This window comes from Meriones unguiculatus, chromosome 14 (assembly GCF_030254825.1).
Source record: "Meriones unguiculatus strain TT.TT164.6M chromosome 14, Bangor_MerUng_6.1, whole genome shotgun sequence".
Taxonomy (NCBI): Eukaryota; Metazoa; Chordata; class Mammalia; order Rodentia; family Muridae; genus Meriones; species Meriones unguiculatus.
The window spans coordinates 35,777,294-35,848,739 of record NC_083361.1 but is presented as its reverse complement, the minus strand read 5'-3'; the positions used below and the strand labels follow the sequence as shown (position 1 = coordinate 35,848,739).

The window sequence follows — 71,446 nt, the reverse complement described above, 5'->3', positions numbered from 1 at the left end:
CCAGATCCCGAGCTGAAGTTTGTTTGCTAGGAGCAGCCGGCAGCACTGGGGTCTGGGTGCTGTGAAGCTGCTGTGTACCTCTATATCCTTTTAGCTCTGCTGGGGCAGGGTTATGGCGGCATTCTTGAGGGAGTGCCTGAAAGGATTGGCTTTTCTCAGCCCCAAATCTCAGTTTTTTTTTTTTTTTTTTTTTTTTTTTTTTTTTTTTTTTGGTGGAAGCTGCAGCTTTCGCTGGGGCTGGGGTACAGACAGACAGTGTGGTCTGTGTCAGATTCTGTTGGATGCCTTCTGCCTCCACCAAAGAGGGAGTAGGGTGTTGGGTGCTGGGAAGTGCCTGGGATCACCTCCTGGGGTGTCTCCTCCCAGAGGAGTATGCCGTGACCTGATTCTAGATGGACTCAGTTCATAGTTAGTCTCTTTCTTCTTGGAAGTCTAGATAAGTCTGTTCTGGTGTTCTGCCCAGTTCACAAACCCCCAAAGACCAGGAATAAACAGCTCCACTGTAAATACATGAGATTCTTTTTATTGTAAATTACAAACTGCAGCTTGGGCCCACACACACCCACCACCGAAGCGGTGGGAGCCAAACGCACCATGCCCAGGTTAGTTGGGTGATTTTAAGATTCTGGTCCTTTCCAGCATGCCCAAGGCAGGGGCGATTCCTGCCTGGCAAGCATCTATTGATCAAAATGCTACATTTTGAATCGATTGGCTATAGGAAGGTTCCCAGGCCATTAATGATCTGGTGTCCCTCCCTAGGGGGATGGGCCAGTTTCCTAGCAACTGTATCTCTGGTGGGTGGAGAAAGAATGCAGTAAGGCGAGTTCTTCCCCTCAGGGCATTACTGGACTTCTCCACCCACATACTTCAGGTCTTAATAATAGCTGCTAATTTATCTTTTGGTCTCTCACTGGGTTGATCAGCCCCTTCACTCCCCAATTTTCGCGTTGCAGGTCCTCTGCCCTTCAGCTCAGCTAGCTGCACACTAGCCACTGCCATCTTCCCGGGTCCACTAGTACCCTGTTTTTTCTCTCTTCTGATGCCTGTCTCATTTGCCTTTCTGAATGAGTATTGATCATCTTACCCAGGGTTCTCCTTCTTGCTTAGCTTCTTTAGGTGTACAGATTTTTGTATGATTATCCTATATTATATGTCTAATATCCACTTATAAGTGAGTATATACCGTATGTGTCTTTTTGCTTCTGGGACACCTCACTCAGGATTATCTCTTCTAGATCCCACTATTTGCCTGAAAATTTCATAATTTCTTTGTTTTTAATGGCTGAGTAGTATTCCATTGTGTAAATGTAGCACAATTTCTGTATCCATTCCTCAACTTAGAGACATCTGGATTGTATGAACATGGTTGAACAAATGTCCTTGTTGTGTACTTGGGCATCTTTTGGACATATACCAAGGAATAGTATAGCTGGGACTTGAAGTAGCACTATTCCTAATTGTCTAAGAAAGCACCAGATTGAGTTCCAAAGCGGTAGTACAAGTTTACATGGCCACCAGCAATGGAGGAGGGTTCTTCTTTCTCCACATCCTCTCCAGCATGTGTTGTCATTTAAGTTTTTGATTTTAGCTATTCTGATGGGTGTAAGGTGAAATCTCAGGGTCGTTTTGATTTGCATTTCCCTGATGACTAAGAATGTTGAGCATTACTTTAAGTGTTTCTCTGCCATTCAATGTTCTCTGGTTAGCTCTGTACCCCATTTTTAAAATTGGATTAATTTGTTGCTTTTTAACTTCTTAAGTTCTTTATATATTCTGGATATTAGCCTTCTGTCAGATATAGGGTTGGTGAAGATCCTTTCCCAATCTGTAGGCAGTTGCTTTGTTTTGATGACAGTGTCCTCTGCTTTACAGAAGCTTTTCAGTTTCATAAGGTCCCATTTATTGATTGTTGATCTTAGAGCCTGTGCTGTTGGTGTTCCATTTAGGAAGTTGTCTCTTGTGCCAATGAGTTTAAGGCTCTTCCCCATTTTTTTCTTCTAACAGGTTTAATGTGTCTGGTTTTATATTGAGGTCTTTGATCCACTTGGATTTTAGTTTTGTGCAGGATGATAAGTATGGATCTATTTGCATCTTTCTACATGTAGACATCCAGTTATATCAGGACCATTTGTTGAAGATGCTATCTTTTTTTCATTGTATGGTTTTGGAATCTTTGTCAAAAATCAGGTGTCCTTAAGTGTGCAGATTTATTTCTGGGTCTTCTATTCAATTACATTGATCCACCATTCTGTTTCTATGCCAGTACCATGCAGTTTTTATTACTGTTGCTCTATAGTACAGCTTGAGATCAGGGATGGAGATACCTCCAGAAGATCTTTTGTTGTAGAGGTTTGTTTTAGCGATTCTAGGTTTCTTATTATTCCATATGAAGTTGAGAATTTTTCTTTCAAAGTCTGTAAAAATTGTATTGGTAATTTGATGGGAATTGCATTGAATCTGTAGATTGCTTTTGGTAAGGTGGCCATTTTTACTATGTTAATACTGCCAAGCCATGATGAGCATGGGAGATCTTCCCATCTTCTGATATCTTCTTCTATTTTTTTCTTCAGAGACTGAAAGTTTTTTTCATACAAGTCTTTGACTTGCCTGGTTAAAGTTACACCAAGTTATTTTATGTCCTATGTGGCTATTGTGAAGGGTGTTGTTTCTCTAATTTCTTTCTCAGTCCTTTTATCTTTTGTATACTGGAGGGCTACTGATTTTTTTTTAGTTGATTTTGTATCCAGCCTCTTTGCTGAAAGTGTTTCTCAGCTGTAGGAGTTCCCTGGTAGGATTTTTGTGGTCATTCAGGTATACTATCATATCATCTGCAAATAGTGATACTTTGACTTCTTCCTTTCTGAATTGAATCCCCTTGATCTCCTTTAATTGTCTTATTGCTCTAGCAAGGACTTCAAGTACTATGTTAAAGAGGCATGGAGAAAGAGGGCAGCCTTGCCTTGTCCCTGATTTCAGTGGGATTGATTTAAGTTTCTCTCTGTTTAGTTTGATGTTGGCTATAGGCTTGCTGTATATCGCCTTTACTATGTTTAGGTAAGTGCCTTCTATTCCTGATCTCTTCAGGACTTTAAACATACATAAATGTTGGATTTTAGCAAATGCCTTTTCAGCATCAAGGAGATTATCATGTGGTCTTTTTCTTTCAGTTTGTTTATATGGTGGATTACCTTGATGGATTTCCTTATATTGAACCATCCCTGCATGCCTAGGATGAAGCCTACTTTGTCATAGTGGATGACGTGTTCTTGTATTGGGTTTGCAAGTATTTTATTGAGTATTTTCTCATCAATGTTCACAAGAGAGATTGGCCTGAAATTCTCCTTCTTCATTGGGTCTTTGTGAAGTTTAGGTATCAAGGTGACTGTGGCTTCATAGAATGAGTTTGGTAGTGTTCCTTCAGTTTCTATATTGTGGAATAGTTTAAAGAGTATTGGCGTTAGCTCTACTTTGAAAGTGGTAGAAGAGGATCCGCGGCCCTGGGCGTCTGAACGGTGAAGTCGGTGGCTTGCTCTCTCCATTGTGGCGCGCGGCGGTCGGGCTCTTCAAATCTCCGATTTAAAAAAAAAAAGGCCTCCAATAAAACTACATTGCAAAAAATGGGAAAGAAACAGAATGGGAAGAGTAAAAAAGTTGAAGAGGCAGAGCCTGAAGAATTTGTGGTAGAGAAAGTGCTGGACCGTTGTGTAGTGAATGGGAAGGTGGAGTATTTCCTCAAGTGGAAGGGGTTCACAGATGCTGATAATACTTGGGAACCAGAAGAAAATTTAGATTGTCCAGAATTAATTGAAGCATTTCTTAATTCTCAAAAAGCTGGTAAAGAAAAAGATGGTACAAAAAAGGAAATCTTTATCTGACAGTGAATCTGATGATAGCAAATCGAAGAAGAAAAGAGATGCTGCTGACAAGCCAAGGGGCTTTGCCAGAGGTCTTGATCCTGAACGAATAATCGGTGCCACAGATAGCAGTGGAGAATTAATGTTTCTCATGAAATGGAAGGACTCAGATGAGGCTGATTTGGTGCTGGCAAAGGAGGCGAATATGAAGTGTCCTCAGATTGTCATTGCCTTTTATGAGGAGAGGCTGACTTGGCATTCTTGTCCTGAAGATGAAGCGCAATAATTGTTTGCATTTTTATATATATTTATATATATATAAAATCTGGATCTTGGGTTTTGAATTACTAGTGTGAAAAAATAGCATTCTAATGAAAATCAAGTTTGATATGCTGGTTTTGAAAGTATTGACAGTAGTTGGGATATTTTTGGGTTTTGTTCTGCATCAAAAGGCACTGATTCCATTGAGCAAATAAGAGCTTTCTGTAGTTGCTTCCTTTAACAATAGAATATTTGATACCATGTTGTATTTCCTCAGCTTTGAAGAACAGCTTTTCTTAAATGCTAGGGAGATTTTACAGCCAGTACTCTATTGGAACTTATTTTTAACTGGGACACGGAAGGACCATTCATGGTTTTTTGTTTGTATGCGTGTATATGCATAAAACACTTAGGTAACTGTTTTTTCTTTTGTCTTGTTTTTTAATACTCAAAAGAACTAGAGATGAAAATACAAGTTGATGAGATTCCATTGTTATGAACATTTTCCTGAAACTATAACCTTTCAAATTAAGCAGATTCTCTACTTCCTTGGACAGTTTTTGTTGGATAGTTTAAAAGCAACCACCAGAATGTCTGTATTATCATGTGAATACAGTAGTTTATTTACAAAATTTTGTCCATACTAACTGCCCCTTCAGAAAATGGACTTAGACAAAATAATATGATTTAATGACAAGATTTAAGTGGAGTGTGGTGGTGCATGCTGTTAATCCCTGCACACTGGAAGCAGATGGATCTCTGATTTAGAGGCCAGCCTGGTCTGCAGAGCTCTATCTAGGTCAGCTAGGATGTGGTAAAGGCTCCTCTGGTGAGCATTCCTTTGTAGAAAGTTGAAATCGGTACTAAAAGGTTATGTTTCATGGAATCTGTTTGCTGTGGAAATGGGATCATGGTTAGAGATGTTAGCAGTTTTAAAACATGCTGACATAGTGAACAAAATTTGCTAATGTCAATTAATGACTGCATGCTTTTTCTTTACCCTGACTCAGTCCTTACTGGTAGGATCAATCTTTTCAGTATTTGGTTCTGGTTTAACGAGCCAGAAAAGTAATTTTGTAGTATCAGAATGTCATCCAACTGTATATTTACTTTATTGTAAATAATGGTGAACAGTGGTCAATAAATAGTTTTATATTCCTTTAAAAAAAAAAAAAAGAAAGTGGTAGAATTTTGTGCTGAAACCATCTGGTCCTGAGCTATTTTGGATGGCAGACTTTTGATTACAGCTTCTATTTCCCTAGGGGATATAAGACTATTTAATTCATTTACCTGTTCTTGATTCAGCTTTGGTAAGTTGAATCGATCAAGAAAATTGTCCATTTCATTTAGATTTTCAAATTTTGTGGCATATAGTCTTTTGTAGTAAGACTGGATGATTGTTTGGATTTCCTCAGTGTCTGTTGTTATATTCCCCTTTTTATTTCTGATTTTGCTGATTTGGACCATTTCTCTCTGCCTTTTAGTTAGTTTGGGTAAGGACTTGTCTATCTTGTTGCTTTTCTCGAAGAACCAGCTCTGGGTTTCAGTGATTTTTTTTAATTGTTTTATTTGTTTCTAATTTATTGATTTCAGCCCTGAGTTTGAGTATTTCCAACAGTCTACTCCTCTTGGGTATGTCTGCTTCTTCTTTGTTTCCCCTAGGGTTTTTAGCTGAGCCTTTAAGTTGCTTGTAGGAGATGTTTAAAATTTCTTCATTTTTTAAAAATTCTTTATTAATTACACTTTATTCACTTTGTATCTCCACTGTGGTTCCCTCCCTCCTCCCATCCCAATCCTTTTCTTCCTCCACCCTCTGTATGCATGCCCCTCCCCAAGTCCACTGCTAGGGGAGGTCTTCTTTTCCTTCCTTCTGATCCTAGTCAATTAGGTCTCATCAGGAGTGGGTACATTGTCTTCTTCTGTGGCTTAGTAAGGCTGCTTCCCCCTCAGGGGGAGGTAATTAAAGAGCAGATCAGTTCATGTCAGAGACAGTCTCTGTTCCTATTACAATGGAACCCACTTGGATACTGAACTGCCATGGGCTACATCTGTGCAGGGGTCTTAGATTATCTCCATGCATAGTCCTTGGTCCAAGTATCAGTCTCAGGAAAGACCCCTGTGCTCAGAATTTTTGGTTCTGTTGCTCTCCTTGTGGAGTTCCTGTCCTCTCCAGATCTTACTGTTTCCCACTTCTTTCCTAAGATTCCCTGCACTCTGCCCAAAGGTTGCCCATCAGTCTCAACATCTGCATTGATAGTCTGCAGGACAGACCATTTCAGAGGTCCTCTGTGTCAGGCTCCTGACTTATTCCCTCTTTTCTCCTTCTTCTGATGTCCATCCTCTTTGCCTTTCTGGTTAGGAATTGAGCATTTTAGCAAGAGTCCTCCCTCTTGATTAGTTTCTTTAGGTGTACAGATTTTTAGCAGGTTTATCCTATATTATTGTGTGGCAGGAGGATTTTCTTTTCTGGTCTAATTTGTTAAGTGTTCTGTAGGCCTCTCTTTTAAGTTGGGGAAATTTTCTTCTGTGATTACGTAGAAAATATTTTCTGTGCCTTGGAGGAGGGAATCTTCTTTTTCTTCTATTCCTATTATTTTTAGGTTTCATATTTTCATGTTTCTTGGATTTCTTGGATGGTCTGTGTCAGGAATTTTTTAGATTTAACATTTTCTTTGATGGATACATTTCTTCCATTGTATTTTGCACCTCTGAGATTATTTTCTGGATCTCTGGTAGTCTATTCTTTATTCTTACCTTTGTAGTTCGTGTTTTCTTCCCTAAGTTCCTCATCTCCATGATTTCCTTCATGGTTTGTGTTTTCTCTAGTTTTTTCAATTTTTTTTCTTCAGATCTTGAGCTGTTTTGTTAATTTCCTTTACTTGTGAGACTGTATTTTCCTGTTTTTCCTTCAATTCCTTCACCTGTTTGTTTGAACATTCCTCTGTTTCTCTTATTTCTTTCAGTTTATTTTAGTATTTCTTTTCTAAAGGCCATAAACTGTTTGGCTGCATCTTCCCACATTTCTTTACAGATGGCCATAATCTGTTTGACTTTATCTTCCTCTAATTCTTTATGCATTTTATTTTTTTTCTCTATTATCCTTTTCATAAGCATAGATGTAAAGTCATCTTCTTGAAATTCATTTATGCTGTGGTGTCCAGGGCTGCTTGTCCCTGGATAACTGAGTTCTGGAGATGCCATATTGCTCTGTCTTTTGTTGGTTGAGCTTTTATGCTGACCTCTACCCAGTGGGCTATCTTAGGGATTGGGTGTTAGTTTCTGGTGCTTCCTGGAATCCTGGCGTGGGGAGAATCCCCTGGGCAGGAAGATGATTCTTCCTGAAGGTGGCCTCCTCAGCTTTTTGGGTATGGTCACTGAATGGCCAGTGTTTTTCATGAATTGCCACAGCTCACCTCAGGCATACAGAGCTGAGTGGTAACTGGTGTTTGTTAGTCAAGGGAGCTCTCCTCTCAACCAGAGAAGTCCTGGAGACAGCTGTCTTGCTTCTGGATTTCTTGTTCTAAATTTATTGAGCTGCTGTTGTTGTTCTTAAACTGTTTTCTAGGCACAACCCTCTTGAAGAACCTGGGTGCCCCGCGGTTTGGTCAGTTTAGTTAGGGATAACTGGTTGCCTCTTGGAGCAGTATCTAAGGACTGATGTCGGGGATCCCAGGCTTCTGTAGGTCTGAGGTTGGATCTCTGTGCCCCAGTACCCAAGCGGTAATCAGTGGCAGGTGAGCACAGCTCTCATGCATGCAGGAGGAGTGAGGAGGAGTGTAGAGGCTGGAGCCTGCGGGGACCCAGAAACTTTTCCGGAGCTGGGTGTCCTGAGGTAGGGCCAGATGTTTCCCCAACAGAGAGACCCAGTCTGTGGTGTTTTGGGGTCCACAGTTCCTTCTAGGGTGGTGCATAAAGCCCACAGGCGCAGGCGAGTGGTGGCTCCAAGCTGGCGACTGGGCGCCTGAAAGAATCTGGCTGGGAACTTTTCCTGAGAACTTTTCCGTGTGTGTGTGTGTGTGTGTGTGTGTGTGTGTGTGTGTGTTGGGGGGGTAGTGCTCTAAGCTCAGGCCTCCTGTTTCCCTCATTGTGGGGTTTTCTCCCAACAGGGAAACCCAGTCTCTGGTGCCCTGGGGTGCATAGTTCTGTCTGTGAAAGAGAACCAAGTGTGCAGCAGATCTCTGGGTTGGCAGCTATGTGCCTGTTGGTCTCCGGGACATTTTCCAGGAATAGACTGGGTAACCTGAGGTCAGTTCCATGTCCTTCCTTCCCTTTGGGGTTTTCTCACAACTGGGAATACTAGTCTCTGGTGTTTTGGTGCCCACAGTTCAGCCTGGGAAGGTTATCAGGAACACACAGGCATGTGGTTCTGGGCTGGTGACTGAGTGCCTGCTGGGACCTGGGAACTCTTCCTGGTTTTAGCTTGTGTGACCTGAGAATGGACCTGAGAATGGACCATGTGGTTTCCTCTCACCTGGGAATGGCAATCGCTGGTGTTTTGGGACCCAGAGTTCAGTCTCTTGGTCATTGTGCCAACTCTGCTGTCCTGCTCCTCAGACACAGTGTCCTCCCGGCACCACCATCTTGGATCTTCCCCACAGTTCTTAAAAAACAAAACAAAAGAAAAAAAAACCAACAAAAAACAAAACCAAAACTCTCAGGTTCTTTACAGCAACAACCATCTCTCTGGAACCAATGTCTGTACTTTTCTGTTGCTGTGACTTATAGGAGAGTTTATTTTGGCTCATGGTTCAAAAGAGTTAAAGTCCATAAGGCAGGGTGTTATACCAGGATCACAGGACCCTCAGAGATCACCAGGAGATGATTCAATGCAAGAGCAAGAGAGCTTTATTATGAGAGCAATCAAACTCAGGACCCAAGTCTCACTGACACAGCAGTAGAGAAGTGGGACCTGGAGCCCTGAGTGAGCAGGGTTTTTAAAGGAAAAGACTGCACCAGGCGGTTTCCATGACAGCAAGCAGGGGGGCACATGTTTCCATGACAGCAAGCGGGGGTGTGTGTGTGTTCATACCTTGACGTAAAAGTTAGAGGGGCGAGGTGACCTCCTCTGAGGCACATAACCACAATTGCCTAAGGCATATAATCACAATTGCTATTCTTCTAAACTATATCTGAAACATTGGGGAGAATTTTCCCAGCTGATTCCTAACTGATTCTCATTGATTATTGCCAGGAAGATTGTCTCTAATTTCTAAAAGTATTTATTTTGTGATATTTCCTGGAGGCTGTTGCTTGGAGAGTTAACTTTGTTTTCTGCCAACTGTACATTCTGTGATATTTCGTGGTAACTGAATTCAGCTCCCAGTCAAGATGGCTCTTTATTTCAAAATGGAGTTATAGCTAGGCTAACTCAAACTCTTCAAAGGCAGAGGCAGAAGGCAGGCATGGTGGTTGGGTGGTTGGAGCAGGATGCTGAGAGCACACCTTTTGAACCACACCACATACACAAAAGCAAACTAGAAATAGAAATGGCTCAAGTCTTTAAACTTTCAAGGCCCACCTCCAGTTATTGGGAGCCAGAACTATGCAAGGTTTTCTCAGAGGCCCCAATGAAAAGACAAAGGAAGTGTTAGTTCTGTGTCCTTGTCCAGGAGCATACTTGGCAAGGCTGGTCTGGGGCTATAGCCAGTGTCTCTATAGAGTCAAAGTTGAGGGTTTCTGGGGACTTGATTTTCCTCCCTGGGCTGTGATTTAGCATTCTGCTGACCTTGACCCATTATCTCCCTACAAATACTATATATTATGGCTATACTTCTTAAACTTGCTTAGCTTTAGTAATCAGCTTATTCAGGACCTCTTGGTTCCTAGTGATTACTTTTTGTCTTTTTTTTCTTGTTCCCTTTATTCTTCAGTCCCCAGTCCTCCCACTGGATGGCTTACCATCCAGGATGCCTTACCATTTGGGACCTTTATTCATCAAGATATGGTCATTTGGTGACATACTTCCTCCAACAAGGCTACACCTCCTTAACTTCTCCAAACTGTGCCACCACCTGGGAAGAACATTCAAAATTTTGAGACATAGTCAAACTATTATATTGTCCTCCTCTCTAATCTCCCTCCAACTGATTACCTACACACACCAAGTCGCTTTTCCACACTTATCTTTTACTTACCCTGCCCTGCTGAACTATGCACTTCTAATGGGTTCTGGTGGAGGAGAATTCATTGTGTTCAGTTGTGACTCCACTGAGGAATCCAGGCTTCAGTGGACATTTCCAAACCAATAGTCATCCAGATGATCACTGTGAAACTTAATGAGTCTCAAGGCCAAACAGCAGAGATAAACTATGTTCTAATGTGACCCAGATGCAGTATTGAACACCTACATTATAGCTGGGCTGAAGAATACAATAGAAGGAGCAGTACCTAGTAACTTTGCAGTGAGTGTGGGCTTGAGGATAACTGGTATACTGTCACTGTTCTATTGCTGTGAAAAGACCTATTTAATTGTGGCAACTCTTATAGAAAGCATTTAACTGAGGGCTCACTTACAGTTTCAGACGTTCAGTCCATTATTATTATGGTGGGAGCACACGTGATTCTGGACCAGGAGCTGAGAGCTCCATCCTGACCAGCAGGTGGAGATAATGAGTGATTGGGTCTACTCATTATCAAAGCTCCCCACTGCCAGTTACACACTTCTTTCAACAAGGCCACATCTTCTAATCCAACCCAAGAGTTCCACTCCCTTGTGACTAAGCATCCAAACATATGAAGCTGTGCAGGCTGTTCTTGTTCACACCACCAGAAATGTGCGCACTGACATTTGGAGAAAGAAGTGAGTGCAGGTATGTGGTGCCGACTTGGCTGGTTGACTTGCTGTCAGAGCTGGAAACATGCTCTTCTCCAGATCATTCTCTTACAAAGAACAAAAGCCTTAATTGTGTTGGCAAACATATCAGCCTCAAGTCCAAAGTGATAATCTATCATGGTTATAAAGGTAGATTAAAAAAGTCATCATCTACCCGTGAGGGCCTCAAGGAAACATCCTAGGGCCCATGATCCAAATAAATATCATCTGATTTCTACAGTCTCAGGGACTCCACAGGACCCCAGTAACCACCGTTTAAGATCTTTAACTTCAGGAACTTCTCATGGTCCTATACAAATAGCCTTGGAAATTTGTACTTGCTGGGTGTGGGGCAGTAAATCCCCACTCAAAGTAGCCAAACACACAAGATGCAGAGTGTCTTCCAGGGGAGTCACACAAACACTTACAGAGCCCCTGCTCCAATCAACACCAGACAAATAGATATTGCCTGAAGCTAAGACTGGGTGGAGACAGAAAGACTCCCACTTCCCACCATGAGCTTGACATCGAGCAGTAACAGGAGTCCTCAGTTTGGGGCACTGATGGACACACAGGATTGCAGCATTAAGCTAGCAGAGTCTACCCAACCATGTGCTTAGTGTGCTGTGGTGCATGAAGAGTGAACTATGAATGCAGCAATGTGGAACAAAAATGGCAGACCAGCATAGATGCAAGTTTCTGGAAAGTTTTTTTTTTTTTTTATTTTTATTTTTATTTTTTATTTTTTTTAAATCAGGGACTATGTTGCTACAGCTGTGACTCAACATCTGACCCATCACAAAAAACAGATGGGATGCCCTGCAAAGCCACAAGTCATGCAGTTCATCCCACCAGGAGAGGGCAGCACCCACTCCTGCTTAGACTGATGCCCTTGGGGAGGATGTGTGAATGAGTTCACAGTACTGAGTGTAGGTTTGTTACTTCAAAAGGAACAGCTCATCTGAGGGTGTAGTTCAGGTAGAGCACCTGTTTAGAAAGCAACAGACTCTGGGTTCAACAAATGGAATATCCCATTACTTATTCTCAGGCCAGGGAATCTAGATATGCATGAAAAGATGACACAGTGACATACTGGGAATGACTGGTCACAAGTATATGTACAATGAAGGCGTTGGGTTGTTGCTGGGCCTAATAGGTTGTGGGACTATCCCCTTTGAAATGGATGTAGTAAAAAGTTTGGAATATACTATGCAGTGTGAATTTTCCTGTTATACTCAATGTATAAAAATGATGCGTATAGAGAAATAAGAAGTTACAGATATAGGTCATGAAAATTATTGATGTTGATACAAAGAGACATGGTGTTGCTATCTTTTGATCAGTGAAATTTGTGGACTCAGGATCCAAAATGGAGACTTCTAGGTGGCTTCTTTAAATCATGTGACACAAAGGAATGGTGTATTTCCTGTGATTTCTCTCATATATGATGCTGAGGTAGAGGATTTTCCTAGAGTGTAGTTTTTTGCTAGTGAACACAATAAGATATTCTATATCCACCCGAATCTAGTGGTTCAAGATTGTAATCCTAGCACTCAGGAGGCAGAGGTAGGTTGACTGACAAATTTTAGAGGCTAGCCTGGTATATATTGAGATCCAGGCCAGCCAAAACTTCATAGAGACCAAGTTTCAGAGAGAGAAGGAGGAGGCAAAGGAGGAGGAAGAAGAGGAGGAGGAGAAACAGGAGGAGGAGGAAGAGGAGAGGAGGAATGTTCAGGAATAGTGGTATACACTTGAAACTCCAATGTTTGAGAGGCTGGGTAGGAGGACTGTGAATTTGAGGACAGAGTGTATAGACAGTAAGACTGTATCCCAAACATCCTAAACAAGGGCTTGGCATTTAAAAGAGTGTACAGCTCTTCGAACTCACATGCACATATTCCCTCAACCCTCCCCACACGTCTGTGTGCATGTAGACACACACAAACACACACACACACAAATAAATAATAAAAATAAATGTTTAAAAGTGCTGAACAAAAGCCAAAGTAGAAAATATCTCAAATAAAACTGAATCACAAACTTAAGAGGATTAGAAAAAGAACAAAGCAAGCCACTACTTAACAATTAATTTGAAGTGAGTGTGTGTACATGGATGTTTCTGTGTGTAGAACAACACGAGAAGGCTCGGTGTCGTGTTCCATCATTCTCCACATTATTCCTGTGGGACAGGCTTCTTCTTTTTTTTCAAGAATAGCAAAGGTGTATTTTTAATTTTTCAAGTTTGTCCATTTTGTTTTGCTTTTCTTCTCCTCCTGTCCCATCATGTTATCATAGTTACCTTTCCAGGCAAAAAGATCTTCTCTAGTCACATATTTACCACTTGCAGAAAGTGGGTATTTTCTAAAGTAGCTCCACAAGCCACTGCTGAAGTTGTAGCTGTAAGGAAAACCCATCTGTTTTCCATCTGAATCAACGTTTACTGGATTGGTACTACATGAAAAATTACACAGGTTAATGGTGAATTATGGTTGAGAAATACCAGTACCTTTCTGGGATGGTCTTCTAGAATGTTCAACTTAATGTGCATGTGATGGGAAGACTAAAGAACTCCAAACAAGGAAAAGACTAGAGCCCAACACCCCAGCTGTTGTATCTTCTGGAAGATACAACCTGAGAGCCGGTATAGAGAACTGCCACAGTGGCAAAGTACAGATGAGGTCATTCCCAGAGGCCAGACATGGTGATTGAGCCTAGAGATGACAAGACAGCTGGGCTGCTGACTTCTGGATTGACATAAATGTGAGACTGGGGACTGGTGACACTTCAAATAATTGGATGAAGGAACCCCAACCCTCCATGTATACCCCATGCCAACTCATCCAAATCTGCCCTCAGCTGAAAATAGTGGACACAGAGTCTGCTTTCTTGCCTTTGTAACCCAACATGACCTCCACACCTGACACAGTAGTTGCCTAGTAAAAGAGCAAAAATACACAAGCAAATGAATGGATGGAGAGCAGGATCAGCATTTTATAACTAGCTACTGAATAGAGGTTTTCCCTTGAAGACATGTATCAGGAACCTTCTTCCACAATGCAAAGGAAAGAAAAATCTTAGAATCAAAAGACATCAGTGTATCAAAGCAGCTGCTGAGACTCATAACCAAACCTTGGGCAAAGTGCAGGGAGTCATATGAAAGAAGGGGGAGTTAGTAAGATCTGGAGAGGACAGGAGCTCCACAAGGACCAAATATATCTGGGCGCAGAGGTATCTTCTGAGACCGATTCTCCAACCAAGGACCATTCATGGATATAACCTAGAACCCCTGCTTGGATGTAGCCCATGGCAGCTCAGTATCCAAGTGGGTTCCTTAGTAAGGGGAACAGGGACTGTCTCTGACATGAACTCAGTGGCTGGCTCTTTAATCCCCCCCCACCCTCTGAAGGAGGAACAGCCTTGTCAGGCCACAGAAGAGGACATTGCAGCCAGTTCTGATGAGATCTGATAAGCTAGGGTCAGATGGAAGGGAAGGAGGACTTCCCCTATTAGTGTACTTAGAGAGGGGCATGGGAGGAGATGAGGGAGGGAGGGTAGGATTGGGAGGGAATGAGGGAAGAGGCTACAGGTGGGATGCAAAGTGAATAAAATGTAATTAATGTAAAAAATAAAAAATTTAATAAAAAAATCAAAAGACATATTCTCAGCTGTTTCCATGAGCTCCAGACCTGAAGATCCAGGGTTCTTATCCCATATGGGAAACCATAAAACTGTTCCCGGAGAGCTGGGGTCTCTTCTACTAAATGGAGAAGCTGGCGTGCAGGGTCTGTGTCTTGGTCTGGATTCTTTCTTTCTTTCTTTCTTTCTTTCTTTCTTTCTTTCTCTCTCTTTCTTTCTCTTTCTCTCCTTCTCCTCCTTCTTTTCTATTCACTTTATATCCTGATTTTATCCCCCTCCCTCATCTTCTTCCTCTCCCTTCCTATTCCCCCACCCCCTCCCCTAGTCCACTGAAAGGGGAAGTCTTCCTCCCTTGCCTTTTGGCTCTAGCCTATTAAGTCTCATCAGGACTGCTTGGATCCTCTTCCTCTGTGAGCAGGCAAGGTCACTCCACCTTGAGGAAATGATAAAAGAGCAGGTAATTGAGTTCATGTCAGAGATAGCCCCTGCTCCCCTTACTAGGGAACCCACATGAAGACTGAGCTGCCTATGGGCTACATCTGAGCAAGGTGTCTAGGTTCTCTCCATGCATGGTCCTTGGTTGGTTTCTGCTGGGTCCCTGGGCCCAGATTTTTTGGCTGTATTGGTCTTGTGGAGCTCTAAAGACAGGGTTCTTTACTGAACTTGGAACTGGGCTGGAAGCCTAAACAATCTTTTCATCTCTATCCTAGACAGCACTAGAGTTACAAGTTTGTGTGGCCATACATGGCTTTTTACATGAACTCTGTGAATTCAAACTCAGATCATCATGCTTGTGTAGCAAGGACTCTTAGACTGAGCCATGTACCCAGAACCCAGAATTAATGTTTAATTACATTAATACAACTTACTACATCCACTGTCCTCCAAGATCTGTCCTGTGTTCTGTAAAATGGGTTCTTCTTCATTCAGGGATCTTGTTTCTTTTTTCTTCCCCTGATTATGATGATCTGAAGATTTCACACATATCATAATGGACTATCTGTAAGTTCTCAGAGTAGAGAGAAACACATACAATCACTCAGCACATACATTATGCAATAGTGTGAATATTCATGTTCCAAACACATGTTGTACCCTAGGCTAGGAATCAGTGATGGCTGAACTTCTGAATATCTTAGACACCAAAACACCACAAACAGTTTAAGGAGTGAAGTGGTCACAAATAAAAAGTTCCAAGCGAGGAACTTCAGAGATGATGTGATAGTGCTCTAACTGGTGCATAACATGTAGATCATAAAGAGGTATCAGCCATGATCCCATCATGAGGAATTCTGCTCCAGAGAACACCAACAGCAGAAAGGCCAGAAAAGTTCTGAAGGCTGTCCTCAGAGAGATGGAAGTGGATGAAGTTGCTAAGGAAAGAGAGGTAGTTCCATGCTGGGGGCTGTTCTTAAGGGGACACCCACACCCAGAACCATGACAACAGCTATGTTTCCTTCCCTGTCTCTGTGTTCTCCTCTGTGTCCATGCCCAGGATGAAGCTCCATGTGAGCTGCAGTCAGGAGCTCAGTGTGTCCCTGCTGCTTGTGTTTGCCCTACATTACCAACCTGGATGTTCATGAAGTATCCACAGGATGGTGAGATTAATGGCTATGATGAGGACCTTATAGTGCTGTGCAGACAGATGGGTGGAAAGACAGAAGGGAGCCAGATGGTGCATTTGTGCAGGGATATCACTTGCCCTCAACCATTCTCAACTGAAAGAGGGCCTTTAAAGAAAGGAGGCATTATTTCTGTGGGCTGCTGCTTTTTGGTCCTCACTGCTTTGAGGCCACATCAGGCAGATGTGAGCGGTATAGGGGGAGGTGAAATTTCTGTGAGAAGTGACTGCAGATTCTGGAGTCTGTCCAAGTGAAATTGCCTGAGAGGTGAAGCCAGCTGCTTTCATTTCCCTTTTCTGTGGGGTTGCTGACCTTTCAACAAACTGATGGGGTTATTCTTAGACCCCAAAGGCTTAAACACCCTGTCCTTGTTGCCTGTGCATAAGCTCAGTTGGAGCTCCTGTGAAGAGATACCATGATCTTCACTTTCACAGCCATGCTCTGTCTGGGTGAGATATGAAGAGGGGTAGGAGATACTATTGTCTTGAAGAGGCTTGGCACCATAGTCCAGGGCTGACTGGGCTTCAGGAAAGTTCAGGGGATTCAGGAGTGTTTAGGGATGGGAGGATCTGGTCAGTGAGGTTTAAATTCACAAGTAACTCTCTTTTAGGACTGACTCTGGGACTCAGGTCTCCAGTGCTGGCAAGTGAGTGTTCCCTGCTGTCCCAGGTGTTTCCACCTCACTTGGAAGCAGGGGCTGGCTAAAAGATGAGCAATGGGATGGAGAATATCAGAGGTGAATTAATCCTGGAGAAACCAAGAGGGCTCCAAGACTAAACAGTGACAACTGCATGGGTAGACGTTTGACTAATCCTCTGATTTCTTTGTAAGGATTCACCCCGAAGCTACCCACAGGACTCAGCCATACTTTTTGTTCCTCAGAGGTATGAAAGCGACTATCTTATGTGAGGACACCTCATGGTCTCACAAGTACAGTGTATACCAAAAAGAGAAGCACAGAACACTGGTGCAAATAGACTCTGCTGGAGGCTAGGAGCAAGGCTGAGTTTCTCTCCTGAACAGTACCTTTGAGGGTTATATGCTGTTATGAAATCCATGGTGGTTTATCAGAGCATAGTGGCCCTCCTGCAGCTGGTGATGGCACAGAAGATCATATTTAGGATCTCCAGCCCTAGGCTCTAACCTTAGGAAAAGGGTGTCCCTCCTATCACAACCCATCACTGTGGCACAGAGGGAAAGCTGTGGATCCATTAACACATTCTCTCTGTCTCTCCTAGGAGACCCCTACAGGAAACCTAGATTGTCAGTCCTGGATAGCCCTGTTGTGAACTCAGGAGACAATGTGACTCTTCAATGTATCTCATGGCAGAGATATGACGGGTTTAAATTCTGACCAAGGAAGGAGAACCCAAGTTCTCCAGAACCCTTGACTCACAGTATGTTTTTACTGGGCATTTACAAGCCATGTTTTCTGTGGGTCCTATGACCCCCAGCAACAGAGGGACATTCAGATGTTAGGCTACTACAAAAAAAAAAAATCCATGGAAGTGGTCCATGCCCAGTGACCCCCTGGAAATACATGTGTCAGGTGAGACAGCCCCATCAATGACTCAGACATTTCTTGACACCCTAATCTCTATGCCATGAGCTCTGCTGTCAAGGGAATGGGTGCTAAGCGCTACTTCTAAATCAGACTCCCAGAGTGTGAACGGCAGCAACACTTCCAGAGCATAATGGGTGGTGGCAGATTACTGTGCATAAATCAATCCAACCCTCAGGTCATAGTCTCTCCAGAGCTGTCTAGAAACCACTGTCACCTGTGAGAACCTACCCTCCTGGGTTCCTTGGGAATTATCTGTGATGAAACTGTTAAGTCCCATGAAGTGACTTCTTCCAGTGCCTTGGCTGCCAGGTCCATGCTGGGTTCTCTTTTGCTGACTTCCCCTCAACCCTTTGGCTGTTGCACAGGGCCTGTTACATAAACAGATCACATGGTCTTTCCCACATGTAGTCAGCCCACTGGAACTTCTGATTGCAGATAAAGAGCTCCGGGTTCAAACAGGGACCCAAATCCTGTACATACTCTGTGAGGAGAGCCAGAGAGGTGACAGCTGTGATAAGGGATGAGACTCTTAAGGAGCAAGAGAGATGGAGATGAGGGAGGGAATGAAATGAAAAGGTCAGAGAAAATAGAGACAAAGACTTCATCTTTCAGCCATGGTTAGGTCTCAGGTCAGAACAAGTGCAAAACCTTCCCCACGCTCCCCTTCTTCCTTCCAGGAGAGCTCTCTGTCACAGTCTTGCCTTCAGAAAAATCCTATAACACTGCTCTGATAATTATAGAGCCTGATGGACAATTATGTCAAAGGGGAGAACCAATGCTCTCCATGTCTGAAACTGTAACTCACCCCAACCAGACAGAATTCTCTGTTAATGCTGTGAACTATAGACCTGCAGATGTTATGGGTCTCAAGAATATTTTCCATTATATATATATATTCCAATATATATATATATAAATCTATATATATTTACCCATGATGCTTAGTCTCAAGTGAGGGGGACACTGATCAAACCTTTCATTAATTCTGAAGTGGGAAAATATTTTTTTGGTATTTTTTAAATCCTTTATTAATTACACTTTACTCACTTTGTATCCCCCCTGTGGTTCCCTCACTCCTCCTGTCCCAATACCTCCCTTCCTCCCCCCTCTGCACGCATGCTCCTCCCCAAGTCCACTGATAGGGGAGGACTTCTTTTCCTTCCTTCTGATCCTAGTCAATTAGGTCTCATCAGGAGTGGCTGCATTGTCTTCTTCTGTGGCCTGGTAATGCTGCTCCCCCCTCAGGGGGAGGTGATCAAAGAGCAGGCCAATCAGTTCATGTCAGAGACAGTCCCTGTTCCTATTACAATGGAACCCACTTGGACACTGAACTGCCATGGGCTACATCTGTGCAGGGGTTCTAGGTTATCTCCATGCATGGTACTTGGTTGGAGTATGGGTCTCAGGAAAGACCCCTGTGTTCAGATTTTTTGGTTCTGTTGCTCTCCTTGTGGAGCTCCTGTCCTCTCCAGATCTTACTACTTCCCACTTCTTTCATAAGACTCCCTGCACTCTGCCTAGCAGTTGGCCATAAGTCTCAGCATCTGCATTGATAGTCTGCAGGACAGAGTCTTTCGGAGGCCCTCTGTGGCAGGCTCCGGACTTGTTTCCTCTTTTCTTCTTCTTCTGTTTTTTTGACTTGTTTAACCAGCTTAATATAACAGGGTAAATAGTGATCTTGTGGGATCACAATCTTATGGGATAAACTGCCATTTCCTAAGATTTTGTTACGTGGTGTATGAATGATATTTGTTAAGGATTTTGTATTTATGTTTACAGGAGATAGTCATGTATACTTTGTTTTCTTATAATGCATATGTTTGAGGTTGGTGTTAGATTATGATGTTGGCCTCATGGGTTAGGTTAACATGTAGTCACTATTAGGACATGATTGTCTGGTTACACTATTGGCTTCTTTCTAGTATTTGACCAGATCTTTCCAAAATGGAACAAGACTGTGTGCACATTCCACATACTTTCCTCCATTCAAAGATGTTCCTGATTCTTTCATGATTTTATGAGAGTCTGAAAGCCTCAGACTTTGATCCTGTGCAAGAAGAAAGCATATCATAGTTCACAGTCATGTATTCTAATACAGTCTGCGAGTCACAGAGGTTTGAACAAGCATAGTTGATGTAAATGTATTCTGCACAGGACCTACCTAGCTAAGAGAGTGTGGTCTTCTTTACCCACTACATGGTCAGAACAATGTCCAAGAAGCCCAACACGGGGGGAAAAGAGGAAACTCATTATTTTTGTCGAAGAGAGAAAAGAAGAGCATCATAACTTTACCAAGTCCTGATACTTCTCAGTAACTCAGAGATTGGTATTTGAAGCCCTGAAAGAAGGAATAGGGAACACCCAAAGTGAAGAGACAAAGGGCTAGATGGATGGAGCAGAGATAACTGGGTCCCTGAAAAGTCCCAACCTCCCCCATTACATACAAGTTGGAGAGCTCCATTCAGGGACCAGAGAAGAGGATGCTGCTATGGTATAATTACCAACCTCTTCCCACAGTGGTTCTCATCGTGTGCTGGCAAAACACCGCTTGTTTATGAAGTCTCATCAGGGGAATCCTTGTCTCCTGTTTTACACATTGGTTTCTGGATCTCAGAAACAGCTAAAGTATTGACATGAAGCGAGAAAATATGATTATACACAAAACATTGTCATGTATTAACATATGGGTGGGCTTTGAAAGGTGCTCAGTGAAAGAGTGGGACACACAGTGACACTTACAGCCCGATGACACATTGGATAGACAGACCCACAAAGGCAGAAAGCAGGATCTGAGGAGGGTGTGCAATGGAAGTGAATGAGGAATTTGCATGTGTTTCTCTTGGGGGTGGTGACAATGTCCAGACTAGAGATGGACAATTTCCCTGAATATAGACCTCCCCAAGTACCCAGTATTCTCACATCATGTAAGTCTTTGTGATCATTTGCATTTCCTCCCAAAATGCACTATAGCTTCTCATGTCCTCTTGCAGAGGTGGTAGTGCAGAATTGGGACATCAGTGAGTTATGACCACCACACTGAATCTTGTATCTTAGTTTCTTTTTTGAGGCATTAGAATGCCAGATTAAAGCCTTCCGTGTCACTGGACTGGCTGACCTGAATATTTATGCTGAAATAAAGGATGTCATCATTGTAGCCTGAGAGAGGAAGAAGGGAGGCTGTGACCTGAGTATTGATAAATGTTACCCCATATTTTAAGAAAAAGCAATGAGTATCCTCAGTGACCATTAGTGCCTGGAGCATTTAGACAGAATCTGCAGTGATAGATGAGGAGCTGTGGTCTGGAGAAAGTGACTGAGAGAAGAACAAAAGTGAGAAGGTTTAGATGCACAGGGGTAAAGAGGTGGGGTTTCCCTTTATAGAGTCAGAGAAAAATATAACTTATTGACTGTTCAATGCAGAGTGGTCAGCCATGGATCCTTATACAAACATAACCACAAAACCCAGACTCGTGTGACAGTGTTTATATTTGTGTACATGTATGCATGTGTGCATGTGTGTGTGTGTGTATGTGTGTGTGTATAACAATAAGAATTAAAAAAAGGGAGGGGTTTGGAGGAAAAAATGGAGGAGAAAGTGATACAATTCTAATTCAATTAAATATATAATTTAAATATTCTTTATTATTATTAATTACAATTTACTCATTTTGTATCTTGGCTCTAGCCCCCTCACTTATCTCCTCCCCATCCCATTCTACTTCCCCTGCTATGTTCCTCCCCTAGTCCACTGATAGGGAGATCCTCCTCCCCTACTATCTGATCCTAGCCAATCAGGTCTCATGAGGACTGTCTGGATCATCTTCCTCTGTGGCTTAATAAGGCCACCTTGCTGGCGGGATGTGATCAAAGAGCAGGCAACCAAGTTCATGCCAGTGACTGCCCCTACTCCCCTTACTAGGGAATCCACATGGAGACTTAGCTGTCTATGGGCTACATCTACATCACCCATACATGAGCAGGGGTCTAGGTCCTCTTCATGTATGGTCCTTGTTGATTCATCAGTCTCTGCAGGATCCCCCTGGGCCCAGATTTTTGACTCTGTTGGTCTCCTGTGGAGCTCCTGATCCCTTCAGATCTTTCTATCTCCCCCTTCTTCCATAGGACTCCGTGTGTTATGCCCAAAGTTTGGCTATGAGCCTCAACATCTGCTTCAATACCCTAATGGGTAGAGTCTTTAAGAGGTCCTCTGTGGGAAGCTCCAGTCCTGTTCCCTGTCTTCTCCCACTTCCAATGTTTATACTATTTGCCCTTCTGAATGAGGATTAAACCTCTTCCCTAGGGTCTTCCTTGCTGTTTAACTTTTTTAGGAATATAGATTTTAGTATGTTTATCCTATATTATATGACTAATATCCACTTACGAGTGAGTATATACTCTGTGTATCTTTCTTTTCTGGGTTACCTCACTCAGGATGGTCTTTCCTAGATCCCATCATTTGCCTGTAAATTTCATGATTTTCCTTGTTTTTAATAGCTGAGTAGTATTCCGTTGTGTAAATGCACCACAATTTCTGTATTCATTATGCAGTTGAGGTACATCTAGGTTGTTTCCAGATCCTGGTTATTGTGAATAAAGCTTCTATAAACACAGCTGAGCAAGTGTCCTTGCTGTATGGTGGAGCATCTTTTGGATATAGTCCCCGGAGTGGTATAGCTGGATCTTGAGGTAGTACTATTCCTAATTTTCTGAGAAAGCACCAGATTGATTTCCAAAGTGGCTGTACAAGTTAACATTCCCACCAGCAGTGGATGAGGGTTCCTCTTTCTCCACATCCTCTCCAGCATGTGTTGTCACTTGAGTTTTTAACCTTAGCTGTTCTGATGGGTGTACAGTGGAATCTCATGGTCATTTGATTGTATTTCCTGGATGACTAAAGACATTGAGCATTTCTTTAAGTGTTTCTCAGCCATTCCATATTCCTCTATTGAGAATTCTCTGTTTAGCTCTGTATCCCATTTTTAAATTGGATTACTTGGTTTGTTGATGTTTAACTTCTTGGGTTCTTTATATATCTTATATATTAGCTCTTTTTTATATCAGAAGATGACATAAATTACCAGCAAACAAAACCACAGCCAGTGCATGAGAGAGATGAGCTTTCCCCTGTGAGTCAGCTAGGCCTTGTGAAAATCTCCCCATACTTTCAGTCGGCCAGGAAGAGAGTGAACCCCACAGCTTCCCCATCCTTCCACTTTAATTCTTATCTATCAATTTCAAACTGTCTTACTTTGGGATATTTCTGTCTTTTGCGCATTGGCACAGTCAAGGCTCAGTGTGACACAAGATGCTCTGTTGTGACTGTCACATCAACCTCCTTCTGTCCTATGCTAGGCACCTGTCACCACTCAAGCTTGTTACTTTCACAGCTTCAGAGCCTCTTGGAAAAACCCTCTCTGGTCCTCATCATCCATGATGCTAAATCCTTCCACAGGGCTCCATTTTCTTGGAATATTTCACATCATCTCATCTTGACATTCATAGTCAGTTGAGCTAATCTAATCTCTCTCTCTCTCTTTTTTACAGCAAACTCAGTTTATTTCCTCAAAGCAAACTCTTCCTAATTCACCATCTCTTCCTGCTATCTACATCGTATTTTCTAATACATTTATGCCTCTCACAGATGCATCCTTGAATTAATAAGGGTAAATAAAACACCTTTATAATGTCCTAAATGTGACAAGAAAAAAAAACCACTTATTTTTTTTGACCTGCTCAATCATAAATGTGTTCTCCTACTTAGTTTTATTATGTTGGGCACACATGGAAATCCACACACCATTTAGAACAATGATGCACACAGCATTTGTGTTCAGACTGCTACAGAAGTTTTTTAAGTTTTCTATTATTGCAGTTCTGTTACCACTGTCCCACCTAAGTGGTGGTTACATTCCTAGTATAGCAACACATATGTTTTTCTGTGCTAATTTCCTTTGCTAATTTATCAAAGATTAAACTCCAGAATAAATGTATTGTGTAAAACGTGAACCCAGCAATCATGCTGAGTTTCACTTAGAGCAGCCCATGCTCTTTGCTGAGTAGGCACCCCAAGTCGCTCCTCCCCTCTGCTCAGGCCTGGGATGCTCACTTCTTCAGTGTGGCTCTATCCCAAGGACTCAGTTTATTTATATTCTTACTTGGCTTTAAAAATTTTCATTAAAAATTTTTTAGATTTGGTGTACGAATACAAAGATGTTCAGTTTAGATGAGGAGCATCTAAACTGAACCGAGAGACAAAGGGAGCAGAGATAGCTGGGCTCCTGGGAAGTCCCAAGTTCTCCCCTTATACCCGCCCAAACCAGTCAGTTTCATTCAGGGATCAGAAAAGAGGAAGTTGCTATAGAGGAAGTTCCAGCCTCTTCACTCCCCTCGTGGTTCTCACAGTGAGTTGGGTAAATACCATTGTTCATAAAGTCTCATCAGGATAAAGAGTTGTTTGTCTCCTGTTTTACACATTGGTTTCTGGGTCTCAGAAACTGCTAAAGTATTGTCATAAAGCAAGAAAATATGATTTTATACAACAAACACTACTATGTATTAAAATATGGATGATTTTGAAATGTGCTCAGTGAAAGAGTGGGTCACACAGTGACACTTATTGGGTAAGTACAGCCCTATGGCACATCCAGGATAGACAGGCAGAAAGCAGGATCCGAGGAGAGTGTGACAGAAGTGAATGAGGAATTTGCATGTGGTTCTCTTGAGGGTCATGACACTGTCCAGACTAGAGATGGACAATTTCCATGAGTGTAGGACCGCCACATGAGTGAAAAGATATGTTCATTTTTCTAACATCAACTTATTTGTTTTAATATATTTACATCCATTTTTCTTCTTTCTTTTTTATATATTGGTACATAGAAAACAGTGATTTTTTTTCTTTTCTTTTCTTTTTAATTTTTTATTAATTACACTTTATTCACTTTGTATCCTCCCTGTAGCGCCCTCCCTCCTCCCCTACCAATCCTGCCCTCCCTCTCCCTTCTCCACACATGCCCCTCCCAAAGTCCACTGATAGGGGAGGTCTTCTTTTCTTTCCTTCTGATACTAGTCTATCAGGTCTTATCAGGAGTGGCTGCATTGTCTTCCTCTGTGGTTTGGTAAGGCTGCTCCCCCTTTAGGGTGAGGTAATTAAAGAGCAGGCCAATCAGTTCATGTCAGAGACTGTCCTGTTCCCATTACTATGGAACCCACTTGGACACTGAACTGCCATGGGCTACATCTGTGCAGGGGTTCTAGGTTATTTCCATGCATGGCACTTGGTTGGAGTATGAGTCTCAGGAAAGACCCCTGTGCTCAGATTTTTTGGTTCTGTTGCTCTCTTTGTGGAGCTCTTGTCCTCTCCAGGTCTTACTATTTCCCGCTTCTTTCATAAGACTCCCTGCACTCAGGCCAAAGGTTAGCCATAAGTCTCAGCATCTGCGTTGATAGTCTGCAGGGCAGAGCTTCTCAGGCCCTCTGTGGTAGGCTCCTAACTTGTTCCCTGTTTTCTCCTTTTTCTGATGTCCATCCACTTTGCCTTTCTGGATGGGGATTGAGCATTTTAACCATAGTCCTCCCTCTTGATTAGTTTCTTTAGGTATACAGATTTTAGTAGGTTTATCTTATATTATATGTCTATATGAGTGAGTATATGCCTTGTGTGTCTTTCTGCTTCTGGGATAGCTCACTCAGGATGATCTTTTCCAGTTTCCACCATTTACCTGCAAAATTCATGATTTCCTTGTTTTTTATTGCTGAGTAATAGTCCATTGTGTTGATTTACCACAATTTCTGTATCAGTTGAGGGGCATCTGGGGAAAATAGTGATTTTTGTCTGTTGCTATTTTGATGAAAATGTTTTTGAGACCCAAGTGTTTTCTGGTGGGCTTTTTGGATCATTTAAATATAGGATCATATTATATGTAAATAGGTCTAATTTGACTTTTTCCTTTTTTACTTGTATGTTTTTTGTTTGTTGTTCTAGCTAAAATGTTGAGAATTATATCAAATAAGAGTGAAAGAGAGATGCCATTTTCTCATTAAAGTTTTAGAGGATATGCTTTCTATTCTTCCCAATTTAATACAATATTGCTAAAGGATGCAAATAAGGAAAATAAATTTATTTATATTTACAAATGATATATAAAATAATGCAGAAAGGAGCCCAAAGATTCTACTAGACACCCTCTATAAATATCAATATTTTCATTGATGTGGAAATATATAAAATTGACTTACAAAACCAATAGCCTTACTATATATCAATAACAAATAAGCTTTCAAAAATTACAGAAATAACCCCATTTACAGTGGTCTGACAAAAATAACACAATGTATAGAAATATACCTAATGAAGGAATTGAAAGACCTCTGTTATGAAAACTTCAACTCTCTAAAGAAAGTAAACAAGAGACACTTTAAGATGGATAGACCTGTCATGTACATGGATGACAGGTCTCTTTTGTATAGAAACTCAATGGAAGACCAAGGATAACCAAATAAACCCAGAACAAAATGAATGGTATAGGGGGTCTCATCATACTTGATTTCAAATTATGCTACTGAGCCATAGTAATCAAAACAGCACAGTAGTGGCACAAGAGGGATATAGATAAATGGAATGAAAGAAATGATTCTAATTTTGACAAAGATACACATTTGACAAAGTTGTAAACATTCTTGACAAAGATGTGAAAATATGTACCCTGAAGAATGACAAACCAAGAAGTGATGATGGTAAACACAGATTTCAATTTGCAGAAAAACAAAACTAAACTCTGACCTCTCATCATGCACAAAATTGAACTTTAAGTGAGGCCATGGATTAATCTGATTATAATACATTACAGATATGTTCTCAGGCTTCAAAAATGACGGTGATATGACTAGTACTGCACTGCTACTATTCCTCCTACTTCAACATAGCAATAGCAGTAAAACGCTCGGACCCACAAACAAAACATTTTATAAGAAGAGTATATGGAATTTGTCACTAGGGGATGTATTGAAACCACAACTTCCTTTCAAGTCATGAGTTAATAGTATGCTTTTGTGAGTTTTAGATCTGATAAGATGTGTGGTAATACAGTATCCTTATCGTATAAATTGGACTATTATAAATTGTAATTTCTTCCTTGCTTACTTTCTGATTTTTTTTTTCTGATTCTATGAAGGAGTTTTTGAGGATCTCTTAGTTGAATTTGGACTTTAAAGTTATGGCCTTTCTATATTGATCTCTATATCAGACCCAATGAGTTTCTTATTTGAGTCAGAGATGTTATAATTTTCCTCTGGAGACAGATGTTGATCATTGGGTATCCAAACCTTAAGATGATGCTCAATTTGGGCATTATAATTCTTCCTAGAAAGAGAATGGAAAACTGGATCTAATTAGAAATTCATAAGAGTTTAATAAAATGGGTAAGGTACAAATAGGATAAAGTAACATCACTTGCTTCTGCCTTTTACTTCAGTAACAGTTTTGAAAACAGAAAAGATGACTATAAAAACAGTTGAAAATAAATAATCCTCTTCTGAGTCAGTTCCACAGGGAATTAAATTTGTTTGCCCATGATAGCCAGAGTAACCCAGAGTTTCTCAGTGGTAAGGATGATGGTCCCCAGGATTTTATCACCATATTTTTTTTCTATTTTTACTTTTGGCCATCACTTTTAGAGGTCCCCTGGTCCCCTTGTATCTTGACCAACTAATTCTTAAGGGATAAATGTTCTTTGACCATTTCATTATTAAACTTTAGGCTCTCACTTTCCCAGACTAATGCAATCTCTACATTCAAGGACCCCAGTACCCTGTGTCTTTTTGTCATAAACTGGGATAATCATCATCTAGTTACAGAAAAATCTCCTCTAACTTGGATCAAATATATGAAACATCTTAGTTACTTTTCTATTGCTGTGACAAAACTCCATAATCAAGACAGCTTATAAAAGAACATGTTTAATTTGCATTGGAATTTCAGAGGTTTACAAGGCAAAAACATGGTGGCAGAAAGAACTGAGAGCTTTTACATCTTGACATTAAAGCAGGAAGATGAGAGAGAATACTGAGAATGACTTGAGTTTTTGAACTTTCAAAGCCTGACCCTAATGAAAGGCCTCCTCCAAAAAGGCTACCCATCCTTATCTTTCCCAGACCCTTCAACCCACTGGAGACCAAGTGTTTAAATATGTGAGCCTATAGGGATTATTATCATTTAAGCCATTATTATCATTTCTTTCTTTCTTTCTTTCTTTCTTTCTTTCTTTCTTTCTTTCTTTTCTTTTCTTTTCTTTCTCTCTCTCTCTCTCTCTCTCTCTCTCTCTCTCTCTCTCTTTCTTTCTTTCCTTTTTGTGTTTCAAGACAGGGTTTCTTTGTGTAGTTCTGGCTGTCTGGATGCTATGTAGACTAGGCTGGTCTTGAACTAGAAATAGATCTGCCTTCCCCTGCCTCCTGTATGCTGGTATTAAAGTCATGCACAAACTGTCACCTGGCTCTCTTTGATTCTTATGCACACACTGAATCATGTTACTTGGTTGGGCTTGTGGCTTTCCAGCACTTTATCTGTATAATGAATAATCACTCTTAGCTACAGACACAAACCTCTTCCAATTCTTTTTTTTTTTTTAATTACACTACCATCTTCAATTTTTTAAGTGTCTTATTATTTTGGATTTTTGAATTCTTTTTTTATTTTTTATTTAACTTTTATTAATTACACTTTATTCACTTTGTATCCCCCCATAAGCCCCTCCCTCCTCCCCTCCTGATCCCACCCTCCCTCCCCCTTCTTCACACATGACCCTCCCCAAGTCCACTGACAGGGGAGGTCCTCCTCTCCTTCTTTCTTATTCAGAGAGTAGCACAGCACATGTACTAATGCCTTTTCTAAGTTCATGGGGGAAAGAGACTAGGTCATCCAATTGGAGGGTGATGAAAAGCCACTGTCAACACCATAGAATATAACAGCTGGAAAGAGGCTGTGTACCATGGGAAAACTCCATTCAACAAAAGTATTGTTGTCTTTATGAGGCTGGATACATCCAGCATACAAAGAGAGAATCTGAAGGAGGCCCACCTTGGCATAATCAATCTCACCATGATCTTCTATTTCAGAGAATGCCCTTTTGGGGGAAATCCAGGTCAATAGTTATTGACTGTCAGTCTCTTCTTTACTATAAGTCATCATGACTCTTGCCTCTGCCCACTTATGCTTGGGGTGGCCTAAAGTATGAGCTCTGGTTCTGTTTCCAGATTTGGATGACTCTAAGAAGTCACTGATTTAAGAAGGAGTACCCATTGTTGCCTGGGCTGGGGCACTCCAGGGTTCTTGATTCTGAATTCCCTTAGGGATCTCCAAGTGATTTTCATTGGTGATGTTCCCTTTCATGGCTCACCAGCACTCTCCATCTTTCTCTCTCACTGACAAAATTGGTTTCCACCCATTCAACAGAACCATGCAGGGAGGTATTGCTTTTATTATCAGACCCATGTTGGCTGGTCAGGGTGCCATGACTCCATGAATTTGATGGTGACAGGGAAGAGAAAATCCAGAGTCCCCACTATAAGGTTCTTTCCTCAGGAGACTACCTTCCCTCTGAGGTGTCTTTTTCACATCCCAACTCTGGAGTATAAATCAGGAGGTGTTGGTCCATTTATCAGGTTGTCATCTTCTTTTTAAAAACTCTGCAGAAAACTTAATCTGTCAGCCCTGCCAATCTTGCCGCTGACATTGGGGGGAGGTGATCCTCTAGCTTGTCTCAGAACTTTGATATCATGGGCTTGCTACTCAGGAAGAACCACAGAAGTTTTTCCACCTGAGCTCTCTGGCATCAGATACATTCTGTTCCTAAGGAGTTTCTTAGCCAGAAGTGCTGAATTCAGATAGTCAAGCTGAAGAAATTAAGCCACAAACCAGGAAGAAGCCCTCTACATCAGGAAAAGGGTTCATACCAGAGCCTCATGAAGTTATATGATGTAAATAATGTGCATTTATAAGAAATAGTAAGAAGAAACTGGATGAAAAGAATCAGTTCTCAAGTGAAATTATCAAAACCAGAAAGCTGGTGAAGATGTAATAGAACAAGAAGAATATTTCCCAGCCACAGCAAGCAGCAGAGCTTCACAGCTTCAGCCATGTGACTCTGGCTTTGGAGTGAAGAATAGAAGAAAGGGGTTATGGAAATCTCTCAGTGATTAAGAAAGTCGCTGAGACTAAATATATGACAGGAGTGTCCTGGATGTCCTAGAAAGGGGTTATGGAATCTCCCTCCATGACTAAGGAAAGCTGCTGAGGCCAGGCATGTGGTGGGGTGTCCCTACATGGAGACACAGAGAGGCCATTATGTGAATCTGAAGGTAAAGCCTGGATTGCCTTGGAGATTGCAAGAGGTTAGAGATGCCAAAGCCCTGGGATACTTGCCAAGGAAATCTAACAGGGAGTGGAACCAGCCCAAGAGAAAGAAGTGTATTGCAGTCAATAAGGCTGAGAGTTGGAGATCTGAAGAGCATTTTGACATCAGACATGGAGATGCAGTGTTTTTTGAGTTTGCTGAGCTGGATGAGGATGTCAAGAGTTTTTTTTTTTTTTTTTTTTAATTTTTCATCAATTACACTTTATTCATTCTGCATCCCCCCATAAGCCCCTCCCTCCTCCCATCCCAATCCCACCCTCCCTCCTCCCTCTGCTTGCATGCCACTCCCCAAGTCCACTAATAGGGGAGGTTCTCCTCTCCTTTCAAGAGTTTTGCTATGTTTTACCAGAAAATCCAGTGCTTAATGTTGGGAATCATTTGTGAGAAAAGATCCAGGAAGGAAATGTGTTTTCAGTGAAGGAAAAGGTCTAAATGTTGGGGTGGAGGGCTCCCTCACCACCACCTTAAGGCTCTTACCAAGAAAGTTGTCCATTTCATTTAGATTTTCAAAGTTTGTGGACCTAATGAAGTAAGACATAATGAGTCTTTGAATTTCCTCAGTATTTGTTGTTATGTCCCCTTTTCCATTTCTGAGTTTGCTGATTTGGATAGTGTCTCTCTGACTTTTAGTTTGGCTAAGGGTTTGTCTATCTTGTTTATTTTCTCAGAGAACCAGCTCTTGCTTTTATTGATTCTTTGAATTGTTTTCTTTGTTTCTATTTTGTTGATTTCAGCCCTGAGTTTGATTATTTCCAGCCATATACTCCACCTCTCCCAGTAGGTGTGTCTGCTTTTTTTTTTTTTCTAGTGCTTTCAGGTGTGCTGCTAAGTTGTTTGTATGAGATATCTTGAATTTCTTTATGAAGGCACTTAGTGCTATGAACTTTTCTCTTAGCACTGCTTTCATTGTATCCCATAAGTCTGGGTAAGTTGTGCCTTCATTCTAGCTTGTTGTGAACTTTTATAGATTTTCCCCCTCTTCTCTTCTCAATCCATCGTGTAAGGAAACATGTTCCATCAGTGAGGTTTGGGTCCTCACCACTGTGTCTCTTCTGTTTGTCCTCATTCTCATGTAATGCTGTTCTTTATTATAAATCATCATATTCCCCATGGTGCATTATAAGCCCCTGGTTTTTATTGTTGTTAATATGAATTTTTTGTTACAAAGAATATAAGACCAGGGCCTCCTCTCAAAAAACAACAACAACTGTAACCAAAAGCCAGATTCCAGGATGAAAATAACTGAATATAAATGATGTACGCTCAAACCAGTATATATTTATCATATATTCATTGAAAGGTTTCTCCTAATACATAAAAACTTGCTTTTAGATGCTTAATGGAACTATCTTGATGGACACTGTTGTTGTAGTTTGGAAATATCATTTTCTTAAATAAGACCTGGTCTGTGACATTTGCTTACTGGTGTGCATAATCCTTTCCATGGGCACCTTGGAGTCCCAGCCTCTTCCTATGTATCAAGGTCAGCCAATTTCATTGCTGGGCTAACAAAAGGCAGTGATCATAGCAGCAATTGCAACTTTTGTCCTTATTGCATGGTTCTGTATGGGGAGGCTGGATACTGTCAAATTGTGAGATATCTTTGCATTCTCATGAATCTAGATTTGTTTTACCTTGAGTTGATTCTTGGATTCTTGAGATCCATGAAGAGGAGGCCCTGGTCTTATATTTTCCTGCTGTTTTGTTAAGGTCAAGTGTGAACACTCTGGTTTGACAGGCTCTTGTTCTTGTTAATTGGGTAAGAACTGGAGTGTTGACTTTTGGATCTGAAGACACAGGGAACTCAGACAAATGTCCTAAATGAGATAATACTTAATGAAGAAAAAGATGCTGATCCTGAAGACTTAAGGTGCTCAGGCCTGCAGAGCTATGGAGAGCCTGGCCTGGCCTTCACCATCCCTGAGTCTCTGAACATGTTTCTGGAGCATTATCTTGATTACATTGTTTGATATGGAAAATCACATTTAATTGTGGTATGACCACTTTGGGGACAAGGTGGAACTGGTGTGTATGAAATGCAGAAAGTGATATGAGCACCAGCATGTATTCATCTATCCTTCTCTGCTTCCTGTATGTGGAAAAAATGTGACTGGCTGCTTCAAGTTTCTGTTGCCTTGTTTTCTTTCACCGTGAATAACTGTATCCTGGAGCTGTGAGCTATAAAATCTTTCTCCTTTAAGTGGCCCCCTCCCCAGTATTCTAACTCAGTAACAAAAAGAGTAACTGATATAAACCTCATGAACACCTCCTTTAACAATTCTTAAATGTTGGCAATCCAGGCTTGTGAGAGACCTGTGCAGGTAACCACACTTACTATGAGTTCATTAGTACAAGATGACATTATGTTCAGGAGACAGTTTTTCAAAGCACTTCTCTTCATCCCACATTTTTTTTAATGTTTCCTGAACCATAAAGAGGGGAATAGAGATGTCCTAGTTTCAAGCACTCAACAGCACTTGACAAATTATGACTCTGTATTCTCAACTAACTTTTGCCAATTGCACATAGAAACATATATGACTAACGCTGAGACCAGTACTAATCTGTTCATATAAACATAACTAGAAGGCAGTTTGACTTCATGTCAATTTAGCAAAATAAGAGTAAAAGTAAAAAGGTTCCTTTTTAGGACCTATGGTATCTCTAGCAGTGGATTTTTAACCTGGGATACATTATCATTCGTGGATGCTCTCCTGTGAAACAGACATTGTATACCATAAGAAAACAGTTAGCTATTCCCTTAAAGGGAATGCTACTATTGTACAAGTAGGTAGATGGTACAGGTAGATATTACAGGATCTAGGCTAAGGTAGGACCATAGATGGCTTTCCTCCATAGCAATCTACACAACAGATTGCAGATGATGAAGCTTTAAAACGGAAGACAATTTCAGCTCATTTTCATTTTTTTTCTCCATGAGTTGCAAGCAAAGTATGTGGTATTTTCAGCAAAGGGTTTTTTTTTTATGGGATATGAAAATGATTTTTTCAGTGGTAGTTATGGGGCCTTCTTGACTCAGGGCAATGTTCCATACATGAAACTAAAAGTTCCAGTTTTTAACCTGTTGATACCAGGCATTATCCATCTATGCAGGCACCTTTGTTGGAACACTTTTTAAATTCTGTTTTTAATTAGATAATAAAATATCAGGTTTCTATACAGCTTTTATATTGATCTCTAGATTTTGTTCATCCAATCTATGGACTGATTTTTACTGTGAGGATTTGAACTCAGATTTTAAAATTTCTCCATGTCACCAGACTGTTGGATCAGTTACCCTGCAAAAAATTAAAATAAATAAATAAATAAATAAATAAATAATAAAAAGACCATAGAGTCATCTTTCTCTAATGGAGGGAACAAGGAGATTATGCCCTGCTTGAGGTTGAACAGTAATAAATGTTACCCGTCTGTCTTAAACAGAAGCTAGTGAGAGTCTTCCTGTGAGCATGAGTAACTGGCACATTAAGACAGAATCTACAGTGTCAGATAAAGAGCTGTGGTCAGGAAAGAAGGGTTGAGGAAGAAGAAATACTGAGGTTTAGAAACAGAGTGTTGAGGAGGAGGGGCTGCCTTGTCTAGGAATGAGGAAGTCCAAGGAACAAAATAACAAGCAACTTAAAGCACAACACAGGCTAGGGTGGGAGTGAGCAACCCTCAGTGGGTCGGCCAGGTCTTGGGAACCTTTCCCCAAAGCTCCTTCTTCTGGGACTTTCTGTCTTGTAATGGTCACATTCACTTCTTAGTCAACCCAGAAACACCGCGGTCCTCTTGAACACCATTACATCTGACAGCAATTCGAAACAATTCTGTCCTGAGATGTTCCTGTTGCTGTCCTCTGGCAGCTGTGCTGCCTAGAGAGGATGATCTCCAAACTGCTGAGTAACTCTTAGGTTTCTCAGGGCACTCCTGGTTTTCCAGTTTTGTGAGCTGTCTCCCATTCTATAGTAGAATTTGACTAATGAACAGTCATTGAGTGTTTTTTGTTCCTGTAAACAACTGCAAACTCACGTTTCTGTAAATAACTCTATGAGACATGTTGGTTCCCCAAGTTGGACTTTGATGTTTTCCTCACTTTGATCTATCAGCAATTCAATATCTAGCATGAAAAGACGTTTGTTCTCAGCTCCCCAGGAGGAGTTTCACACAACAAGCTTGACTGTTAATGTTCATGTGCTGAAATCTGGACTTCAGGTGTGGAAGTATGTGAGGAAGGTTCTTTAGGTCATGCCTAAAACAAGAACATCACATAAATGTGAGTATCACCCTCCTAATTACTACTGTAGCTCCTTGAGACCTTGATGAGTTCTTACTGGATTATGTTGGTACAAAATTCAATGTCCACAATGCAACTTTTTCTTTCTGTTCTTGGGCATTTCCTTTCAGGTCCTCTACCATACTGTACACAGCAAACAGCAGAGGATGAGCAAGTGGGGTTGTTTGTGGCTGGGCTTAAATCTTTCAAAATTATCAGCTAAATCAACCAGATAAACACAGGGCCAACTATTTAGGTATAAAAACAGAAAGTGAACAGATACATGTAGAAGGAGAAAATGCAGCTTCAGATCAATATTTTAGTTGTTAATCAGTCCACTCTGAGATGTAGATAATGCCTTTGATTATCTGCATGGGTTACTGGTGCTATTCTCCAGGGATGGTTACAGTGTGACTTTCAAACTGAAACTGATACCCACACATGGGACAGATGTCTCTGGATTTAAGTAGTAACTAATCTGTTTTAGTGTCTCTGTGGACCCTGTAAGATGATCTATCTCAGTACCCATCTGCTAATAGAGCACAGAGCATATACAGCTACTAACAGTCTCTTGGGTCCCTGAAACTGTTGTACCCAATTTGCCAGATCCCAAAAGACTGCCAGGAGTCGAACCCATTGCAGAACATATGAGGATCTTTTTATTATGAGCTCGAACTTGTGCCACAAACCACCCCTGTCACAGCGGGTTAGGAGAGCGGCCTCAGGTCTAGGAGAGCAGAGTTTTTAATGGGGGGAAAAAACCTGTAAGCATGGAATTCCAAGCCTTGGTGTTACAGGATTGGTTAAGGGTTGAGCAAATGAGGTGAACTTAACTGCTATTGGTGGGTGCCATCTGGCAGAGTCACTAAAGGGAGTAAGCATATCTATAGAAAACATCTGGCAGAGGGAATTAAGGATATCTTTAGGAGCATCTGGTTCAGTTTGGTGGTTACATGTTTATATATTCCATGGCTTTTCCTGCAACTGGGTGGGTAGAAGGTCATTCTTGGGTCAGTACCTTTTACAAAATGGAACCCTTATTCAAAATGGAGTTTGCTTAGCCCTTACATTCCCCCTCTAATAGTGACTTCAGAGGCCCAATCATGGGATTCTTAATGATATTGGGTTCTCATAACCTTGAGCTGACTTGTGCGTAACCTCTGTTTAATATATTGTAGTAATTTATTAAGTATACTGGGCCTGAAGGTCAATAAAAGCAAGAGAATTAGAAGGGGACCAAGCAAGGTAGAGACAAGAATGGTTAGCCATGGTGAGGTACTGAACCATGATTGGAACCAACCCTGGGATTTTTCTCATTTACTTTTTTTTTGTCTAGGCCTTCTTGTACCTTAGCCATAGAATCTTTGACTATACCCAAATGGTCCATGTAAAAACAGTATTCTTCCCTAAGGGCCGCACAGAGTCCCTCTTGAAGTAAGAATAAGAGGTCTTGCCCCCTTCTATTTTGTAATATGACCTCTGCCAAAGAGGACAGTGAGTCTTGTAAGTGGGAGATAGTAATCTCCAGTCTGTCTATGTCTTTATCTATGTGCTCTCTAAGCTGGTTATAACATTAATCTTGGGATGCCAAGGAAGAGATTCCTGTCCCAGGCCCTGCAGCCTCTAACCCCAAGATGATGGCCAATGTTAGGGTAGAGATGGGCTCTCTTTTTGTTCTGACATGCAGGTTTATTAGGATAGAGGGAGAGTCCCAGAATGAAGCAAAGTCTTCTCCACTATGGTAGGTTAGGTGGGGGACTAGCTGCACCAAGATGCAGAACTGGCCAGGGGACTATAAAAGCTGGCTGTGGGTGCAGGAATTCAATCCTGTTGAACAAGCCTACCAGGTATTGGCGGGAGGGATCAGAAACTTAGTCTTTTCAGAATCAGTGAGGTCCTGGGTTAGATTACAAAACTCTTTATATTCCTTAGTAACATTATCTATGCACATCCCTGTTCTCTGGCCTGTTATTGATTGGAGTGTGAGTCTGGCTGTGGAGGATTGTTGCCATCTGCACAGACTATGGTTATCAGAGGAAGTATAGTTACCTGTGGTGGTGACACCCTTTATAATAGGGAGGTTTTGCATTGTAACATAACCAATAGGAGTGGGTTAAATCAGGCCTGGACTTGTTAATGGCTTGCCATTAGGTGTCACTGCTGGTGTTACTACCTCCCACGGTATAGCACTATGGAGCATTTACAGTTCCCATAACCAAGTTCTAACATTGTAATCAAATAAGTTTTAGAATCAACTACATAACAGAACAGTATAGAAAAATTTTAAAACTGTACTTGAACTATTCTGGCCATAACCAAACTTATCAGCCAGAAAGAAACAGCATTAATCCAATCAGTAACTGGCAGCCAGGCACACACTTCTAATGAGCATGTTAGTCCGAATAGAACTTCACAAACCAGGGCTGAATCACACATACAGCATGCTGCAAAAAAAATACAACCCTGAATTTTATATATATATATATATATATATAAAATCCATACAGGCATTATTACATACCTGATGAACTTTAAAATGTTTCATAGCCTTAAACACATTTTTAAAACAAATCTGTTTTTGCAATATTAAAATAAAGTACCCTTTTTTAGGAGTGAAGTCACAAAGCATAACCATAATTTTAAAAGTGAGAACCAAATTTTACCAGTGTTAACAATTTAATCTCTAAAATCAATACCAATTTTAAAATGAGACTTGTTTTCTTAGTCTAAAAGGAAATAGGATGATAAACAAAATTCATTATGACTAGGAGGTTTTGTAATTTTTCTGCCCTACCCCATACCACATGGCAATTTCAAGATGGCAGAGACACACACATCACATGGCAGACCACATGGTTGCTATTTAAAAACATCTGCGCTTCTATAGATCTTACAAACACACATACATGCACACATATATATGTTTTAAACAAGAATTTGAATTTAAACTTTAAACATATCCAGTAACTGTCAATCTATAAGACATACAGAGTATGTTAACCATTTAAGATCAATCAGAGATAAACATGTAATGGCCAGACAGACAAACAAAAATTTTCTTACTCCATCCAGTCATAATTTCAAGCACTTTGTTATCAGTTAAATCTGCGTGAGAGTTTGGAACTTGCTGGAAGTATTTCCCAGGGTGTCACACTATGCAGCCATGCCTTGGCCTGCCTCCTCATCTCTACCCTCTCATGCTGACCCTGAAAGAGTAATGGGCACCACCATGGTGGAAGTTACCATTGCCATTTCCCTTCCCAGAAGGCAGGCTTGCACAAGTGGAGCTCTTCAAAGCAGTAAGAACTCCCTCCCTCTGCCCTCCAGGTGGAAATGTGCCCATTGGCCTGGGTGAGCTTGCTCTGCCTGCCACACTCTTGTCAGTGCTGAGAGCATGGGGCAGGCAAAGTCACACTGATACACAGCTGGTTGGTCACCAGCCTCCTGAAACCATCATAAGCAAACAAAACCATAAAAGAACAACACAAGAAAACAGTGTACTGGTGCAAGGTGTGCACAGAGAAAGGAAGAAGAAAAAAAACCAAAGGAACAGTGGCCTGTCTCTCGATGGGTCTTCAGTCCTGGTCCTGTTCCATTAGGGGTGGCCCTCCTTGAAATCTGGCTCCACCCAACTACCAACAGAGCTTGGAATGGTGTCCTGTGATTCCTCCAGACCAGAGACCAGAGAGCAGTGACAGAGACACCAAGCGTGGGGCTCTGCATGCTGTGGCCATCCCTTGGCGCCTCCTTGCCACATCATCAGAGCCTGTGGAGCATGGTCAAGCCTCCCTTAAATGGACAAGAATTAAGTCTAGGGGTTTAGAAGGCTTCTGCCCCATGTTATTCATTGTCCGGTTCCAGTCCAAAGAAATGAGAACAGTCGCCACAGCCAGCCAGCCAGCCAAACACAAAGCTAAACAACAGATTCTGTCAGGTGAGAGGGTAAGAACCCCAGAAGAGTATGTTGGTGGCATTCCTCTCTCTGTGGGAATGACCCACATTTTTCTTGACTTATCAAACAGACTTGGAACCCCGTGTCCCTCACAGTACTATTGGGAAGCCCTGTCCCCACCAGGATCTGGGACACCTTCCAGATCCTCGTGGCTGCAGTTGGCCAGCTCATTAGCTAGTGTATATCAACATGACTGCTCCCTGGCCACCCACTGTGTACCACCTTGAGATCTCAAAAAGACACAGAATGACAGAACAGAGACACAGAATTTGGCCAAGAGAAAAGCGCTTACCTGGGGTTCCAATCCTTTGGCTCGATGGATCCTGGGGGAGGGGAGTTCTTGGGGATCCCTGACAAGCTCCCAAGTATGTTGTGCTCGATACACAAGACCTCAAAAGACTACCTTGAGTTGAGTCCATTGCAAAACACATGAGGATCTTTTTATTGCGAGCTTGAACTTGGGCAACAAAACACCCCTGTCTCAGCAGGTTAGGAGAGTGGCCTCAAGTCTAGGGGAACAGACTTTTTAAAGGGGAAAAAAACAACCTCAAGTGGGGGATTCCAAGCCTTGGCATTACAACATTGGGTAAGGGCTGAGCAAGAGAGGTGACCTTTAATGCTATTGGTGGGTGCCATCTAGGAGAGTTGCTAAAGGGAGTAAGCATATCTATAGGAAACATCTGGCAGAGTTGCTGAGGGAAGTAAGGATATCTTTAGGAACATCTGGTCCAGCTTGGTGGTTACATGTTTGTACATCCCATGGTTTTTCCTGCAACTGGGTGAGTGGAGGGTCATTCTTTTAGAAAACGGAATTCTAATTCAAAATGGAGTTTGCTTAGCCCTTACATAACTACCACATGCACCATGGAGGGGAAGATATCCTTGATGAGATACTTCATGATACTATGTTTAGGGACTGTACATGAGCTTTTTTTCTTGAATCTTCTGTGTTTGGGGAACTTTAATTTTCAGTTCTGGTTTTCAGCTCATGATTTTGCTGACCTTGACAGTTTAGACTTAGTGTGTGAACCATCTGTATAGCAGCAGAGTATACAGGGGCCTTTTAATTGCAACATTTATGTAACCAAAAACTTCCTGTACCCCACCTATGTTGTAAAAAAATCCCAGAAATTTAAGAAATTCTGCTAACCTCAAGATCACAATCACTCTTAAGCCCATGACTATGGTGAAAAGTGAGGCTGATTTAAGACAATCAGTATGATGCTGAGGCTCACAGTTAAGATGCTAACAACATTTGAGCTGGAATGGCATTTGGTCATGAACATACAGTGATAAAAACCATCCTTCAAAATACCAAGAAGAATACCAAAATAATTCTTTATAGACTTTGAAAGAACAATTCTCAACTTCATATGGAATAACAAAAACAAAAACAAACCCAGAATTGCCTAAACAATCCTGTACAAGAAATCATCAGGAGGTATCTCCATCCCTGATCTCAAGCTGTACAGAGCAATAGTAATAAAAGTACATGATACTTGCATAGAAACAGAATGGTGGATCAATGGCATCTAACAGAAGACCCAGAAATAAACCCACACACCTACGGATATTTGATTTTTGATAAGAACCCAAAACCATACAATTGAAAAAAGACAGCATCTTCAACAAGTGGTACTGGTCTAACTGGATATCTAACATGTAGAAAAAACACAAATTTTAAAAAATTTTAAAAAAATAAAAAAAAATAGATCCCTATTTATCATCCTGCACAAAACTAAAGTCCATGTGGATCAAAAACATAAACATAAAACTAGACACACTAAATCCATTAGAAGAAAAAGTGGGGAAGAGCCTGGAACTCAATGGCACAGGACACAACTTCTTAAACAGAACACCAACAGCACAGCGTCTCAGATCAACAATCAAGAGATGGGACCTCATGAAACTGAAAAGCTTCTGTAAAGCAAAGGACACTGTCATCAAAATGAAATGACAGCCTAGAAAAGGATCTTCCCCAATCCTGTATCTGATAGAGGGCTAAGACCCAGAATATATAAAGAACTCAAGAAATTAAACAGCAACAAATCAAGAAATCAAATTAAAAATGGGGTACAGAGCTAAACAGAGAATTCTCAATAGAAGAATATCAAACGACAGAGAAACAAATAAATGCTCAACCTCCTCCCTCATTAGGGAAATGCAAATAAAAACAACCCTGAGATTTCATCTTATACCCATCACAATGGCTAAGATCAATGCTCAAGAGACAATACATGCTGGAGAGGATGTGGAGAAACGAGAACCCTCCTCCTCTGCTGGTGGGAATATAAGCTTGTACATCCACTTTGGAAATCAGTCTGGTGCTTTTTCAGACAATTAGGAATAGTGCTTCCTCAAGGTCTAGCTATACCACTCCTAGGCATATGCCAAAATATGCTCAAGTACCCAAGAAGGACATTTGCTTAACCATGTTTGTAGCAGCTGTATTTGTAATAGCCAGAATCTGGAAACAACCCAGATGTCCCTCAAAGGAGGAATGGATACAGAAATTGTGGTATATTTCCACAATGGAATACTATTCAGCAATTAAAAACAAGGAAATCATGAAATTTGCAAGAAAATGGTGGTGTCTCGAAAAGATCATCCTGAGTGAGGTATTTCAGAAGCAGAAAGCCACATAAGGTATGTACTCACTTATAAGTGGATATTAGACATATAATATAGGATAAACATACTAAAATATGTACACCTAAAGAATCTAAACAAGAAGAAGGACCCTGCCTAAGATGACCAATCCTCACTAAGAAAAGCAAAGGGATGGACATTAGAAGAAGAAGAAAAGAGAGAACAAGACAGGAGCCTACCACAGAGGGCCTCTGGAAGACTCTACCCAGCAGGGTATCAAAGCAGATGCTGAGGCTCATAGCCAAACTTTGGGCTGAGTGCAGGGAACCTTATGAAAGAAGGGGGAGATAGAAAGATGTGGAGGGAACAGGAGCTCGACAAGGAGAGCAACAGAACCAAGAAACCTGGGCCCAGGAGTCTTTTCCAACCAAGGATCATGCATGTAGATAACCTAGACACCCTGCAGAATTGTAGCTCATGGCAGCTTAGTGTCCATGTGGGTACCCTAGTAAGGGGAACAGAGACTGTCTCTGACATGAACTATGTGGCTGGCTCTTTGATCACCTCCCCCTGATGGGGGAGCAGCCTTACCAGGCCACAGCAGAAGATAATGCAGCCAGTGTTGATGAGACCTCATAGGCTAGGGTCAGATGGAAGGGTAGGAGGCATCCCCTACCTGTTAGCTTGGGAAGGGGCATGGGAGAAGATGAGAGAGGGAGGGTGGGATTGGGAGGTAATGAGAGAGGGGCTATAGTTGTGATACAAAGTGAATAAATTAATTTTAAAAATAAAAATAAAAAATACCTAGAAGAATTCTGAACAATAAAATAAAAAAAGAAACAAAGAGGTAAGAATGCTAAGGTTGTGCCTATAGAGATTGCATTTGTTGGTAAGATGCAGAGGACTGTAGGGGACTGTTCAACAGAGTGGAATCAAATCAAGACCCATGACAATATCATGTTCCTTTCCACATATCCATTCAAGTGTCCTCTGTGTTCATTTGTGACAACTGTATGATCAGGTTCTCAGTGTGTCTCTTCTGTTCTGCATTCTCTAAGCAGCATGAACCTACATCTGCCCTTGCTGTGGAACACTGATCTCCAGGCATGGCATGACTCTGGTCCTATTGATGTCTCAGTAGCTGTGATTACACACAGATGACCTACATAAGATTGCTCCTATCAATATTCCTTCATGGTATAGAAGGAATATAGTTCCCTGGGGACTACATGCCAAGGAATATCGCTTCTACAAAGAAGGAACTGAAGATTACTGGATGCCAACAACCCTTCTAGAAACTGAGAAAAAAGCTGGAGTCTATATTTCCCTGGGGAACTATAGCCAGTTAAAAGGTGCAAGGCAATGGATTTATGCTGTGATGTAAGCCCTGAAAAGTTGCCAATATTGCTTTGCATCATGGAGCATACTGTTATCTCAACATTTGGCAGGTAATTGCTGGATGGTGGATCTCTGTCAGTTTAAGCCAGTCAGGTGCACATAGTGAGTTCCAGCACAGCCATAGTTCATAGTGGACACTGTTTCAAAAAAAAAAAAAAAAAAAAAAGAAAAAAATCTGAAAATTACCTAAATCATTAACCACAAACTTCTAAGGAACCCTAATATAACTCATTGGCTCACCAGCTAGATTTGTGTAGGGAATTGTCTTTGTTTCTGCTATTACTGTGTCATCTTGGGTCAATAGATATTTTTCATATATCCTCGAAAAAAGTGCACACAAAAATCCGTAAGCCACTCAGGGACCAGTGTGACAAATGGCAATTTGTTATGGTGGAAGGAATAAAGAAAAACCAAAAAGCAGCTCAGAAATATAAACACCAGCTAGCTTTGTGTCCTCAAATAGGAAGATGCTGGCTCAGGAAATACCAGGGCTATTTTATATTAAGTCCTGTTCCATGGTGACTAGGACCATCCGGGAAGATGTACATGGGTAAAATGGAGATGTTTTGCATGAAGAGATTACGGTCATATTTGGGTGTGTAATGCCAGCATACAGGAAGCTCTCTAAACAGAATAAGTAGACTGAGACCTGCATGAGATTCGAGAGTTCTGTCTTCAAAACCAAAACAAAACTAAAGAACTAGAAAAGACAGAAACCACATGTTCTCCACCCAACCCAGCACAGAACTGGGGGAACAAGAGTCAGGTTCCCAGAATATCAGTTCCTCTTCCTCAGGGGCTGACAGTATGATATCCTCATGACACAGAGAGAAATGCGCCTTCATAAGCCATAACACACTTAGCATACTTCCATTTGGCAAGAAGAAAAATTATCTGCAAACCTGCAGCAACTGGAAGATGCTATGACTCCCATTGTCACAGTCCTTCTGTATCTTGGTGAGATGGGATGGTGGGAGGAAGAATTCTGGTCTGAGAGGGAATCCACCTCACAACCATGCCTTGGCCCTTCAGGGTCTCTCAACAGCTGAGAAGTCATCAGGAATTGCAGGGCCTGCTCAGGCTTCAGTGCAAACACTTACAGGTAACTCTCTTGCAGGACCAAGCCTGGTCTCCGGGAACCCAGCACTGTCAGGTGAGTGTCTTCTTAGCTGTCCCAGACTGCACATCCTTGGTGGGGATACAGGTTACTCCTGAACTGAGGAGATGGAGAACAGCAGGTGTGTACTGATTGTTGGGATGCTTGAAAGGTACTGGATCTGAGAGCAGCTCTCAGATGGAAATGTCCTTGGCCAGCTGCCAATTTTCTTGCAGGGGCCCTCTCTAAACCCACAATCCAGATGGTGCCAAGCAATGTGGTAACCAGTGGGAACCCGGTGACCATCTTCTGCGAAGGGCCCTTACATGCCAAGGAATATCGCTTCTACAAAGAAGGAACTGAAGATTACTGGATGCCAACAACCCTTCTAGAAACTGAGAAAAAAGCCGGAGTCTATATTTCATCAGTTCAATGGAACAATGCAGGCCGATATTGCTGTTCCTATAAAAACCTCACTAATATGTCAGAACAGAAAAGTGACATCATGGAACTTGTGGTGACAGGTGAGAAGACCCTTGAGGGAAGGAATATATTTACTGGGGGCTCCTTCCTCAAATGTGAGAAGAGGGGAGCAATGCTTCCAGGAGGAGTCCACTTAACAGGCTTCCTATTCTCCCTTAGGAGTTTACCAAGGCAGAGTCACCCTGTTGGCCATTCCCAGGACTGCTGTGACCTCAGGAGAGCACGTGACCCTTCAGTGTTTCTCACAAGTGGCATATGACAGGTTCATTCTAGTGAAGGAAGATGAGAAGTTCTCCATGGCTGGGCCAGCAAGGAATACATACCCTGGGAGATTCCAGGCCATGTTCACAGTGGGTCCTGTGACTCCCAACCAGAGGTGGAGGTTCACATGCTATGGACATTACTCAAGTAATTCGCAGCTATGGTCAGTTCCCAGTAACCACCTAGAGCTCTTGGTCTCAGGTAAGGAAGCCTTTTCCTTTCCCTTAAATGATATTACAACTGACACAGAATCCCAGGGAAGGACCTGATGTGTCAGGGTCATTGAGATTTAATGCTATTTAAATCAGTGTTTGAGAATGTGTGATTCAACTGTACCTGGGAGGCAGAAATCAGAGTTGATATTAACAACGGAACTGAAAATCCTGCAAAAAGTGGTGTCCTTCTGCTATTATAGACCACTGTCCTTTGCAAGTGTGACCTTCTTTAAGCAACTATCCTAACAGACCCACCTCATGTTCTTCTACTTCTTTGCAGTGACCCTCCAGAAACCCTCCATCTGGGCTCATCCAGGCTCTGTAATGACCTTGGGTAGCCCTGTGACTATCTGGTGTGAGGGGAGCCAAGAAACCCAAGAATATGTGCTATACAGAGAAGGAAGCCAAGAGTCCTGGTACAGGAAGGTAGAAAAGGACAACAATAAGGCAAATTTCACCATCCCGTCTGTGTCACAACTGAATGCAGGACAATATCACTGTTACTCTTACTCTTCTTTCGGGTCGTCAGAACTCAGTGACACCCTGGAACTGGTGGTTACAGGTGAGAGTGCTCTCAGGGGTGTTAGCTCCAGATGATACTCTCAAGCAAATCCTGCCCCAACTGTATCTCCTATCACAGACATGGGGGACATGCAGTCTGTATAAGCCCATTTGGTGATATTCCATATGTATCTTTCCTAGGAGTCTGCAAAAAGCCTACCCTTACAGCCCTAGAAAATCCTGTTGTAAACCTGGGCACATCTGTGACAGTCTTGTGTTCTTCAACTGAAAGATTTAACTGGTTCGTTTTAACTAAGAATGATCAGAAGATTTTCCAGTCCTTTCATCTCCAAAGTACATATACTGGGATGTATGAGGCGAGTTTCAAAGTGGGACCAATAACCTCAGGCCAAAGGTGGAGATTCAGCTGCTTTGGCTATGGAACAAGCAATCCTCAGGTGTGGTCAGAAGCCAGTGACCCGCTGGAGCTCCTGGTCTCAGGTGAGGAAGCCTGAGACTCACTGTTGAATAACTTTGCACCTGACACAGTTTCCCTGTGAAGAACGTGGTGTGTGATGTGTCTGAGAACCCAGTGCTCTAGAGGCAACTGACACAGAGAGCCGGCCGTGGGAGACAGCATTCAGTAAATGAGGGGAGGGGATAGTGAGAATGGAACCTGGGAAGTCAGTTGAGTGATGGGTCTTTCCATGACATTACTGATCCTTTTGCTATTCAAGGTTAAACTTCATGGTCATCAGTAATTTGACCCTTACTCTAAGACTGTTCAAAGTCTTACCTCCTCCTTACCTTCTTCTTTTCAGGGACCCTCAAGAAACCCACCTTGGGGGCTAATCCAGGTTCTGTGATCACCTCAGGGAATTCTGTGGCCATTTGGTGTAAGGGAACCATGGAAACCCAAATATATTTCCTGTATAAAGTAGGAAGCCCAGCACCCTGGGCCACACAAATTCCAAAGAAGCCTGGTAACAAGGCCATGTTCTCCATCGCTTCCATACAAAGCCGCAATGCAGGGCGATATCGCTGTTACTGCTACAACTCTGCTGGGTGGTCACAGCACAGTGACATACTGGAGCTAGTGGTGACAGGTGAGAGGACACTCTCCAGTCTAGGAACTCCCTGAGGAAGCAGTCTGTTCCCGGAAATGTCTCCTCCTCAGTACCCAGAAGAGGGGACAATGTTTACCAATGATTCCACCTACGGACTCTCTCTTCACTCCCAGAGGTTTACCCCAGTAAAGTCACTCTGTCAGCCCTGCCCAGCCCTCTGGTGACCTCAGGATATGTGACCCCTCAGTGTGACTCGCAAGCATCCTATAACATGTTCATTCTAATGAAGGAAGAAGAGAAGTTTTTCCTCAAAGAATACATACCATGAGCAGTCTGGAGCCTTGTTCACAGTGGGTCCAGGGACTTCCAACCAGGGACAGAGGTTCCCATGTTATGGCTATTACTTGAGCAGCAGCCAGCTGTGGTCAGTGCCCAGTCACATCTGGCTCCTTCAGGCTCTGTGATCCCCTAAGGGAGTCCCAGAACCAGCTGGTGTGAGGGGATCCTAGGATACCATAAACATGTTCACATAAATGGAAGCCCAGAATTCTCAGACAGAGAGATTCAAAAAAGACCACAACTGTGAGGCAAAATTTCTGATTCCCATCTGTGACAAGCCTGCATGCAGGGTGATATAACTGTTACTCTTACAACTCTGCTGGGTGGACAGAGCACAGGGACAGCCTGGAGCTCGTGGTGACAGGTGGCAGGAACCTAAGGGTCATAATCCTTGTCTCTTTCCTCAGGAAACATTTTCCCAAACTTGTTCTTCCATGCCAATCTGCTGGAGAATGTTATTGCTGTTTAATTTTTTATATTATTATTGAATTTGTTTCTCATTTAAGATCTTCTGATCAAGATTCTTAAAGCCCTCATATATCTTTTATATTTTTTAATTTTTTATTTCTTTTTTAATTTTTTAAATAAATACGTTTTTAAAATTTGTTCATTTTATATCCCAACTCTAGCCCCCTTCCTGTCTCCTCCTGGTCCCACTCTTCTTCTCTCTTCCTTCTCATACCCTCCCCTCCCAGTCCACAGAAAGAGGGAGCCCTTCTCCCTTACCTTCTGAGCCTAGCCAATCAAGCCTCCTGAGGACTGTCTATGTCCTCTTCCTCTGTGACCTGGCAAGGTTGTCCTGCCAAGGGGAAGTGAGCAAAGAGTGGGCAACAGTGTCCATGTCACAGGCAGTGTGCGTTTCACTTAATAGTCTGCCTCCTTCTCTCCTAGGTGTCTACCATGACAAACCTACTTTGTCAGCCTTGCCCAGCCCTGTGATGACCTCAGGTGGGAATGTGACCCTCAGGTGTGTCTCATCAAAAAGATATGATGGGTTCCTTGTGACTGGGAAAGATCTGAAGTTCTCCATGTCTCAAAAGGCACAGTTTATACACACGGGACAGTTCCAGTCTCTGTTTCCTGAGATCCCTGTGGCATCCAGAAAGAGTGGGCCCTTTACTTGTTATGGGTACAATACAAGTACTCCACAGGTGTGGTCAGTGGCCAGTAACCCTCTGCAGATACATGTTTCAGGTGAGGAAATCTCCACATTTATTTCAACTGTGTTTTGACACCCCAAATAGTTTGTCATAGGCCCTGCTGCTCTCAGGGGCATTTTGGGACAGGGCCAATGGGAATACTTGACTACTAAAGCCCAGAATATGGGAGGCCATGACAGTATCAGGGCAGCATGAGGAGTGACATGTACTGCAGATCAAGATGGATGACTTCCTTCCTCTATCTCCTCCTTCTAGGGCTGTCAAGAAAGCCCTCCCTGCTGAATCAGCAAGGCCCTGTCCTGGCCCCTGGAGAAAACCTGGCCCTCCTTTGCTACTCTGAGATCAGTTATGACAGATTTGTTCTGTCTAAAGAGGGTGGAAGTGACCTCCCCCAACTCTCTGTGCATCAGCCACAGACTGGACATTTTCTTGCCAACTTTTCCTTTGGCTCTGTGAATTTCTCCATTGGTGGCAGGTATAGATGCCATGGTGCACACAACTTCTCTTCTGAGTTGTCAGCACCCAGTGACCCTCTGGACATCTCGATCACAGGTGAGAAATGTAGTGCATTCAACAGGGACAGAACTTGGCACAGGCTCAGCTGTAAGGAGAGCTGAGAGTGTTCTTCACGATGATGATGGCACAGTTCATAAGCTCATCAAGGACTTGGGAAGGAACAGATCTAGAAATGTCTGTGAAAATGTGGAGACTAAATTCTGAAAGAGGGTCCCATAACCACGATTGTGACCCCTCACTTTTGTGTCTCCTCTCTAGGACATATTTCTGTCACTCCAATTCTCTCAGTGCATCCAGGCACCAATGTGTCCTCAGGAGAGAATGTGACCCTGCTCTGTCAATCATCAATTCCAGTGGACACTTTCTTTCTGTTCAAGGAAGGTGCTGCCCATCCCTACGTGCACCAAAGATCAGAGTTCCAAGATCCACAACGTAAGGCAGTATTCTCCATGAGTGCAGTGACCCCGGCCCTTGGGGGTACCTATATGTGCTTTGTTTCTCAAAGCTCATCCTCTTACCTGTTGTCATACCCCAGTGTTCCTGTGGAGATCAAAGTATCAGGTGAGGTGACCCTGCCTGGAGTGTGCTCAGAGGGTAACTCTGAATCCTTGACCTAGGACGTTCTTAGCTGGGATAGGAATAAGTTTACCTTAGGGAGGACTAGAAGAAGAAGGTATATTATTCAGAGATTTAGAAAGAAACCGATGTTTCGCAAGTAATGACCACTCTACCCTTTTTAAGGGAATCTAGAATATTCCAGATAGAAAGCTGGCATGTTCTGGAGAGACTGCAGTGTAGAAGCAAGACTGAGAAGAGATGAGATAATTAGGGCAGCCTTCCACATTTTATCCCCTTCACCTATTTGCCACTGTCTCCTTGAGCCTCCAAACCCATTCTGATCAAAGCTGTAGATTTTCCTCTAGGGAAAATCCTCCTCTGGGAGGTTGCTCCATCCCAGAGTATGTAGAGACTTTCATTTTCCATGAGTCTTTATTCCTGTATTAGCTTGTATGGTGCTCAATGTACTGGGTATGAAGCAGGGATCACACCATGGTCCCCAGAAATCAGAGGCTTGGATGCTAGGTTGTAATAGAGTTCATCCTGATAAACACTGATATTGGGAGAAGCACAATGAGAGTAGGTGTCAATTACCCTGATCTCCTCATCCAGTTGTTACAGGCTCTTATAAACAGCTCTTCATTACATGGTTTTTGACCAGAGATGTCTTAGTATGAACTCTGCTCCTAAGGGCAGTCATGCTCATTATGTAGTTGGTGATTTCTCTTCTGGAGAGGCTGACATGGAAAATGTTCTCTTCTCTGAAGCTCTCTGTTTCTATAATGTAAGTGGGAGAGCTCTGGCACAGACAACAAATGCCTTTTAGTGCTCATTTTATCTGTGTCATCTGCTTACAGAGAAAGACTCTAGAAATAACTTCTGCAATAGTACTTCCCCCCTCTGTGGTTGTGATGATGACTTTGGGTAGAGGTGTGGTACATGGTTAGGGCAGGGCATTCAGGAGCCTTACTTCCAGTTTGTGAGGTTTAGCTTCACTATAGGGAATAAAGTGGGAAGCCAGACACTCTGAGATCAATCCTCATCTGTATACCTTCCTGCTGGGTGATCTGGGACAAGTAGCCTGACTGGAAGTGTTGGGACATGGGTCCATGTTAGTTGGTTATGAGAGTGAAAGGTAGTAAAAATAGCCAGCATATGCCATGCACACAGTCCTTTCTTTTTAAAAAATTTTTATTTTTTTTTCATCCAGACTGTAGCTTCCCCTCCATACACTCCTCATGGGTCCTTCAACTTACACTCTTCCCTACCCATATCCCTCAGAAAGCGCAGACTATGTGGGAACATCAGTTGAACAGGCAGAACATGGTACAATAAGAACAGGCAGAAACTTTCATCAAAGCTATGCAAGGCAACCGAGTAGTTGGAAAAGGGTCTCAAGACTCAGAGATAACCCCACTCCCACTATCTAGAGTCCCTGACAAACCACCAAGCCAACCACCATCACATACGTAGAGGACTTAGTGTAGATTCATGCAGGCTCTTTGATTGCTTTTTCAGTCTCACACATTAGGTTCACGATTCATTACTCATGCTGTCAACTGCGTCCTAGAACTGGAAAGGTACCAGAAGTTGCCAGTCTGGATGCCCATAACCGTCATCATACTCCTCTTCCTGATCCTCTTCTTTCTTCTACTTACATTCAAGCATCAGAATAAGCACAAGAGGAGAGGTGAGTAGACTGGTAGACTCGGGTCTTAGTGGGTAGTGGTTCCTACTGTGGGCTATCCAAGCAGGGACTCAAGGAAGCAGAGCAGATTGGGACAGATACATTTAAAAACATTTCTGCAAAATCTCTGATCAGAAAATGTGATCTGGAAACCTGTGGAATGTCAGGTATCATATGAGTTTCTCATTTGCTGGAATATTGGAACACATATACAATGAGTTTTAAATGTGTCTTCCTTTTGCAAAGGTGTTAAGTAAGGAAGCTCCACCTCCTGTTTGAGGCTCTTCCTTTTCTTGCAGTCCAGCAAAAGACTGACTTGAAACATCCTGAAGAAGCTGCAGAGCCAGGGAGCATGGTTAGATGCCTCCAGAAAAGGTAAAGCTTAATGTCCAACAACCTAGACCCTCCCTACCTGCCTGACCCCTCACTGCCACTTGACACCCTCTTATCTCCCCAGATCCAGTCCAGATCCTGCCAACCAGGAAGAAATCTTGTGTGAGAAAAGAGCCTGGGAGGGAGATGTCTGAGGTCTCAGCATCACAGTGGTGGTGGAATATCTGGGACACTGAATACTCTCTATGCACCATAACCCCCACTACTTTTTCTTTTTGGGGGGAGAGGTTGGGGATAGGGCAGGGGTCTGGTACTGGGATTATGGTCAAGAAAAGACCTTTGTGTTTTGTTATGACAGATGCTACTGTGATGATCCGAAAGCCAACAGACAGCTTGGAGCTAGACACTCTGGTGAGAATCTTGATTATTCACAATGCTAACAAGTTATGATCCCAGGAGGAATCGCCATCCTTCCCTCTTTCAGCTCTCACCATCATCAGCAGCTGGCTTCTTGTTCCTAGAAACACTCATTTTCTGTGTACTCAGACTTCATTCATGCTTTGTTTACTTCTGACTCCTCAGCATCTGTCTGATTTTTACCGTGCTCCCAGGGGCTCAGAAGACAATATAAGTATCAGAAGCTGTTGGTCAATGTCAAAGTGATTTGATGTGTAAGGCATTTGTTTTAATCTCTTGTGTAAAACTAACAAGTAAATATACAGGATGCACAGAGGAAAGAGGTCAACATTTAATGTCTTTTTCTATTTTTTCCACCTTATTTTCTGTGTCAGGGTTTCTTAGTGACCCTGGAACTAATTGCTTGTGTGGATTGGTACTATTGAGCCCTGGGAACTTGTCTCTACTTCTCAGTTCTTTCTTGTTTGGATTTTTTGATTGGCACTAGGGATCAACCTCAGATGTGAATGTTTGCATAGCACCCACCATGCTGCTTGACTCGTCTTCCCAGTTCCTGGATCTTACCATGCAGGGGATGTAGATACTGCAGGGAACAAAATTTTCTATTCACTGAGAAATGATCTGGAGACAGAGTGGACAGTGCAAAGTGGGTGAGGAAAATGAATCAGAGGATGTAGGCTGCAGTTGTCTGAGGCATAGATTGTCAGTGTGAACATAAAAAGAACTAGAAAGAAGCCTTTTTGAGAAAAGCCTGAGAAGAGAGGCTCATACAATCCTGTTATGAACTGGCACATCTAGGTGCAGGACATGGCAGGTCCAAGTGTTCTGAGAGGAGGAGTCCTCTCTTTACAAAAGATGGGTGCATCGGAGAGTGTCTGGATAATATGGCAGAAAAGTAGGAAGAAAATGGATAGACACCTTAAGTCCTTAGGAAGCCACAGAAGACCCAGTTAACACTGCTCTAGTTTGAAAGAAATGTCTAAAGTATCACTATTGTACCCTGTGTAACTATGGGTAGAGAGCCTCTGGGGACACGAGGCACACTCCCCTTGTTTCATTGTTTCTGTGCTGCAGAGCCGACGTGAGGATGACCCCTCCATGCACTTGTATGCCCAGGTGAAACGTTCCAGAAGGGCAGAGACCACCTCTCCTTCCCTTTTGCCAAAGGAATTACTGGATTCAAATTACAGACAGGCAAATGAAGGCCAAGTGATAGACAAACAGGTGGGTTCTGACCTCTTTAGTCTTCCAAGCTTCCAGTGACCAACACAAACCATCTACTCCTCCCCACCTCAGGCTAATCCATCCAAGGAGCCTCATGTTGTGACCTACGCCCAGCTGTGCATGGCTCCGAAACGAGGGCAGGTGAAGCTCCCACTGTCCAAGCAGAGGATTCTCACCTCACACCCTCCACTGGTGGTTACCAGTCCAGGGAGATCTACAGTTCCCCCCTGAGGCCCTCCGCTGGTGGCTACCAGTCCAGGAAGATCTACAGTCTACATCCTGTGAACAAGAGAGGACACAGGCATGTCAAAAAACAAGATCTGCCTCAAGTGCTCAGCCATTTTGCAGCTATAACCTGTCTTGTCTAGGAGATTCTGAGATCTTTGGGGACTCACCTGATTCTGTAGCCAGAGACATGTCCCTCCATTTTATAAATAGGGCAAATGCTTTGTCAGTAACTGGTGCATAGAATGAAGAAAGAAAATAAGAGTGAAGAAAATATTTTTCATGTTTGCTTTTATTATTTTTGAGATATAATTACAAAAGTCCTCTTTCCTTTTTTCCCTCCACACATTGCCATATAGCCTCCTCTACTCCCCTTCAGATTCATGGTCTCTTTTTATTTAGATCTTTTCACATGTACATATGAATATGTATATACAAAGTTTTAAAACATTTTTTTTTCAATGCAGTTTATTCAGGAACCTTGAACAATCATCTGACCCTGGGGAAAGCCAGCCCACAGCTTAAATAGCCTCTGGGTAGCCAACCCAGGCGTGCCACGTGGGCAATGCAGATAGGTCCACATACATGGAAGCAAGCCAGATCCTCAGCCTTAGCCAAATGTGGAATTGTTCGTGACAGAGAGCACTCACCATCGGGAAGGTGGAAGGCAGAAACCAGCTCCATCTTTAAGTCACAGCATTCCACAGCTTTCTACAGTTCCCCCTTTTTGTTTTAGACGCATCAGGCAAGAGTAGAGGTATGATCTCTGATATTAGAAATAAATGGGGACTTTGTACCGATGTTCATTTAGGTGTTATCTACCCAAAGAGCATCAGACCCGTCCGATACCTTTTTCTCAGAGGCGGGACCTGGGGCATCAACCCGCATGCAATCAGACATGCTCTTCTCTGGGTCCAAAGCGGCTGACCCTGAGTGCAGTGTTTAGCCTCGCATCCTGAGCATAACATTTTAGCTTTTTATGGTATCCAACCATGCTTGGGGCGAATGTCCTGCTTCAATGTCTGTAAAGGCCTGAATGATCATGGCTGCATCACACTGTTGTGAGACTCTAATCTTGCATATATACCACAGGCAAACCAAGGAGACCAACACCAGAAGGCCTGCTAATGCTCCCATGCCCGCCCACTCCTTCAGATGATTCATGGCTGCAGCAATCCATGATGATAATCCTGTGGCTAGTCCTGCGTCCACTCTGGTAGAATTTACTGTGACAATGGCCACTCTCAGCTGCTCCATCGTAGTATCAAATTCTCCAGTCCAATTACCTAAAATATAGCTGGACAATTGTTTAGACAGATTTGCAGCACAGGAAAAATTCTCATGTTATATGCTAGTGACTCAAAGTCCAGCATATTTTCATTGACAGCCAAGTTGAGCAATTTGCCATAGGGTATCAATTTGCTCCTGCACGAGGTCAATCCTCTGATTGAACACCAACAAACTTCCTTTTAGTTGAGCATTAATTCCTTTATGTACAACTAAGGCATGAGCTACATTAGCTAAATGATTATTCAGGGTCTGAGCAGTCTGCCCAGTATGACTCATGGCTAATGCCGTGGTGGTAGCTCCAACAGCCACCAATGAGATGGTAGTAACAATGGTGGCTGCAGTTCCAAGATCCCTTTTCTGTCTGAAGAGAGTCATAGTGTGAGGGGCATCAACGGGCACAGGCACCCAGTGAGGCACGCGAGTATCCAGGGCATACCTAAATTTACTAGCATTCCAGCATTGGGCAAAAAAGCAAGTATCATTACCACAATTACTTGGCTCTATCTGGCTAATAATGAATAAAAATGGGGGATATAGACAAACAGGTGTGGGCTTATAGGAAATATTATGAGAAGCCTTAACCCCCTCGTTGAAACATCCTGCGTCAGTTCTAGAACTAGCAGTGGTGGTGTCCGAGGTCAGAGTAGGTTCAGGAGACCACTGTCCCCAGGGGCGAGACATGCTCCATGCCAATTGACTAACTCCATGTTTTCCTCCACTTTTGAAAGTCATTTAAGGTTCTTAAATTATTCTTTCCCTTTTTTTAAAAATTTTTCATCAATTATACTTTATTCATTCTGCATCCCCCCATAAGCCCCTCCCAGTCCCACCCGCCCTCCTCCCTCTGCTTTCATGCCACTCCCCAAGTCCACTAATAGGGGAGGTTCTCCTCTCCTTTCTGATCATAGTCTGTCAGTTCACATCAAAAGTGGCTGCATTGTCCTCTACTATGGCCTGGTAAGGCTGCTCCCCCCCAGAGGGAGGTGATCAAAGAGCAGGCCAATCAGATTATGTCAGAGGCAGTCCCTCTTCACATTACTATGTAACCCAATTGGACTCTGAACTGCCCTGGGCTACATCTGTGCAGGGGTTCTGGGTTATCTCCATGAATAGTCCTTGGTTGGAGTATGAGTCTCTGGAAAGTTCCCTGTGTTCAAATTTTCTTGTTCTGTTGCTCTCCTTGTGGAGACCCTGTCCTCTCCAGCTCTTACTATTTCCCAGTTCTTACCTAAAATTCCGTTCACCTGCCCAACAGTTGCCCATCAGGCTTAGCATCTGCTTTGATAGTCTGAAGGGCAGAGGCTTTCAGAGGCCCTCTGTGGTAGGTTCCTAGGTTGTTTCCTGTTTTCTTCTTCTTCTGATGTCCATCCTCTTTGCCTTTCCGGATGGGGATTGAACATTTTAGTTAGGGTCCTCTCTCTTGCTTAGTTTCTTTAGATGCACAGGTTTTAGTGGGTTTGTCCTATGTTGTATGTCTATATGAGTGAGTATATACCATGTGTGTCTTTTTGCTTCTGGGACAACTCACTCAGGATGATCCTTTCCAGATCCCACCATTTACCTGCAAATTTCATGATTTCCTTATTTTTCATTGCTGAGTAATATTCCATTGTGTAGATGTACCACAATTTCTGCATCCATTCTTCAGTTGAGGGGCATCTGGGTTGTTTCCAGCTTCTGGCTATTACAAATAAAGCTGCTACAAACATGGTTGAGCAAATGTCCTTTTTGTGTACTTGAGCCTCTTTTGGATATATGCCCAGTAGTGGTATGGCTGGATCTTGAAGAAGCGCTATTCCTAGTTGTCTGAGAAAGCGCCAGATTGATTTCCAGAGTGGTTGTACAAGTTTACATTCCCACCAGCAGTGGAGAAGGGTTCCCCTTTCTCCACAACCTCTCAAGCATGTGTTGTCACTTGAGTTTTTGATCTTGGCCATTCTCATGGGTGTAAGGTGAAATCTCAGGGTTGTTTTGATTTGCATTTCCCTAATGGCTAGTGATGTTGAGCATTTCTTTAAGTGCTTCTCTGCCATTCGGTATTCCTCTACAGAGAATTCTCTGTTTAGCCCTGTTCCCCATTTTTTAAGTGGATTAATTGGTTTGCTGCTTTTCAGCTTCTTTAGTTCTTTATATATACTGGATATGAGTCCTCTGTCAGATAAAGGGTTGGTGAAGATTCTTTCCCAATCTGTAGGTGGTCGCTTTGTTTTGATGACGGTGTCCTTTGCTTTACAGAAGCTTTTCAGTTTCATGAGGTCCCATTTATCGACTGTTGCTCTTAGAGCCTGTGCTGTTGGTGTTCTGTTCAGGAAGTTTTCTTCTGTACCAATGAGTTCTAGGGTATTTCCCACTTTTTTTTCAAGCCGATTTAATGTGTCTGGTTTTATGTTGAGGTCTTTGATCCACTTGGACTTCAGTTTTGTGCAGGGTGACAAGTATGGATCTATTTTCATTTTTCTACATGTAGACATCCAGTTAGACCAGCACCATTTGTTGAAGATGCTATCTTTTTTCCATTGTATGGTTTTGGCGTCTTTGTCAAAGATCAGGTGTCCATAAGTGTGTGGGTTTATTTCTGGGTCCTCTGTTCGGTTCCATTGATCCACCATTCTGTTTCTATGCCAGTACCATGCAGTTTTTAAAACTGTTGCTCTATAGTACAGCTTAAGATCAGGGATGGAGATACCTCCGGAAGATCTTTTATTATAGAGGATTGTTTTAGCAATTCTGGGTTTCTTGTTATTCCATGTGAAGTTGAGAATTTTTCTTTCCAGGTCTGTAAAGAATTGTGTTAGTAATTTGATGGGCATTGCATTGAATCTGTAGATTGCTTTTGGTAAGATGGCCAGTTTTACTATGTTAATCTTGCCAAGCCATGAGCATGGGAGATCTTTCCATCTTCTCATATCTTCTTCTAATTCTTTCTTCAGAGATTTGAAATTTTTTTCATACAAGTCTTTGACTTCCTTGGTTAGGGTTACTCCGAGGTACCTTATGTCCTTTGTGGCTATTGTGAAGGGTGTTGTTTCCCTAATTTCTTTCTCAGCTCTTTTGTCTTTTGTATACAGGAGGGCTACTGATTTTTTTGAGTTAATTTTGTATCCGGCCACTTTGCTGAAGGTGTTTATCAGCTGTAGGAGTTCCCTGGTAGAGTTTTGGGGGTCACTCACGTATATTATCATATCATCTGCAAATAGTGATAATTTGACTTCTTCCTTTCCAATTTGTATCCCCTTGATCTCCTTCAACTGTCTTATTGCTCTAGCAAGGACTTCCAGAACTATGTTGAAGAGATATGGAGAGAGTGGGCAGCCTTGTCTTGTCCCTGATTTCTGTGGGATTGCTTTAAGTTTCTCTCCATTCAGTTTGATGTTGGCTATAGGCTTGCTGTATATCGTCTTTACTATGTTTAGATATGTGCCTTGTATCCCTGATCTCTCCAATACTTTGAACATGAATGGATGTTGGATTTTGTCAAAGGCTTTTTCAGCATCTAGGGAGATTATCATGTGGTTTTTTTCTTTCAGTTTGTTAATATGGTGGATCACATTGATGGATTTCCGTATATTGAACCACCCCTGCATACCTGGGATGAAGCCTACTTGGTCATAGTGGATAATATCTTTGATGTGTTCTTGGATTCGCTTTGCAAGTATTTTATTAAGTATTTTTGCATCAATGTTCATAAGGGAGATTGGCCGGAAATTCTCTTTCTTTGTTGAGTCTTTGTGAGGTTTAGGTACCAAGGTGACTGTGGCTTCATAGAATGAATTTGGTAATATTCCTTCTGTTTCTATTTTGTGGAATAGTTTGAAGAGAATTGGTGTTAGCTCTTCTTTGAAGGTCTGGTAGAATTCTGCGCTGAAGCCATCTCGTCCTGGGCTTTTTTTGGATGGGAGCCTTTTGATGACCGCTTCTATTTCTTTGGGGGATATAGGACTATTTAGTTGATTTACCTGGTCCTGATTCAGCTTTGGTAAGTCAAATCGATCAAGAAAATTGTCCATTTCATTTATATTTTCAAATTTTGTGACATATAGACTTTTGAAGTAAGTCCTAATGATTGTTTGGATTTCCTCAGTGTCTGTAGTTATATCCCCCTTTTCATTTCTGATTTTGTTGATTTGGGTGGTGTCTCTCTGCCTTTTAGTTAGCCTGCCTAAGGGTTTGTCGATCTTGTTGATTTTCTCAAAGAACCAGCTCTTGGTTTCATTGATTCTTTGAATTGTTTTATTTGTTTCCAATTGATTGATTTCAGCCCTGAGTTTGATTATTTCCAGCCGTCTACTCCTTCTTGGTGTGTCTGCTTCTTCTTTTTCTAGGGTTTTTAAGTGAGCCATTAGGGTGCTTGAATGAGCTGTCTCGAATTTCTTCTTGAAGGCACTTAGTGCTATGAACTTTCCTCTTAGCACTGCTTTCATTGTGTCCCACAGGTTCGGGTATGTTGTGTCTTCATTTTCATTGATATCTAGAAAGACTTTAATTTCTTTCTTTATTTCTTCCCTGACCCAGCTGTCATTTAGTAACTAGTTGTTCAATTTCCATGTGTGTGTAGGCTTTTTGTTATTTCTGTCATTGTTGAGGTCCAGCTTTATTCCATGGTGACCAGACAAGATACATGGGATTATTTCAATCTTCTTGTATCTATTGAGGCTTGCTTTGTGACCTACTATATGGTCTATTTTGGAGAAGGTTCCATGAGGTGCTGAGAAGAAGGTAAATTCTTTTGTGTTTGGGTGTAAAGTTCTGTAAATGTCTGTTAGGTCCATTTGATTCATGACCTCTGTCAGAGACATTGTTTCTTTGTTTAATTTCTGTTTTGTTGACCTGTCCTTTGTTGAGAGTGGGGTGTTGAAGTCTCCCACTATTAATGTGTGGGGATCTATATGTGCTTTAAATTTTATCAATGTTTCTTTCACAAATGTGGGTGCCCTTGTATTTGGGGCATAGATGTTCAGGATTGTGATGTCTTCCTGGTGGAATTTTCCCTTGATGAGTATGAAGTGTCCTTCCCCATCTCTTTTTATTAATTTTGGTTGAAAGTCTATTTTACCAGATATTAGAATGGCTACTCCTGCTTGCTTCTTGGGTCCGTTTGCTTGGAAAGTCGTCTTCCAACCCTTTACCCTCAGGTAATGTCTATCTTTGTGTCTTAGGTGTGTTTCTTGTGTGCAACAGATTGCTGGGTTTTGTTTATGTATCCATTCTGTTAATCTGTGTCTTTTTATTGGAGAGTTGAGTCAATTGATGTTGAGAGAGATTCATGACCAGTGGCTGTTAGATCTCTTGATTTTGATGTTGGCTGTGGTCATGAGGTTGTGTGCTTGGTTGCTTTTTGTTTTACTGAAGTGAGGTTATTTATTTCCTGTGTTTTCTTGAATGTAGCTAGCTTTCTTGGGTTGTATTTTCCCTTCCAGTATCTTCTGTAATGCTGGATTTGTTTGTAGGTATTGTTGAAATTTGTTTTTGTCATTGAATATCTTGTTTTCTCCATCTATGAGGACTGAGAGTTTTGCAGGGTATAGTAGCCTGGGCTGACATCTGTGTTCTCTTAGGGTCTGCATGATATCCGTCCAGGCCCTTCTGGCTTTCATAGTCTCTGTTGAAAAGTCAGGTGTGATTCTAATGGGTTTGCCATTATATGTTACTTGGCTTTTTTCCCTTGCAGCTTTTAGTATTTTTTCTTTGTTCTGTATACTTACTGTTTTGATTATTATGTGGCGGGAGGATTTTCTTTTCTGGTCAAATTTGTTGGGTGTTCTGTAGGCCTCATGTATTCTAATTGGCCTCTCCTTTAGCTTGGGGAAATTTTCTTCAATGATTTTTTTGAAAATATTTACTGGGCCTTGGAGAAGGGAGTCTTCTTTTTCCTCTATACCTATTATTCTTAGATTTTGTCTTTTCATATTGTCTTGCATTTCTTGGATGGTCTGTGTCAGGAATTTTTTGGATTTTACATTTTCTTTGACAGATACATCGATTTCTTCCATTGTATCTTCTATACCTGAGATTCTTTCTTCCATCTCTTGTAGTCTGTTGGTTATGCTTACCTCTGTAGTTCCTGTTTTCTTCCCTAGATTCTTCCTTTTCATTATTTCTTCCATTTGTGTTTTCTTTAATTTTTCCAATTCTATCTTCAGGTCTTGAGTTGTTTTGTTTACTTCCTTCACCTGTCTGATTGTACTTTCCTGTTTTTCTTTTAGTTCCTTCAACTCTGTTTCTATCATTTCATTCAGTGTTTTAAGCATTTCCTTTCTAAAGGCCATAAAGTGTTTGGCTGCAGCTTCCTCTATTTCTTTACAGATGGCAATATTCTGTTTGAGTTTATCTTCCTCTATGTCTTTAAGAATCTTATTTGTTTCCTCTGTTATCATCTTCATGAGCATACTTGTTAGGTCATCTTCTTGGATTTCAGTTATGGTGGGGTGTCCAGGGCTACTTGCCCCTGGGTAACTGGGTTCTGGAGATGCCATATTGCTCTGTCTTTTGTTGTTTGAGCTTTTACGCTGGCCTCTACCCATTGTGTTATCTTAGGTGTTTGGGGTTATTTTCTGGTGGTTCCTGGGGATCCTGTGGTAGAGAGAATCCCCTTTGCAGAAAGCTGGTTTTTCCTGAAGGATGTCTTCTCAGCTTTTTGGGTATAGTCCCTGGATGGCTGGCATTTTTTCAGGAATTGCTCACCTCAGGGATATAGACCTGAGTGGCAACTGTGGTCTTTGTTAGTCGAGAGGGTTCTCCTCTCACCCAGGGAAGTCCTGAGGGCAGCTGCCCTGTTTCTGGGTTTCTTGTTGTAAATTTAATGATCAGCTGCTGGTACCCAGTTGGACATCAGGCACGCCTCAACTGTTTTTGCCTGTGTCTGGAGCACAGCTGAGAGCTGGCGCCTCGGCCCCACTAGACTGCTAGACTTTTTCTAGGGAAGGATTGTGTGATTTAGGTCAGTACAGTTTCCTTCCTTCCCCGTGGATTCTCTGGAGACATGGACTCCCAGTGTCTTTTTTTGCCCTGGTGCACACTGCTCAGTGTCCGCCAGCTGGCTGGCCGCAGAAACTGCCTGTGCCTGGAGCACAGCTGTGTGATGGCAGCTCAGTCTCTGCCAGCTGTCTGATGCGCAGAAACTGCCTGTGTCTGCCTTTGCGGCTTTTGGGAGCCTGAGTGCCTCCCTAAGCTGGGTAATTTTCTGGGGACCTTTTCAGGTTGGGGGTGAGCTGAGTGCTCTGAGATCAGACCCGCCGTTTCTATCTCTGGCGGCGAATCAGGCGTGCAGGCAGGCAGGGCTCTGTGCGGGAACCTGGGTCCCAGGCTTTGGCTCCGGACTGGCTCCTGGGGTGCCCGTGGAACCCGCCCGAGTCTTTTCCAGGGGATGTCTGGGTGACCTAAGGCCGGTCCCAATCGTTTCCTGTACCCTGGGGTTATCTCTCGACTGAAAATTCCAGTCTCTGATAGTGTGGTGCCCAAGGTTCAGTCTGGGACCGTGACCAGAGACACTGGCTTGTGGCTCTGGGCTGGGGCTGGGGCTGGCGGCCTGCAGCCAAGCGTCTGGCGGAACCGGGATCTCTTCCGCGGTTTAGCCGGGTGAGTTAAAAGCTGATTGAATCCCCCACCGTGGGGTATCCTCTCACCTGGGAAACACAATGACTGTGTTTTATGGCCGAGAGTTCTGATTGCTGGTCACTGTGCTGATCCTGCTGCGCTGCTGCTCAGAATGAGAGTCCTCCTGGCGCCGCCATCTTGCTGCCTCCGAGATCCCTTCATTTTAAAACATTTTAATCTGAAGAATATTTACCTTTTGTCAATTATAGCTCAATAAATCTGGAAATTGAACAATGAAGTAACCATAACATATTTTATTATGAAAATGAAGAATTCAGATCTGAGCTGAACAAGCACAATAAGAGCCATGAACATCGTGGGCTCGAGTGGGAGGGCCTGGGGTAAGAAAGAACAGGAAATCAATGGTCAGATGAGGAAGTCTTGCATGGGCTGATGTTTTATGTAAGCGCCAGGATATCTTTACCGAGCAAATCTGTACTATTTGTAAGGTCACAGATCCAAGGTTAGCAGATAGACAAGTCAGACAATGTTGAGAAAGAGAAGAAGAGAACAATCTTAGACAGATTCCTTAGGATAATAACTACAGCTGAGGAGCTACAACTTTGACTCCTGTGAGGCACTCACTTCAGTGTCAGACTAGCCTAAAAGTCTGATCCTGGACAAAGACACAGAACTAAAGTTCCCTTTGTTCTTTTATCAGGGAATCTTAGAAAGTCTTGGGTTGTTTTGGCTCCCTGGACAGAATGATGATACATAAAATATCATTCTAAAGAATCATCATATTAAAAATATAGAAAGAGAACAATAGCAGATATGATACAGGAATAAGTTACAAGATAAGAAAACAGGCAACCCATGCAGAAATCTGAGGTATGGAAAACACATATTTTAGGCTTCCCTGTGCTACACAGATATTTCAGTGTCAGCCTGAGAGATCAAATGGAATGCTGACATGACATTGATTACATTACTGTGATGGATGGATCATTTTGCAGTTCTGTTGTATGTTTATTTTTAAAAATAGCTTAGTTCTTTACCAGTCTTACCTACAATCTTCCACTTTTATACGATGCATTTTGATTATCCCCTCCCTCGCCAATTTTTTAATTATTAATTACCCTTTATTCATTTTGTATCCCCCCTGTAGTTCCCTCCCTTCTCCCATACCAATCCCTCCCTTCCTTCTCCCTTCTCCACTCATGCCCCTCCCCAAGTCCACTGGTAGGGGAGGTCTTTTCCTTCTTTCTGATCCTAGCCTATCAGGTCTCATCAGGAGTGGCTGCATTTTCTTCCTCTGTGGCCTGGTAAGGCTGCTCTCCCCTCAGGGGGAGGTGATCAAAGAGCAGGCCAACCAGTTCATGTCAGAGACAGTCCCTGTTCCCATTACTATGGAACCCACATGGAGACTGAAGTGCCATGGGCTACATCTGTGCAGGGGTCTTAGGTTATCTCCATGCATAGTCCTTGGTTGGAGTATCAGTCTCAGGAAAGACCCCTGTGCTCAGATTTTTTGGTTCTGTTGCTCTCCTTGTGGAGTTCCTGTCCTCTCCAGATCTTACTGTTTCCCACTTCTTTCATAAGATTCCCTTGCACTCTGCCCAACAGTTGGCCATAAGTCTCAGCATCTGCTTTGTCTCAAACCCTATCCCTTTCCTATGGCTAATGAAGCCCCATTTTAAGCTAAGCATCCACCTTGGTATAGATCAGCTGTTTGGTATGACTTCATTCCCTGCAAGATAATTTCCCAGTTACCCTGACTCAGTGACCCTCATCCAGAAACATATAGCCTGATTATTTACTTGTTATGATATGTCTAAGTTCTGGTACATGTAAGCTGCCTGCTGTAACTTCCCTCTGGCTCTGTCCATTTAAAAGCAAAGATAGGTTGACTCACCTCTTCTAATAGGAGGCTGGAGAAGGCATCTTTCAGGTCCATGACAGTGCACATCTCTTTCTCTGGAAGACTCAGACTCCTGAGAGTCAAAGATCCTGGGTTTCACTGGCAAGAAAGGTGCGTTCCAGGGTGATTGTCATGCATCAGGGCTCATGTTCTCAAAGACAGGCAGTATGGACTGTAATTTCTCGTTTCTTGGGACCATTGGGAATTTTTAAAATCTGGACACGGATAGATGAACTTGTTATTTGAATAATTATAGATTCTTGGTGTTGGGCCACTCTTGGCATGTTGGACTTTGTCCATATCCTTGGGATCTTTGCTGTCAATCTGGGAGATAGTTCAATTGTATCTTTTGTCTGCAGGCAGACTTTCAGCTAGAAAATATTGTTCTGACAGAGGAAAAGATATCAAAATTTTGTTGGCTATTCAGCCTAACTGTATCATCATTAGAGAAGGCGACAGTGGTTTTGAATTTAGGCAAAAATGTTTTTCTAATCATGTCTCTGTTACCAAACACTGAGCTATCTCTACTTTTATTATTTTTCTAACTTTTTAATTTTTTTGTACAATCTGGGGCCAACTACATGACAAATAATGTTTTATTTGTTCTTTTTTTAAGCAACTGTTCTTAATTCTAAGAAGAAACTAACAATAATTGTTTCAAGTCTTCCCATTCACTATTGGAAACAAACGAAAATCCATTATGTTTAGGACATATTGCATAGCAGTGACCCCCTCACACATACACAGTCAAGTGGTGGTTTTTCTACCTTTTCGAGAGAATGGTGGATTATGATTTTTTCCAATTACAGAGATAATTGGTTGAAAAAAACCCCAGAAATTATGAAAAAGGAAGGAGCAAAGAGGTATTTTAAATATTTATTTATTATGTATATGGTATTCTGACTGCATGTACACATGCATGCCAGAAGAGGGCACCAGATCTCATTATAGATGGTTGTGAGACATCATGTGATTGCTGGCTCAGGACCTCTGGAAGAGCAGCCAGTGCTATTAACCTTTGAGCCATCACTCAAGCCCGAGTAAAGCTATTTGTTTTAAATTTTCTGGGTCTGCTTAGAACAGGCAGTGAGTAGAGGGAATGTGCCCCTTGGAAAACTATTTCTATTTCCCTATGTGCATTCAGCTTAAATGCAGGGGTCCATGCTTAAAGGGCTCAGTCCCCTCCTTGATTCCACATAGTGAGTGGAAAAACCAGGTACTTGAGTGGGAGTTAAGCAAGAAAACCAGTGAGAGCGCTGGAGTAATGTTTTGTTATGTTATTATTTGTTCATTTGTTTGTTTTTGTTTTTATTTTTTATTTTTGTTTTTTCATTTCTCTGGGTGACCCGGCAGTGCCAAACATATTTAGTCAGGTCCCAAAAAGTAAGAGACATAGGTCTTAAATCAGGGGGTTCTCATTCCAGAAAAAGCCACTGGTTAATAAAGGGAAACATAACTGACACCGATCCATAGAACACACACACACACACACACACACACATATACACACAGCACACAGGGGTGGCCATCACATCTTTATATACCTGAACAATCAGGGGAAATCCCGTGACATCTCACACAGATTCTAGACAAGTGGATCAGTGGTTGTGTTCAGCCTGTCCTATGTCTTCAAACAGATGGTGTCTTAAGTAAACTTACCAAAGGATTTGACAAACCACAGGACTTTATAATTTGTTTCCTTTGGGTGGAGGTGTGAGATTCCTGTTAGGCAGCGATTGATCAAAAGGAGACTTGGGGACCTGGGACACAGGTTGAGCAGCCCTTAGGAGCTCCTTGATCAGTGCATTCTTCCCTGCGCAGAGAGGATCTGATAGCCCTAGTGTCTTGGGTTCTGTTCTCTGGGGATCTTTGTAGGACTTCCAGAAATGTTGTTGGGTATATCCCAGAGAAGACTGCTCAGACAGGGATTTAAGCCAATAGAAAATTTTTATTAGCTGGTCAATGATGAAGCTGGGTGTTTGGAACCCCAGTGTAGCACTGAGCAATTCTCATGGTGAGCTTTTAAGCAGTAAAACGATATTCTGGGTTTATATATGTCAATTAACAACAACAACAAAAGTAGCCAAATGCAGAACTACAGATGCCAAGAAGCAAAGTAAGCGCATTCACAGACATTTCCAGATCTACAAAATTTTGATGGACATCTTAGGGTTTATTGCTGTGAAGAGACACCATGACAACTCTGTTTTTAAGGTAAATTTATTCATTTATTCATTTTACATCCAGATCATAGCCCAAACTCTCCTCTCCTTCTACTCTTTTTCCTCTGCCCCTCCTCCCTTTCTCCTCAGAAAAGGGGATCCTCTCTTACAAACCCACCCTGGCATATCAAGTCACATCAGGACTTAGAGAATCTCAAGAGTAGAGGATACAATTAAAGGAATCAATATGTATGTCAAAGAAAATGCTAAATCTAAAAACATTCCTGACACAAAACATCCATGAAATCAAGAACTCCATGAAAAGACAACACCCAAGAATAACAGGAATAGAAGAAAGAGAAGATTCCCAGCTCTAAGGCCCAGAAAATATTTTCAACAAAATCATGACAATATTTTTTAGTTCATTATCATCATAGTGGGGAGCACTGAACAGAGCAGGCAGACATGGTGCTGGAGAATAACCCGAGAGTCCTGCATCTAGATCAGCATGCAGCAGGAAGTGACTGAGACACATTTTCTCCAACAAGGCCAGCTCCCTATGGTGCCACTCCCTATAGGCCTATGTGGGCCATTTTTATTTAAGGTATAATAATCTTCTACTTCCTGGCACTCATAGGATTATAGTTGTCTCATAATGTAAAATGCATTTAGTCCAACTGCAAAGCTCTATAGTCTGTAACAGTCTCAACCCTGTGAAAGTCCAAAGTCTCTCCTGAAACTCATGATAATGTTTTACATGTAACCTATAAAAATCAAAATGAAAAAGTAGATCACATACTTTCCAGCAAACGTGAGCATAGAAAAGAAATACTGAACCAAAGAAAGGCTAAAAACCAGCTGAGCAAACTCCCATTCCTGGGCTCAGCATCTTCCTTTAGACATGGAATAAGATTCCATAATCACTTTCTTGTATCCTTGAGTCTAAAGCTAGAACCGTGTGGCTGGAGCTGCCAAATTCTGTTGCTTGCTGGAACATTGCCACCTCATTCACCAGCTTTCTCTTTTTTATGATTTCCTTCACTGCCTTAGTTTGACTGTTCTGGAACTTCTTTGTAGTCCAGTCTGGGTTTGAACTCAGAGATCCACTTCCCTCTGAGACAGAGGCAAATGCTGGGTTTAAAGGCATGTACCACTACATTTGGACCTAAGCTTTTCTTTAATTAGATTTCACAAGTTGAAAGCTTAGCTATGTGGGGTCTTGCATTGAGGTCACCACTGCCTTTAGTCCATTTAATATCTGGCTTTTCTTTTTTCATTAGTCTATTCATTTACTTACACTACAGTCCAATCCCAGTCTCCTTTTTCTCCTCGTAGTTCCAACCTCACATCCCCATTCTCCTCCCCTTCTACTCAGAGTCTTGTGGAAGAGTGGGGACAAGGACTGAGGGAGCCAGATGTGTCAAAGACACCACAAAAGAACTAGAGAATAACTAACCTAGGTTCACAGAGATGGAACATCAGGCTATTCTTAATCTGTTTATCTCCCTAAACACAGGATTTAACTCAGTTCCACTTCCTGCTTCTTGGAACCCCCTTTTTCCTCAAACTGTACATTTTGTATTTTTTCTTGCTCAGTTTGTGCTTTTTAATTATAGATCTGCATAAGAGTGAACACTGACAAACATCAAGACAAAGCTGATATCGGGCTGTTTTGGGATTTCCTCAACTTATGCAATTAATTTGAAAGTCTTCAATTTAGCCTAAGACTTTTCAGAAAAGGGCAAAAAGCAGCCACATTTTCTTCCAAAACATCACAAGAATGGTCTTTGGACCACATATTAACATTCTTTTTCATTGAATTCTCTTGATCCAGGCCCCCAGAATTCAAAGCACCCTCATTACCACTGTCTTCCGTGTTCTACTAGGATGGTCCATTTAGCCCCACTTAAAGCATTCAACAGCTTTTCTAATCCAAAGTCCCAAAGTCTACATTCCTCCAAACCAAAGCACAGACAGTGATAACAGTACCTCAGTCTCTTAGGGTTTTATCTCTCGAAGAGACACCAGAACCATGATGACTTTTAAAAAGGAAAAAACAATTAATTGGGGCTGGATTACAGTTCAGAGTTTTAGTCCATTGTGATCACAGTGGGTGGTGGTATGTAGCCGACTTGTTGTTGGAGAAGGAGCTTAGAGTTGTATGTCCAGATCAATAGAGTCTAAGACGCACTTCCTCCAACAAGGCCAACTCTCACAGTGCAGCTCCCTGTGGGGGCATTTTTCTTCTGTTGTATATTATATCCCGACTGCAGTTTCCCTTTCTTCCCATTTCCCAGCTTTTCCCCACAGCACCCCTGTACACATCTCTGCCCTCCCCAAGATCCACCTCTTTCTTCCTCCCCTCAGAGATCAGGCCTCCTAGGGACATCAACCAAACACAGCATAACAAGCTACAATCAGACCAGGTACATACCAGCACATCAAGGCTGGACACAGCAACCCTGTAGGAGGAAAATGGCCCCATAAGTAGGCGAAGGGGTGAGAGGCATCACCAGCCCACACTCTTAGGATTTAGACAAGAACACGAAGCTACTCAGCCATAACATATATGCAGAGGACCTAGGCCAGACCCCTATAAGCTCCCTTATTTCTGCAAACTTCCATGAGTCCTGTCAGTTGATTCTGTGGTCTGGGTTCGTGATCATTGATTGATAGCTCCTGTTGTTCTGATGTTGGTGGTGGCAGTGTGTGAGTGTGCACACACACGCGTGCACAGGAGTGCTTCTCTTCTTTTGGTTTTACAGGAGTGGAATTATTTATTCCCAGTGATTTCTTGGGTATAGTTAACATGCTTGGGTTGGATTTTTCATTTTAGTATCTTCTGTAGGAAGATATGTTTTCTCCACGGTGATTGAATATTTTTCTGGGTTTAGTAATATGGGCTGATGTCTGTGGTCTCTCTCTTTTTAAGATTTTTTTTTAAATTTACTTTACATCCCAAGGCTGCCCAGTCCCTCCTCTCCTACCAGTACCACCTTTCCTCTTTCTCCTACCCTCTCCCTTTACACCCAGAAAAAGAAAGACCCCCTCCCTTCATATCAACCTTCCCCAGAATATCAAGTCCCATCAGGACTGAGCATATCTTCATCCCCCGAGGCCAGGCAATGTAGCGCTGCCAGAGGAAAGTGATACAAAAGCAGGCAATAGAGTCCATGCTAGAAATAGCCCCTTCCACTCACCAGGAGCCCTATATGAAGACCAAGCAGCCCATCAGCTACATATGTGGATGCGGCCTAGGTCCAGATCATTCATGCTCTTTGATTGATGTCTCAGTCTCTGAAAGCCCCCATGGGACTGGGGACTTAATTGTTATTTGTCTCTGTTGGTCTTCTTGTGGAGTTCCTGTCTCCTCCAGGTCCTTCCATCTTTTCCCCAACACTTCCACAGGACCCCTGGAGCTCTGTCCCATGCTTGGCTGCAAGTCTCTATCCAGTGCTGGCTGGAGCCTCCCAAAGGACAGTCAATGTAGGCTCCTGTCTGAAAGCATAACAGAGTATCATTATTAATGGGGGTTGGCTCTCTACCATGGGGTTGGGCCAATTATTGTTTGAACTTTCCCTCAATCTTTGTTCCCTCATTATCCTTGCACTTCATGTAGGCAGGGTAATTTTTAGATAAAAGGTTTTGTTGGTGGGTTGTTGTTCTCCTCCTTTCGTTAGTCCTGCCTGACTAGGAGCTGGTCATTCCAGTCTCCATATCTATTCCTGTTAGGAGTCAGATAGAGTCACACCCATATCTTTGCAGGTGCTTACCCCGTCTCAGGCCTCCAGCTTGACAAAGAGATGTCCCCCCTCCTCAGTTTTCCTTCTTGTTCCCAGCTCTCTTACCTTCCACCCCTGTTCTCTCCACATCTGATTCCCTCCCTTGTTTCCCTCCCCATTCCATCCCCTGCTCAGTTCCCTCTCTTCATCCATTTTTGCTGTCTATTCTATTTTCCCTTCTGAGTGACATTCCAGCACCCTCCTTTGGGTCCTCCTTGTTACTGAGTTTCTTTAGGTCTGTGTATTGTAGTATAAGCAGTCTAATACCTACTTATAAGTAAATACATACCATGTTCTTTTTTTCTGGGTTACCTCACCCAGCATGATCTTTTCTAGTTCCATCCATTTGTCTGCAAATTTCATGATTTCTTTGTTTCTAATAGTTGTATTATAATTGTAGTTGTATTATAATTGTATTGATTTGTTAATGTCAAAATTTTGTGGGCAGGTTGGTGTTCTTCTTCCTCTTGTAGGAGACTAGTCTTGGTAGAGGGTGTTCTCTTCAGTCTCTATAGCCTCTGCTATGAGGCATCTAGTTGTGTAACCTTCATATCCTCCCAGGAGCCTACCTTGACTTAGGTCTCCAGCCAGTCACAGTTTTTCTTTCCTCAACAGGCCTTCTGTCTTCTTGTCCTTGCTCTTCCAAGGTTCAGAATTGAGAGGATGCACATAATATAGTAGTCCATTTCTTGGCAATTAGGTTATAATAAGTGGCAATTCCTCCCATTTTTTTTCTTCTCAATGCAGTTTATTCAGGAACCTTGAACAATCTTCTGACCCTGGGGAAAGCCAGCCCACAGCTTAAAATAGCCTCTGGGTAGCCAACCCCAGCGTGCCTCGTGGGCAATGCTGATAGGTCCACATACACGGAAGCAAGCCAGATCCTCAGCCTTAGCCAAATATTGAGTTGTTTGTGACAGAGAGCACTCACCATCGGGAAGGTGGAAGGTGGAAACCAGCTCCATCTTTAAGGCGCGGCATTACGCAGTTCCCCCTTTTTGTTTTAGACGCATCAGGCAAGAGTAGAGGTCTGATCTCTGATATTAGAAATAAATTGGGACTTTGTACCAATGTTCATTTAGGTGTCATCCACCCAAAGAGCATCAGACCCGTCCGATACCTTTTTCTCAGAGGCGGGACCTGGGGCATCAACCCGCATGCAATCAGACTTGCTCTTCTCTGGGTTGAAAGCGGCTGACCCTGAGTGCAGTGCTTAGCCTAGCATCCTGAGCGTAACATTTTAGCTTTTTATGGTAGCCAACCATGCTTGGGGAGACTGTCCTGCTTCAATGGCTGTAAAGGCCTGAATGATCATGGCTGCATTACGCTGTTGTGAGACTCTAATCTTGCATATACACCACAGGCAAACCAAGGAGACCAACACCAGAAGGCCTGCTAATGCTCCCATGCCCGCCCATTCCTTCAGATGATTCATGGCTGCAGCAATCCATGATGATAATCCTGTGGCTAGTCCTGCGTCCACTCTGGTAGAATTTGCCGTAACAATGGCCACTCTCAGCTGCTCCATCATAGTATCGAATTCTTCAGTCCAATTACCTAAAATATAGCTGGACAATTGTTTAGACAGATTTGCAGCACAGGAAAAATTCTCATATTGTATGCTAGTGACACAAAGTCCAGCATACTTCCATTGACAGCCAAGCTGAGCGATTTGCTCCTGCATGAGGTCAATCCTCTGAACACCATCAAGTCTCCTTTTAGTTGAGCATTAATTCCTTTTTTTACATCTAAGGCATGAGCTACATTGGCTAAAAGATTATTTAGGGTCTGAGCAGTCTGCATAGTATGACTCATGGCTAATGCCGCGGTGGTAGCTCCAACAGCCGCCAATGAGATGGTAGTAACAATGGCGGCTGTAATTCCAAGATCCCTTTTCTGTCTGAAGAGAGTCATAGCGTGAGGAGCATCAACGGGCACAGGCACCCAGCGAGGCATGCGAGTAACCAGGGCATACCTAAATTCACTAGCATTCCGGCATTGGGCAAAAAAGCAAGTATCATTACCACAATTACTTGGCTCTATCTGACTAACAATGAATAAAAATGGGGGTTATAAACAAACATGTGTGGACTTATAGGAAATATTATGAGAAGCCTTAACCCCCTCGTTGGAACATCCTGCATCAGTTCTAGAGCTAGCAGTGGTGGTGTCCGAGGTCTGAGTAGGTTCAGGGGACCATTGCCCCCTCCCATGGTTTCTTATGAGGGATTTTCTAAGGATCTCTGAGTAGACTTTGCACTTTACTGTTATGGCCTTTACAGTATGGTCTGTATATCAGGCCC

The 71,446-nt window shown here is 42.3% G+C and overlaps 1 protein-coding gene, 1 long non-coding RNA gene and 1 pseudogene across 11 annotated transcripts; 2 read left to right on the top strand and 1 right to left on the bottom strand.

The window, feature by feature from the left end:
• The first annotated feature begins 3,505 nt into the window (after nucleotides 1–3,505).
• On the top strand, nucleotides 3,506–5,295 carry LOC132647193 (chromobox protein homolog 3-like; annotated as a pseudogene).
• An 8,451-nt stretch (nucleotides 5,296–13,746) lies between these two features.
• On the bottom strand, nucleotides 13,747–38,876 carry LOC132647194 (uncharacterized). 3 transcript variants are annotated; one of them, XR_009585507.1, is made up of 4 exons: nucleotides 38,679–38,876; nucleotides 17,977–18,116; nucleotides 15,432–15,571; nucleotides 13,747–14,995 (listed from the first exon to the last, which is right to left on the bottom strand). It is a non-coding gene; the product is annotated as an uncharacterized LOC132647194 (long non-coding RNA). The 3 variants fall into 3 exon arrangements; XR_009585505.1 differs by lacking the exon at nucleotides 38,679–38,876 and adding an exon at nucleotides 20,254–20,945; XR_009585506.1 differs by lacking the exon at nucleotides 38,679–38,876 and adding an exon at nucleotides 20,254–20,945 and having other exon boundaries at nucleotides 15,432–15,562.
• A 4,265-nt stretch (nucleotides 38,877–43,141) lies between these two features.
• Nucleotides 43,142–52,731, top strand: LOC110544129 (leukocyte immunoglobulin-like receptor subfamily B member 3). 8 transcript variants are annotated; one of them, XM_060367160.1, is made up of 16 exons: nucleotides 43,157–43,330; nucleotides 43,491–43,526; nucleotides 43,688–43,993; nucleotides 44,112–44,414; nucleotides 44,709–44,990; nucleotides 45,131–45,430; nucleotides 45,751–46,035; nucleotides 47,227–47,529; nucleotides 47,751–48,047; nucleotides 48,270–48,443; nucleotides 50,140–50,259; nucleotides 50,556–50,631; nucleotides 50,714–50,751; nucleotides 50,948–51,000; nucleotides 52,081–52,230; nucleotides 52,303–52,731. In XM_060367160.1, exons 1-16 carry the CDS (start codon nucleotides 43,297–43,299, stop codon nucleotides 52,459–52,461), a joined length of 2,916 nt encoding a protein of 971 aa, XP_060223143.1. In that variant the 5' UTR covers nucleotides 43,157–43,296; the 3' UTR covers nucleotides 52,462–52,731. The 8 variants fall into 8 exon arrangements, 6 of the variants coding, with proteins under 6 accessions (XP_060223143.1, XP_060223142.1, XP_060223139.1 ...); XM_060367156.1 differs by having other exon boundaries at nucleotides 43,159–43,330; nucleotides 48,270–48,572; XM_060367157.1 differs by having other exon boundaries at nucleotides 43,160–43,330; nucleotides 43,706–43,993; nucleotides 48,270–48,572.
• The last annotated feature ends 18,715 nt before the right edge of the window (nucleotides 52,732–71,446 follow it).

Excerpts from the sequence above, each read along its gene's own strand:
- LOC110544129 (XM_060367156.1), top strand. The coding sequence starts at position 43,297 with ATGACTCCCATTGTCACAGTCCTTCTGTATCTTG. Across the intron at positions 43,331-43,490 it reads CACAGTCCTTCTGTATCTTG|GACCAAGCCTGGTCTCCGGG; the intron begins GTGAGATGGGAT and ends ACTCTCTTGCAG. Across the intron at positions 46,036-47,226 it reads ACTGGAGCTAGTGGTGACAG|GTGTCTACCATGACAAACCT; the intron begins GTGAGAGGACAC and ends CTTCTCTCCTAG.